The 56,688-nt window shown below is 31.1% G+C and overlaps 4 protein-coding genes across 4 annotated transcripts; 1 reads left to right on the top strand and 3 right to left on the bottom strand.

Annotated features, from left to right (window-relative positions):
* Nucleotides 1-313: 313 nt before the first annotated feature.
* LOC130810943 (NAC domain-containing protein 76-like) lies at nucleotides 314-5,710 on the bottom strand. The gene is made up of 6 exons (XM_057677062.1): nucleotides 5,677-5,710; nucleotides 5,381-5,591; nucleotides 3,181-3,452; nucleotides 1,081-1,661; nucleotides 918-948; nucleotides 314-382 (listed from the first exon to the last, which is right to left on the bottom strand). The coding sequence occupies exons 2-6, from the start codon at nucleotides 5,550-5,552 to the stop codon at nucleotides 314-316; spliced, it is 1,125 nt and encodes a 374-aa protein (XP_057533045.1). The 5' UTR covers nucleotides 5,553-5,591; nucleotides 5,677-5,710.
* An 18,580-nt stretch (nucleotides 5,711-24,290) lies between these two features.
* Nucleotides 24,291-34,017, bottom strand: LOC130810163 (PH, RCC1 and FYVE domains-containing protein 1-like). The gene is made up of 9 exons (XM_057676122.1): nucleotides 33,441-34,017; nucleotides 31,910-31,996; nucleotides 29,632-29,721; nucleotides 29,428-29,514; nucleotides 29,223-29,342; nucleotides 26,852-28,951; nucleotides 26,625-26,771; nucleotides 25,347-25,903; nucleotides 24,291-24,754 (listed from the first exon to the last, which is right to left on the bottom strand). The coding sequence occupies exons 1-9, from the start codon at nucleotides 33,486-33,488 to the stop codon at nucleotides 24,580-24,582; spliced, it is 3,411 nt and encodes a 1,136-aa protein (XP_057532105.1). The 5' UTR covers nucleotides 33,489-34,017; the 3' UTR covers nucleotides 24,291-24,579.
* A 5,896-nt stretch (nucleotides 34,018-39,913) lies between these two features.
* Nucleotides 39,914-47,065, top strand: LOC130810162 (RNA-binding protein 2-like). Its single transcript, XM_057676121.1, has 6 exons — nucleotides 39,914-40,212; nucleotides 45,201-45,334; nucleotides 45,453-45,726; nucleotides 45,815-45,876; nucleotides 46,286-46,367; nucleotides 46,638-47,065. Exons 1-6 carry the CDS (start codon nucleotides 40,140-40,142, stop codon nucleotides 46,742-46,744), a joined length of 732 nt encoding a protein of 243 aa, XP_057532104.1. The 5' UTR covers nucleotides 39,914-40,139; the 3' UTR covers nucleotides 46,745-47,065.
* Nucleotides 47,066-48,278: 1,213 nt separating this feature from the next.
* LOC130810161 (extensin-1-like) lies at nucleotides 48,279-50,317 on the bottom strand. The gene is made up of 2 exons (XM_057676119.1): nucleotides 49,009-50,317; nucleotides 48,279-48,531 (listed from the first exon to the last, which is right to left on the bottom strand). Exon 1 carries the CDS (start codon nucleotides 50,298-50,300, stop codon nucleotides 49,044-49,046), a length of 1,257 nt encoding a protein of 418 aa, XP_057532102.1. The 5' UTR covers nucleotides 50,301-50,317; the 3' UTR covers nucleotides 48,279-48,531; nucleotides 49,009-49,043.
* Between the last annotated feature and the right edge of the window lie 6,371 nt (nucleotides 50,318-56,688).

Genomic DNA, 56,688 nt, shown 5'->3' with positions numbered 1-56,688 from the left:
AAACATTTTTAGTTTGTTAGTGAGTATATAATTTAAAATATATATACAAGAATGAGAATTTTTTTTTTCTACACAATTTACCATTTTATTTTGTGATACTGCACTCATTTTTTTTCAAACACAAAATCTGACAAAAATTATACTCCATAAATTTAATTATATAGATAAATTGTATTAAATATCTTTCATTCTGCATAATATTGCTAGACTAAAAAAATAATAGTGCTACTTTAAAATCTAAAATACCATATTTTGATTAACAGTAAAATACAAAATGATTTAAAGTTGGGTATAAATATAACTAAAGATACTCTTATGAAAGACCGTATCTCCGTGAGATGACCTCAAACAAGAAGCTCGTATTCTTATCATCATCATCATCCTACTCAGTGTATTCTGCTCATAGAAAAACTACCGGCAAGGTCTGGGGAGGGAAGGACAGCAGCAACTCATACCCATAAAGGAAAGCGCGGCCAAAAGAGTCCCCCGGCTCAAGAACGATAAAGAGAGGTAACTACACGGGAAAGATAAATACAGAGTCTATAAATAAAAAATAAGTAGAACCAACTACAAAAAAGAAAACAAAAAACTAATAATAAAGGAAACGAGAGAAGCAGATTGCAGGAACACCAAAAGGTAATCTAAAAAGACATCAGTAATCTAAAACACGAATATGGCACCTCCAACTACCCCTATTCCTAGTCAGGCCCCCAGAGAGGTTAACTCATGCAAGTCAACTCTTATTTGCTCATCCTAAGTTCGCCTGGGTCTTCCTCAACTCCTCTTACCCTCTACTATAATGCTTTCTATCCTCCTCACAGGGGCGTCGAAAATCTTTCTCTGCACATGTGCAAACCATCTCAATCTAATATATATTAGATGCACTATATGACTAATTTATAATGTGCGTCTCTTACTGAGATCATCTCATACAAGAAATTGTGAAATCTTTAATAATAACCTTATTAGATTACATGAATAAGAAGATTGAATAAGTGGAATTGTTGAAACATATTAAAAAACAAATAGTATAAAATTCTTCTACATGCTTAAACATTAATACATAAATAATCTAATTACTTAGAAAACTTCAACAAATCAGATTCAGAACTAAGATTATACTGAAAAGCAAACTTGTGTGGATACTGAAGAACACTACTACTTGAACTCATTCCAACAATCTCATCATGATTAACAATCTTACTTTGTGTTGCTTCTTCTTGATAATTAGCAATTAATTTATCCAATAATCCCATCTCATTTCCTCCATTAGCTTGTGTATTCATCACCAATCCTCCATTAGAAGTACTTAATCTTAAAAGATTATCCATGGCAGTAAACACAGTTCCAACATTGTTGGATAATGAATCAATGTTGGATAATTGTGGAAGATGCATGGTTCCATCGAAAGTGTAATCGGTTAGATAATTTGTCGGGAATATAAATGATTGTTGGCTAGAGCTATTGTATGGATGTTGTTTTTGTTGTAGTAGAGTTGAGGATGTTGTAGTGTAATTATTGGTGGGTGGTTTAGTAATGTGGGTGTTGGGATTGTTGTCGTTATCGTTGTCATTATAATCGTGGTGGTTTAGTTCGGTTTGTAAGCCTCTTCCTTGGTTCTTTTTTTTGAATACTCGGCATACTACCCAACCATCTTCTTGCTGATCAACAAAATGCATGCCACACAATTAGCAATAATTCGGATAATTTTATAGTGGCTGATTTAAATTCAAAGCTGTGGCCTGTTGTACAACTTCAATGATAGAGGTGGAGAGAATTATAAAAGAAAAATTAAGTAAAAATTAAATTTAAAATAAACTAAAAAAGTAATATTTATTCTCCAACTAATACAAGACTTAATTCTCTCATTAATTGCTATTATTACAACTAAAATATGGTTTACAAAATGATAAAGGAGATTATGGACTTTGATTATTGTTCAACTTGTTGTGGACGTCTAAATTGACAATCTCTATAAATACTAATGGAGTAATAATAATCTATAATTGGATCACTGAAAAATACGTACTAACCTCGATAAATGCACTTTGATATGAAACCTTAGAAGATGCTATATATGTACTTTAATATTCCCTTCAATGCAATATATTAGTCTTATTTACTTTTCTCATATTTACTGAGATAATATTTTAATTCTTAATATTTTTAATTATGCTTAATTAAAAATTTAAAAATTTAATATTAATAATTCTGATATTGAGCCAAATCAAATAAGATTCCACTTAACTATATTTTGATTTATAAATTAAAAATAAAACACATATTAAGAGTGATAAGTGAATCGTAACCCAAAAGTAAATGAGACTAATAGAAAGAATAGGAGATATTATTTCTTTTATTTACGTTTTTAGTACAATTACATTTATTAATTATACTTTATTCTTAACAAAATTTTGATACAATAAAGTTTGGCTTCCTTTTTCTACCAATAATCTTCTTTATTTATCTTTAGTCAAGAGAAATTTTATTAGTTTGTCTTAATGTAAAAATTATTAAAATTAATTTCTTTAAATTTTTAATTATATTAAATTAGAGATATTAAAATTTGATTAAGTGCATGAGCACGTGTGTCAACCTTAAATGGAAGACATACAGAGAGACGGTAGGGATTATTAACTTTTCGTACTCCTATCGTTTTTTAATTTTTTCCTATCTAACATATTCTATTTGAGAGAAATTGAATATGATTTGTTAGAAAATTTTAATATATATTTTAATGTAAGTTTTTATATAAAATATATAGATATAAAGTTTGAATGCGTACATTGAATTTGTGCCAAAAGCAAATAAGACAAGTTTTGAGTATCGGAGGGAGTAAGAATTATTAGCGCATATCTTATATTAAAATTAATTAAATATATTAATGATTAAACTTTAGCTAATGTTGGAAAGTGCAAAAGTAAAAACTGAGTAATAGATAAGAAATAGGAAAATATAAATTGTTATAAATTACTTCATTTGTCTATATCTCAATTATATGTTATATGTCATATCATTCCTTTTAAGCAGAACTATTTAGACAACATGTGTGAAAAGTATAGATGAAACACGTACATTAACTTATTCCATGTACCTTTAATTATAAAAGTATATTTTAAGGCTTTAACCATCAACTTAAGCTTTTAGTCGTTATTGTAGAAGATAAGTAAAAATAAGTACCTGAAGTTGAGAATCTTGATCATTGAGTCGATATTCATGCATAATCCAATCAGTTTTGTGACCATGAGGGGCACGACCAGTATAAAACACTAGGGTTTTTCTCATACCAATTCTCTTTGAATTTCCAAGATATATTGCTTTGTCTCTCCCGGTTGCTTTCCAGAATCCGGCCGCCGTAGCACGGTTTGTCCGGGTTCCTGTCGGATACTTCTTGTCCTTGTGGCTGAAGAAATACCATTCATTTTGAGGTCCTGATCCTATTCTGCATCTATCTGCACCATTTAAAACATATTCTACATGTCAAAACAAAAAAAAAATTGAATAAATTGTTCCAAATGAGATTTTAAGAAGTATGCATGAACAGTCTCACCGAGAGACGTACTATGTATTTGGGTTATATAGTCTATTTAATATATATTATTATATAATATGAATATAGACTCCTTATTTAAGATTGGAATAGTCCATTTCAAAAAGTTTTTGTTTTTCAAAGTATGATACTCCTTTCTATTCACTTTAAATGTCCTATTTGATTTTTTTATTTCATTCATCAATCATTCATATTATGTGTATTGCTTTTAATTCATAAGTTAAAATATAATTAAGTGGAATCTTATTTGATTCGTCTTATTGTAAATTTTATTAATATCAAGTTTTTAAAATGGAAAACGTGCATTAGCAAATGTATTAAAACTAAATGGGACATTTAAAATGAATAAGAGGGAGTATTATTTATGTCAACATGCAAGACAGTTTTAAGACTAATTATTATATATATATATATATATATATATATATATATATATATATATATATATATATATATATATATATATATATATATATATATATATATATATATATATATATATATATATATATATATATATATATATATATATATATATATATATATATATATATATATATATATATATTTATTTATTTTGAATTTGTTTTTAAATTAATATTTTTCTGTAATTGATGAAAATTAAATTAACCCTTATCTAGAAATTAAAGATGGAAAAAAAATACTTTTAACTATTAGGTAAACTCATTATAATTATTATGATATATGTATAGATTTGAAAGCATAAGTTTGAGGTCCTTGTTACTATACTTGTACAAAAGTAAGATAATAGCTATATGCACAAGCTATAAATCAATATGAGTCAATCATTCATTTTATTTCTAGCTTAATATACTAAAAATGATATAAATGAACAAATGCTGGTGAGTTTAATTAGTTGATAAAATCTTATTTCGGTTTACATGCAAAATAATGAGTAATGATCTATAAAGAATATTACCCTTTGTGACTCTATACATCAATATATTTTTCTCTTATATTTATGTCTGTATGTTAAAAATAAATATTTTTTATTTAAATTTCTAGGTATACGAACTAAGAGGATATATAAAGTATTTAGCTTTAGATCCAAAGGACTATGCTTCAAATATTCACTTGTCAACAAATAGAGGTGTTAATAAGTACATGATAGAATATGAAGTATAATCTATTATCAAACTTCAATCAATAACTTTAACCGATTAAAATTTATACTCGATATCACTTATGGCGGTAGTATTGACTTTGGATCTAAAGTACCATGCTTCTAATATTCACTCTTTGTGAACCAATAGAAGTAACAAGAAGATAATAGAATATATAGTTTATTATCAAACTTCAACCAACAAATTCTACTGATTTATGTTAGAGTATATAACATATATATGTTATATACTCTAACATTTTATACCTTTGTCGGTAAGTTAAAATCAATTATATCTTGTAATTTTTTTAGGTTAAAACGAACATAAATGATAGATATCACTATTTAGCTTTTAGATCCAAGGTACCATGCTTATAGTATTAGTAGAAGGTAATGATTTTGGATCATACGTAACCCTCTTATACCTTTTTGGCAAGCTGAAATCAAATATATCTTATAACTTTTTTAGGTTTACAAACTTAGATGATGCATAGCACCTATAAGCTGATAGAGTACATAACATATGCATCATCTAAGTTTTTTAAACCAACCCACCATATAGACTACTTATGACACGAAATTATATTATAAATTAATTCAATCAAAAACTTAAGTTGATAATCGTAGTCTGAAATATGTTTCATACTCTATCATAATTGAAATTTTGATAAAAAAGCTAGTTAACAATAAGTTAAAGTTAATCAAACCTTTAAGATCCCATGGCTCAAGCTTATTAAGATCAACTTCCCTAATAACATCAAGATCAATAGCTTCATAAGAAACCTTCTTCTTCAAGTAATAGTATAGAAGTTCTTCATCAGTTGGATGAAACCGAAACCCGGGAGGAACAGATAGCTGCCCATTTCCAGTTTGCATCATGCAAATATTATTATCTTCTTCTTCTTCTAATTAAGCAACCTAAAAAACATGAACAAGAAACAACACATACATCATAACATGCATGACATAAGGAAGAAGTTGCTTAAAAAACAACCAAACACACCTTTAAGTTATTGTATGAGTTTGGTATTCATCCAAGGAGAAGAAGTTGAAAGGAAGGTGATGAAATATGGGGAGTTTAATTAAGGGTAAGAGGGGGAACCAAATCCGAGAAAAGGGAACAGAAATAAAGGAAAGCTTAGGGTTATTTGTTTATTTTTCTGGATTACATGGTAGACCGAGAGAAAAGAGCTAAATGATAATCAGACACAAAAGAATGAAAGTGACACTAATGTCATGTAATCAACTTAACCAAAAAATTAAGCTGATGATCAAAGCCTCATAACATGTTATATAGTCTAACACGCTCATTCACACGAGATTCATTTAGGCTAAGAGTATAGATGCAGTATAGGTTCTCCTTTTACCTGACACTGAATATTTCACTTTAAATGAAGGACGATTGAAATTTGAATATGTGACATTTTGTCAATCTGACTTCTAATACCATATTAGAAAACCAACTAAATAAAAAATTTACGCTGATTTCTAAGACCCCAAAATATATTATATACTCTAAAAACTAACACCAATTGAGATAAGCTAGACAAGGAAAAAAAATAATTAAAACAATGGGAACAGAAGTAAAGGAAAGCTTAGGGATATAATAGTCAAAGGAATAGAAGGAAAATAATAATAAAAAAAGGAATAGAAGCAAACAAGGAATAAAAAAATGATAAGGAATAGAAGGAAAAAATGGTTAAAAAAAAGGGAATAGAAGGGGAATCTAATGAGTAATGAGAAATGATCATGTGGAGGTATATGAAAACGTACGTATTCCGGTGCATGGGGGAGCGGTAATCTGACTAGGGATTCTGTCCGTTGAATAACAGACCTTGTGCCTTAAATTCGCCTTATTAACTTCATTTAATTTTGTATTATTGTCAAATTAATTTGGATTTAAACTATTCTAACTTGTAAGTGTAGAATTAAACCTACTAGCATCATGAGATCATGTTGAGAAATGAGCTGTGTATGGGCCATACAATCTTATAAAAAAGTTTAATACGTGTTAATATCGTGTATATTTAATCTGTAAATTAAAATTTATTAACCTGATCTAATTAGGTTAACTCTACTATATATAAAAAGTACTTTTCTGCTTCTTAATGAACTTTTCACAAAAAATGTAATGTTTACGAAAATAAAAAAAAGTAGAACCTTTTAGATAGTGGATATATTATTTTATTGAATAATAAAATTTAATAGAAGAAAAACGGAGACCATAAGTATTGAAAAATATTAAAGAAAGTTAGTGAAAAAATATAAGGATCACAACTAATACTTCTATAAAAAAAAAATTATAAGTTTAGTGAACAATATGTAAGGACCATAAGAAATATAAAAATGTTAAAAGAATATTAGTGGAAGATATATGAAAACCATAAGTATTATTAAAATATTAAAATGAAGATGAACAAGTTATTTTCAGCTAAAACATGTAATGTAAATTGAAAGATTCTTTATCTAAATAACAAATAAACACCTCAAAATGTCAAATCGAAACTTCTTTTAAGAAAGGATGGAGATACTTATTAGTTAATGGAACAATTGCATCGAGTTGGACGGAGTACATGCCTTAATAGTTAATATTTGCATGGTATTACCTTTAAATATCATCATCTCTAGTTATTATTATTTTTTTGGTATTTAGTATTGTTAAACAAATTTTATCTTAAATTTATTAATATTAGTTTTTTATAATTTTAAATTATGTATAAATTAACATTTTAGGGATTAAATTAGTTAATAGATACTATTAGAACCAAATTGGAAGTTTTAATTTGAAATGGATGAATATGACATAATTTGGTGAGTAATGAGAATATATATTGAAAATAAAATTGCAAAGACGTTACTAAAGATATTTGTTCTTTACTTGATAAAGTGGCAAAATTATATTTTTGTATCATATATAAGTCTCACCAACTACGCCCTTCTCCTAGCTAAGCCATTTTTTGGTTGCTTTTCACTTCTCAAGTGTTTGATAAATTTATTATTAGACTTATACATAATAAGATCCATAAAAGAAGCAAGTTGATTGTATATTAATCAGATGAGATATCATCCTAAAATCAGTTGGTAATAGGAGAAATAGACTATCAAACTTATTTGTTAGTCAACCACTCTAATTTTTCGATGTTCAATCACGAGTGAGTTATTTTCCAACACTACCCATCACATGTGAGCCAATTTTATAATTGGGCTGGAATAGGATCTCCATTCTTTTTGAACCCGCAAGTTGTATATATATAAAAAATCGAGATTTTTTTGTTTCCAATTATTCGGAAACTGTCAACTCTAATACCATGATAAATTTTTGGTCGTAGGTCGTGCCATAAGCAATATAAAGCAAGTCGGGGTAGTAGAACGAGTCGGACACGGCCATGCCTAAGGAACCAAAAATACGGCCCATAAACATAACATGGCCTATTGTGAAACCTTTCAATTAACGGCTAGTCTCTTGAGAGACCGTCTCTTTAAGAGACGTATCTCAAGCCCAACCCATTAGAAATTAATGTTTACTTATCGTGTTTTTAATGCTTACTTATATTATCCTTAATACTTACTTACCGTATCCTTAATGCCTACTTTTAATATCCTAAAGTGATCTACTTACATCATTCTTAATGCCTACTTACAATATTTTTAAAAATATAGAATAAGTCGGCCCAATTAAAGATGATCTTTCTAAGAGACCGTCATTCACAAGAATTTGTGTTCAATTAAAACTAGTCTATAAGAATATCGTTTTTGTCTCAATTAGAATAAATATTGTCTTATCTAAGCAAGGTCTTAGGATCGAATCTCACGTAATTTCTTTTTTTCTCTCTAACCTACCCCATAATCCAAACAAATAAATTAATAGCAATGATAATACGAGAATGGGATCTTGTACGAGGCATCAGTTTCAAATTATTTTTCGATTTTTATGTTTATTAGATCATTTTAATATTTATGTTCCGATCATTTTAGATTGAGATTGATTTAAAATTAAAATGCATGCAATAACTCAGCACGTACAAACGTAAAACAAAATCAACACATTCAACTTTTGATATTTTTCGTGTTTAATTTTTTATACATAATGCTAATATTTCGTTTGGTAGTCGGTATTAAATGGTGAAAAGGATAATGGAAGTTTAGTATAATGTTGGTGGGAAAATCTCTTGACAAATTTAATATTCATGTTTGTTCCATTTCAATTATTTTATTTTTTTCATAAAATCATTTCAATGTGTTGCCATTTGAAGAGGTCGTGTTAGGGTGGTAATAAAAAATTGTAAATAAAAAAATATTTTATGATTTTTATGATCAACTTTTCATTACCATGGGAATGATATGGTATCACTAGTGGAAAAAACCACATATGCTGCGGTTTTACAAAGAAGCAGCATAAAATAATTAGGAAAAAAAATGCAGCATTTACTGCGATTTTTAATGGCCCGCAGGAAATAACCTTGAGCATATACTGCGGTTTCCTATTACCCTCAGCAAATAATCTCCTTACATTAGAATAAAAAACCCGCCTTTTAACGTTCATAAACCCACACTAGCTCGTACTGTTTATAAACCCACGAATAAACCTTAACGTTCATCTTCTTCTTCTTTATCTTCTTAATCTTCTTCTTCTTGTTCATCTTCAAAAGTTGTTGTACTGTTCACGAAACCTACTCGCATTTGGTCGTCTTGTTCATCTTCAAAACCAAGGAAAAAAAATTTCTTCAAACCCACGAAAAAATTTGCTTCTTCTTCCTATTGTCTTGATTCTTCTTCTTCTTCTTCTTCTTCATTTGCTTAAAAAACCCACGAAAAAGTTCAAGGTAATTTCGGTATTATTTGGTTTTTATTTTTTGTTTTCTTTTTTTTGAAAAATGGTTATATTACTAATTTTGTTTTTCTTGTTTCATTGTAGGTCACATTGTAGCTATTCTTCATCTAGATACACAAGGTAATTTCTTTTGATAACAATTATTATTGTTTATCAAATTTTTAGGGTTAAATGATGTTGATGTTGTTTATTATTTATAGTTTAAATATGATTTTATTTAGAATGTATTAGTTGTTAATATTACATTTGTTCAAGTTTATATTATTAATATGCTAATTATTTTGTTTTATATGTATGAATATTAATATGAATGTTAATTAATTAGTTCTCCAAATTTATGAATGTGATTTTATTTTTATTGTTTTTATATGTTGTTAGTATTAGTTGTTAGTATGAATGCTAATAATGGTTATTAAAATAAACATAATTTGCACAATTTAAAAAAGTTGTATTTAGGGTTAAAGCAATGTTGTTATAAAAATATACATATTTTTTCAACAATTTATAGATTATGAAGGTTAATTATTGTAAATTAGGGTTAAATGAATTTTTATTACTTAATATTGTGGTTAATTAGGATTAAGTATATATGTTAAAAAGTGATTATTAATTTTGTTTTGAATTAATTAATAACACTTAGGATGACAAAAGATCGTTCTTGGATGTATGGAAGCATTGAATTGTCAGAATTTATCGATGGCGTATTAGAATTTTGTAGTATTGCCATTGAACATCAAGTTAGGACGAGGAGAGTTGGTTTTTATTGCCCATGTGTCAAGTGTGGCAATGTATCAGAGGTAGATAGTGTTGATATCCTTAGGGAACACATACTTCAACGTGGGTTTAGGCCTCAATATCATGTTTGGGTTTGGCATGTTGAGGAGGGAGTTTACAAAGAAAAAAGTGTTGCTGAGGATGTCAATAATGTGGGTGTAGTAGATCGTGTTGATGGGTATGAGACAGATGAAGAGAATGTCGATGAGAATGTAAATCGTGTTGATGAGATGATGGAGGGAGTCGAGGATGAGTTAGAAAAATGTCCTTGTGTTTTTGACTTGTTGACAGAGGCTTCTCAAAAGCCTTTGTACCCTAGATGTACAAAGTTCACCAAACTAACAGCCGTGTTGACAATTTTCAACATTAAGTCAAAGTTCAATTGGAGTGACACTAGTTTCACAATATTATTAGAAGCATTAGCTGAGATGCTTCCTGAGGGAAATGAACTTCCAAAGTCGACATATTATGCCAAAAAGCTCATGTGTCATTTCGGCTTAGAGTACCAAAAGATTCATGCGTGTCCGAATGATTGTGTATTGTATCGAAATGAAAATGAGAACTTAGAAGAGTATCCTAGATGTGGGTTATCGCATTACAAGCGTAAAGGGGTTGGGGATGCTAAAGGGCCTCGGCTAAGGTATTGTGGTATCTTCCAATAATACCTAGATTCAAGCGCTTGTTTTCTATAAAGAAAGATGCGTTAAATTTAAGGTGGCATGCAGATAGGGTGAAGAAAGGTCACTTGCTCACACATCCATCTAATTCTCCGGAGGTGGCATGCAGATAGGGTGAAAAAAGTTTAACCCTAGAGGCAATTTTGATGCATTGCATATGGTCTTAGGGAAAGATCATAGAGGGCGGGTAGTCGGAAAAGGAGGCGTTCGCGTGGGGTTAAAGAAGGCCTTCGGTAAAGAGTATGTCGCTACTCAATCAAGAACAATGCTACCTGAAGAAGTAGTGAACCTATTTGGTATATGTTATTGTGTGGAAATGGTTAGAATTGAAAACAATAGTCATATGCTTGAAATTACGTGCTAAGTTGCGTTTTTGGGGTTTTTAAAGCGTTTTTGGCACTTTCTCGCATAAAGTGGTTCAAAATTGGTTTGTTTGCCACGAAACTAGGCACACAACACTATTTGGTATATATTATTGTGCTGAAATGTTTAGAATCGAAAACAAGAGTCATATGCTTGAAATTACGTGCTAAGTTGCGTTTTTGAGGTTTTTTAAGCGTTTTTGGCACTTTCTCGCATAAAGTGGTTCAAAATTGGTTTGTTTGCGACGAAACTTGTCACACAACACTATTTGGTATATGTTATTGTGCTGAAATGGTTAGAATCAAAAACAATAGTCATATGCTTGAAATTACGTGCTAAGTTGCGTTTTGAAGTTTTTTAAGCGTTTTTGGCACTAAAATCTATTTCCTCTTAGTGCTTTCAACAAGATAATGGCATTGATTGCGGCTACTATACTCTCAAATATATGGACGATCTCTTACAAGCTGTGAAGAACATTGGAGTCGAAAATATTGATGCGGTATGTATATGTTACATTCTTAAATTCTAATATTATATATATTGGTAAAATCTAATGTATAAGTATTATATAAACTTTTTTAATTATTTCATATAATATTTAGGTTTTATACGACACTCCACGGGAAATACGCACTTTGACAGAAGGAGAAATGCACGAATTGAAAGATAAGATGGTCGCGTATCTCTCAAATTTATGTGTTTTGTAGTGTAATTAGTTTAGATTTTGGACTTTTGTATATATATATATATATATATATATATATATATATATATATATATATATATATATATATATATATATATATATATATATATATATATATATATATATATATAGTTAAATTATTGTTAGATTTTAATATACATATACTTTTACCATTGTATATATTTATGTATTATTTATGATATTATATATTTATATATATATATATATATATATATATATATATATATATATATATATATATATATATATATATATATATAGTTAAATTATTGTTAGATTTTAATATACATATACTTTTGCCATTGTATATATTTATGTATTATTTATGATATTATATATATATATATATATATATATATATATATATATATATATATATATATATATATATATTTGTTTATATTAATGATCGAGTGTATATTAGTGACGATTTTATGGTGATTATTTGCTGATTGCAACTGTGTACATTTGAAATGAATTAGCATTGGAATATTAATTAAATGAAAAAAAATAATAACTATATGCTGCGGTTCCAGGAAACCGCAGCATATAGTGTGTTTTTGAATTAAAAGAAAACATACTATATGCTGCGGTTCAAAGGGAACCACAGTATATAGTGTGTTTTCGTGCTGCGGTTTTAAACCGCAGCATTTAAAAAAGCCTATCTGTTGCTATCACTAATGCTTGAGGTCGAAATTGCAACATATGATGGTCAAAAAATCGCAGCATTTGAGGTTTTTTCCACTAGTATATATTTTATAAAAAATATACACTACAAAACATTTTTTTAATATTTTTTAGTATAAATAACCAAATGGGTGTAAAAATTTAACATATTTTGCCCCAATTTACAAATGAGAGTTAATAGAAATCTATGAAGGCTCTACCTTTACAAATTGCGACATTTATAGAAGAGTGGGTCGAATTGGTGGAACTAAGTGATGGATTTGCTCTAAGTCAAACCATCTAAGCCAATTTTTGTTGGCTAATGTGAGCGTACAAAACGACCGACCAAATTGCTGAATTTCCTACATTCTTTTTTTTAACTTGTACCATAGTTAGACTTCCAACTTATTTATTAAGCAAATAAACTTTCATATTGTTGTAATTTATAAATTAAAATATAGTTATATGAAATCTTATTTGAATAATCTCAATTCAAAGTTAAATTCTAGTTTTAATATTTTTTTAATATACATAATTAGAGATATTAATGATTAAATTCATATATCGGAGAATATGTAAAACAAATAATGGACGGAGGAAGTATATGAAAAAGCACCTTATAATTGGACGTAAAAAAGAACTGAGGAAGTATATGAAAAAGCACCTTATAATTGGAGGTAAAAAAGAACTGAGGAAGTATATGAAAAAGCACCTTATAATTGAACGTAAAAAAGAACTGAGGAAGTATATGAAAAAGCACCTTATAATTGGACGTAAAAAAGAACTGAGGAAGTATATGAAAAAGCACCTTATAATTCTACGATGAATTTCTTAAATCGGTAAGTTTTTCCTTGTGTGTGTCTATGTATTCTCTCCCTTTTACAATATTAATTCTCATACACAAATTCTCAAATGAGACAGTCTTACGGTGAAATCATTTAATTATATTGGTCCAATATAAATTTATTTTTAAAGTGATGACTTTTTATAGTCTTAAAGTTATCACTTATAACATAAAAGTGATCACTTATAATTTCAAAGTGATCATTTAGAGAAATGGGCTTACTTGTATAGACTCGTCTCATGGTGAGATGGTGTCATATAAGACGGGCTGATTTGGTTGAAAAAATAAATAAAATAATTTTATTGATCTATTAATTTAAAGGATGATAGCAAGAATGTTAAAAGTCCCTAAATTAATGCTTATCCAATTAAAAGCATTAGAAATTAATAAATCACGTACCAAAGTCAATTTCTATTTTTTTTTTTGTGACGGTGAGACCGTCTCATCCAAGAATTTGTGATTACTTAGAGTACGTACTTGATCTATTTTTATTTGTACAACTTTTATTGTGAATGATTGTCTTTTAATGAGATATTTTTACATAAGAATAAAGTTTATGTTCTCATAATTTGTATAAATTAGGCTATTTAACCTAGATATAGAAGAATTTTTGTAATTCATGCATATTAGCAATTAGAAATATTTGAGACTTGCATAGATGATGGATTTTTATTCATACTATAATTTACCAACTTCCTTCTCTTAGATAGTGAATCAAAAGAATTGAAATAATGTTTTTGAAACCATCATAGTTACACTTTTAGGTTTAAGGTTTAAAACAATGATAATCTAGCTAAATTTATTGATTCCTAAGTTTGAACATAGGGATGAGCATTTAAAGATTATAATAGAGTCTAAATTCTTTACTTATCCAAATTCTAACTTTTGACCCTAATTATATTTTTCTAATTTTTTTAAAAAAATATTTTCTTAAGTATAAGTTTCTAAAATTTAATCCTAATCTAAAACTGAACTCATACGGTTCAAAAAATTTGACTAGGAAAAGGGTCAAACAGGGTTCAAGATTTGTCTTGAACCCTTGCTTAACCTATCTGAGTGTAATACAATTATTACTACTAGTAGGTTAAACCATTACAATGAACAAGCTAAAATTAATAAAATTATTTTGATGTAAGTACCCATTTTAACATTTTGATGCACTCAAAAATGAAAATAGAAATAATACTCGTTTCAACAAGTCCTCATTTAGCCATATTGATGCACTCTTATAGCATATGATTATTCATCAACCAAAATTAAGTTTCTCTAATGAAATCCCTACTCTTATTCACACTCTTTACAAGCTAAGATATCCCACAATAGAATTAAGAAGGAAATAATGCACCATAAAACTCTTGTTCTAACTTCTAACGTGTTCATTAGCCCATTAATTAGTCATTAGTTCCTAATTAGGCATTTCGTCCTAGAAAATGTTGTAGTTGTTGGAATTATTCCATATATTAAAGTATTATAGTACAAAATATTATATCCAAAACTAGCATATGTTAGGGGGGGCCTCTTGTGCAAATTCATACTACTTTTTATTACATTTCCTATTAGTTCATGTAATAATTAAGTATATATCAAATTCTCAAAATCAATCTAATAATCAAAGGTTTTTTTTTTCCACAAATTCTCAATTGTGAGGTTTTGTAATAAGACAATTTCTATTAGGTTGGTTCAATGTGCATTTATTATATTTAAGTGGTCTCTTATAACTATTATAAAGTGATCCTTTTTAATTTTTAAGTGATTATTTTTTAAGTCATAAAATGATCACTTATAACCTCAAAATATTCATTTATAATTTTTAGTGTTCTCATACAAGATGAGCTGCCGTATAACATATTAGGTTAGAGTCTCACTATATAAAAAAGAATTATAACTCTTATTCTTGCATATAAGTAATTCCCTTACTATAACTTGTCCTTTACTTTTTCGCTTTATCTCTCTTCTTCTTATATATAATTATCTTTCCTTTCCTTTCAATAGTTTCAACAAACCAAAATAAAATATAGCAAACTCCATAAATATATCTATTAAAAATTTATATATATATATATATATATGATATAAAATATTACAAACGTAACCGACGAGTAAAAGAGTAATATTGATGTGAATTCACATATGATCTTATTATATTTTTTCCTAAGTAGAAAAAGCATTTAATAGCCCCCACTAACCCAAACTCAAAAATCCTGCAGCCACCAAATCTTGACAACCTCCACAAACACATAAAATTATACCACATTTGTGATCTTTGCATTTATTTCACTCGCCCAATATTAATGTCGTTAGCCCCACCATGACCAAATACAATAATCCATCATCCATCTTCCTTAATATATGCTATCTATTCTAACTTTCCCATTCATCAACTCAATAAAATTAATCCCTTCTATTGCACATTTATTAAGAGATAATAATGGGAAAAATAAGTATAAGTTTATCCTATGTTATGCTCGTGGTGTTGCTTATACTATGCTCCACTACTTTTACTCCTAGGGTTGCTTATTCCATGAGGCAAACTTCCAAAAATAATATTTTCAAATTTAAAAAGCCAAGTAAAAATGATGAGCTTACACTTGCCATGGATTCAACCTTGAAGCCCAAAGGTAGAATTCCTCGTCCGTCCGGCCCATCACCTCGCCACAACAGTTTGGGTTTGAAAGCTTCATTACCATGATAATATCTGTTATTTTGATGCTCTCTTACATGCATGCATGTTACTTAGGTATGAAGCCTTTTATAGTAATCAATAGGGTTTTCTTTAGCTTTTTTAGACACACAATGTGATTGCGTCCAAGGTTATTTAATGATCTCAACAGATAACATTTACTTATGTATAAAATTATATACTTCGAAATACTAATATTTGTGTTAGTTAAGTCGTTGAAGATTTGGTACATGAATGCATTAACTTAAGTTCAAACCTCTTTAAAATTATTTTTTAACTTCAAATTATTATCGACATCACTTGATTTTGTTATAGATGCGCACTCATATTGAACGATTTTCTGTTGGTTCACTAGATGATTATGGGCAAGATATTCGATTATTATGATAACATCTGTAGTTTTGATGCACTCTTAAATGGATGCATGTTATATTGCTGGTAAGCATATATATACAGTAATCGATAGGGTTCTCTTCGGGTTTTTTTCACAAAAAAATGTGATTGCTCATCTTGCTTACCCTATTGGACGGTTGTGTTGGTTGATCTCTATCCATGATTGAATTTATGGCGGAATTAATTCTGAACACGTACAACATATCAAAATATAGAAAGCCTCTAAGATAAGGAGTCTGAATATATTAGTATATATTAATTTAATTTTAGTATAGTTATCTATTTTTAGGCTTCAAAAATTAACATGATAAAATATAAAATAAACAAAATAAAAAATTTATTGCCTATTTTTAGTTTGTTTGAGAGCAAGGTGGGAATTGAAGCAGCTTCTTGCTAGTGGAAACTAGAATGCCACCCCTATGCAGTGATCCTGTACCGTAGCTTTTCTCTGGACTCTGATGGTTGTTGATATACTCCCTCCGTTCTACGGACTATTTAAATATTATATTTTTTATTTTAGTCAATTCTCTAAAATTTAGTACTAATAAAATATATATATATATATTTTTTTATACTTTCATATATACTATAGTAAATATTGTGGGATGAAATATTGTACTTACATTCATATAAACGCTTGTATTTTTAGTTACCTAGACGATATTTGTAAATAAAATATTGGTAAAACGTTGACATTTTTAACCATCTGTTGATTTTTCATTGAGTAAAAAGTTTTTCATGTATACGGGTTGTTTGCGTATATATTAATTATTGACTTTTCTTCTCTTATTATTGCGATAAAGTTATGTTGTCATATTGATACGAGGGGCTTTTTCTATAAACAAATTGTTCGAATGAGATAGTCTCTTTATGAGATACCTTTTTTTTTAATTTCACGTGGTAATTCTAAATTTTTGGCTTTTTTATATTGAAGGCAAATCTTTTTTAATCCACGTGTTGATTTTGATCTTTGAATTTTTCCATGTAGTAGATAAAAAAGAAATTTTTTTGTTAAGTTTACGCTATTTTTACCCGACGTAATGATATTTTTTTAAAAAAAGCAAACATCCTGATCACCCTAATTCACTACATATTTCAAAATTTAGTCCAACTGAATACTTAATTTAGCCAAAAACTTAACATTTTATCTACCACATGAAAAGTTGAAAGTTTAAAGTCACCACACGGATTAAAAAAATAATTGTGGAAAAGTAAAAAAAACCCAGAAGTCACCACGTGGAATTTTCCTCTTTTCATATACTTTCTCCATTTTATAATACTCGCCGCATTTCAATAGTAATACTATTTATTTCTCATTTTATTTTAAAACTTCCAAATAATGGATAGCAAATAATATAGTCAAATGGGATATTGTCTTATTCTTCTTAGAACCTAATTTTTTAATACGCAATTTTTATAATTTTTTGTCTAGTCAAAATAAAAATATTTAATATCAAATATACATTGTAGTACGTGAAAAAAAATATATAAGTATTAGGTAACTGAGAAAATATAAATTGAATAGTCTAAATAATAAAATATACGACTATATAAACTCCTTATTTAGAACTCCTCTAATCAAGAAACGTCTCTTACAATTACGGCCCGTTTGGTACATGGTATTAGAGGGCGGTAATGGTAATAAAATTAAGTAATAAAAAATTTGGTTGTTTGGATGCCTTCAATGGTAATGGATGGTAATAAAATAAGGTAATGAAATTACCAAAAAGGGTCATTTTTATTACCATCAAACAACCTGATATTAGGCTGTAATGGTAATGAAGTATTACTGTGGTAATAAAATAAGGTAATGTTGTTTCGAGCTGAAGAAAAAAAATAATGAAGAAAAAAAAGGTAATGTATGTAATTATCCAAAAAAATATTATTATTAAAAAAAGAATCATTAGATAAAATAATTTAGATACAATAATGCTTTTAGATACAAATATACAATAATGAAACTAAGAGTCATTACCATTTTTTATTACTAACAACCAAATGCAATCAATGGAATATTATCTTCCATTACCATTCTTTAGTCATGCACACTAAACAAAAGAATCTTCATCACCAATTCTCATATCCATTCCTTCATTACTATTGTCATTACAATATTTCATTCCCATTACTTCATTACCATTAACCAAACGGGCCGTTAGAGTATTTATTTCCTATATGGGTCTGTCATGGTATCGTCAATCGTGTTGATACCATCATATTGATTGATCTTGATTTACCCATCTTATGCGTTTAATTAGCTCTAGTTGTTGGGCTGGTTTGATGACAATATATAAATAGGTATTTTGATTTTTCTATTTTGTTCTTAATTTTATATGAGAATTATGGTCTTCTATTAGCATGTGTAAAAAACAATTTGGAATAAAGAGTAGCAAAATGTCTCCGAATAATTAAGAAACTAGTATATAAATTAAATTGTAGGTATCTCAAAATATAAAACTTAAATTTAATAGTTTAGTATATAGAATTGACACTGAAATGAGAGCTAAGATCGATAAGGTTTAAAGTACCTTGATAAACGATAACAAACTTAATGAACTTAACAATGTTTGAAAGAAATTAAAATGAAAAAATGGCACAATGATTTAAAGAGGTTCACCCAATGATGGCTACATCCTCTATGATGTGTAGTTTCTTGTTTATATTATTTCAATGGAGTAAAACTTACTCTTACAAACAAAGTATTACAATTGAATAAGAGAATAACAAAAGGCTATGTGTTTAGGCTTAGGGGTTTGTGTTTGATGTGTTTGGATGAAAAAATGAGCTCCCTATTTATAGAGGAGATCACATTAAGCAACATTCAATACATTAAAGTTATGAATTAATAACAATGAAACAGCTCCAAGGACTTGAAGAGTCAAAAACAGCATCCTAAGAATGTCAGAAGGTCCGCTCGACCAAAGCAGAGGTTCGCTCGGTCGAACGACTTGGTCGAGCGGGCCACAGGAAGCTACTGAATACATTCTATCCGCTCGCTCGACCCACTTTGGAACTCGCTCGGTCGAGTGGCCTTCATTCTAACAGCTTTGCTCGACCCAACATAGTAACACATCTTTTCCATTTCTTCATTAAGACCCATAACTTCCATAGTTAAGTCACACTCTATCACCTTCATAACTTCATGAATTTAATGAAGCTTTAATCACCATCATAATCATAAATATTTAGCTATCAACTTAATTCTCCCATTAATCAATCACAAAATTCTATTGCATCACTTATATGAATGCACATATTAATTGTATACTCAAATCATATTATTCTCAACAGACATATAATCTTTAAAATTTATAACTCCACCCAACAATTATTTACGAATGCCATCATAGTAATACTTAGTACCTTTCATCACTCGTTTAGGTATAATCCATCTGTAAAGCACTTGGAGTATTACACGGGGGAGTGTGATGAATCTTGATCGTATATTTGGATTATGTATGTAGGTGTTTTCTGACTTTTTTGCATATATTAATTGCTGAAATTGTTGGTTTGTAGTTTGTACCCTGATGCTTAGTTAGATTTCTGACCTAGATCGACTTGTTGGCTAATTCTTTTCTAAGGAGAGTTTCTATGTAAAGTAACGTAGGATAATTAATGTCCATGAATAAATAAGAAATATTTATATTTAGTAATCCATTCGTTGTTTAATATTTTTTTCTATTTGAAATATTTCACCTTAAAAAGAGAGAAATTTGATTAATATTTTTGTCATATATTTAGAAGATAAAATATATCCATGTGAGAACTCATTAGATTCGTTTTAATGTATACTTTTTTATTATGTATTTTTTATAATTTTTTATTATGTGTATTTAGAGATATTGAGGTTTAAAATTTGCTTTGAAAACTGTGCAAAAAGTAAACAAGAAGATCAAACAAGAACGGAGAGAGTATTATTTTAATAAGAAATGTATATATGAATAATAAATTTTTTTGAAAATTAAATAAAGTCTTTAGTTGATGATAGTACGATGAATTACAATGGTCTTGTTTAGTTCACCTTAAAAAATAAATAATTGGTAAAAATAAATTTTAGGGAAATTCTATATGACAAGTACCAACTATGGCAAAAGGTGAGTGGTGGCAATTTTTAAAATTTTTTCCACAGAATAGCACTTAACTCTTGGAAAATTAACTACAGTAACATTATGAAGGTAAAAACGGTTAATTTCCATTAAGATTTGGTAAAAGTCATAAATGCCTCTAAAAATTACAAATTTTTTCCATAAAATAGCACTCAACTCTTGGAAAACCGTAATATTCCCTTTAAGTTTAATTTCCGTTAAGTTGGGCTTTACATTTGGGATTTATTAGGGGTATATATGACTTTTACTAAAACTTAACAGAAATTAAACGTTTTTACCTCCATAATGTTACTGTAGTTAATTTTTCAATAGTTGAGTGCTATTTTGTAGAAAATTTTTTAAGAATTGCTACCACTCGCCTTTTGCAATAGTTGGTGCTTACCATATAGAACATCCCTAAATTTTAATTAATATAATAGTTAGTTTTAATTAACAGAAATCAGTTACAATCAGCAAAAATCAGTTACAATCATAAAAACATTTTTGATTAGTGCAACCCTGTAAGTAAAAATCAATAACAATTAAGGTATGTATTAGTTCTGATTAGTAAAAATTAGTTACTATCAATAAAAATCTATTTTGATAGTTAATATCAATTAAATTAGTAAAAATTAGATAACCAAGAGAATCCAAGTCAAGACAAGTGAAATAAATATGGCTAAAAATAAATTAAGAACCAATTAATTTTTTTCATATGCTTACAAAGATATGAATACACACTTTTATTACTTAAATGTTCTATCATAAATCCCTTATTTATAAACAAAGAAATGAAAAATAGAAAAGTTATTCAAAAAGCTTTTTCTCCAAATTAAACAAAAATAACCCCTTAATTGCCATCTTTTTCATTTTTTTTAAAAAAAAAAGTGGAAACAAATAATTTAAGAAAACAGTTAGCATAATAAATTACTATTAAAAATCTAGTGAGAGGAGCAAAATAAAAATAAACTTGTGTGCAAAGATTAGATATTTTTTATCCTCTTTTGTTCAAAGATATTTTCTTATTTAATTTAAATAATAGACTCATATGAATAAAATGTGAAACATATTTTGAGGACGAAAAGTTTTTTTTTATTTATTACAAAAGTTGATTACAAAACTTCTATGCTAAAATTCTTATTTATTTATTTAAAAATATTTTAGTTAAAAGTTCGTGTATTCTTTTCATAAAGATTTTTGAGTTTTGTGTTACCCCTAAAGGCTACAAACTCACGTCAAATATTCATATATATAGTGATATATATAATCTATCCAAGGACATGGTCGGTTCTTCAAGGGAACATGCTACTGTCTTAGATTGTGACCTTCACTCGCATTGACAACTTTCTAGCCTAATGCTTAGAGAAGTTATTATCGTTATTTTAGTTATTGTCTATTTAGCTATTTTTTGAATTAATGGGGTGATTTTTGAGAATTGAAAAGGGGAAGAAAAGATAAAAGTGGATTGAAAATAATAAAGGAAAAAAATGAAAAATATGAGTTTGTTTTATATGAGGGTGAGAAGTGAAATAGCCAAGCCCTGGGTAAGCATAAGATGTGCCTGTGTTCAAAACTCACAGTAAAATTTGACAAATATTACCTTCTTATGTATCAAATTTAAAGCCTTATGAAACTTAGTTGTTAACTTAATCACCAAGTTAAAGTACTATTAATGATAATTGAAATACCTTGTTTGTTAATTATTAAATGCACGTTTATAAAAAAAAATGCATTACATAGAGTTCAAGTATTAAACTTTAGTTAGTAATTAATACTTCTAATTTTTTTACTGCTTTTACTAATTATTGAACTCACGGTTGTGTGAATTTATATTATGTATTGGTGTATAATAGGAGTATGTTTTTTCGACATTATAAATTTTGTATTTATCAGTCTGTAATATATATATATATATATATATATATATATATATATATATATATATATATATATATATATATATATATATATATATATATATATATATATATATATATATATATATATATATATATATATATATATATATATATATATAGTTAGGGGCCTAAGGTCCATAATATATTTTTCATTCCTAGCCTTTAAAATCTCAAGGCTGATCTTGAAAATGACTAGGAAAGAAACATGCAAGGAGAAGAATCCTAACTCTTATATTATGTCGAATTTAAAATTTTTTAGGTCAATTCTACGGTACATATGTTAACGTCTTAACTTTTTTTTAGTGTGTATATTTAGTGAGTTGAAGTAAAATGTACATTTAGGTAAATAGGTTCCTTTCAAAAAAAATGTAAAATGTGCATCTTGTGTATTAAAGACTTAACCTCTATTTTTAACACCTAAATTGTAGGGCCCATATATTATTATCATGTCGTATCAATCTCATGCTTTTAACATTCAAGATTTTTGTTAGAGTCAGAGTCAGCAATTTAGTATCTCGTATAAGTTAGGGTCTAGTGGGAAAAGGGTAGGAGGCAAATCATACTTTACTATACCCAGATTATACTCCAAAATTTCTCTTAGAGTGGACAAAGAGCAATGCGCTATTCAGATTATACTCCAAAATTTTCCTTATAACATATTGGTATTATAAATTATCACTTTTAACACACTAAATTTACTTATATTAGCCTACCGTTGCATTTAAGAATTTCTGATACTCTTTTGACTAACATACTTCAGTGTTATACAGAAACGAATGCTAACAGCAATGTCTAAGACTATTATCCAGACATGTGCGGCTTGCCGAAACAAACGGTCTTCGATTTGACAATTCAACAAGTGATGAAAAAGTGTCTACTGCCGACTAGGTTGGTTCGGTTAAAGATATTCAAAATAGATCCGATGATTCGAGATTCACCCGATTTTATAATCAAACTTGATTTAATCCGACATAAAAAATAAAATAATAATTATATAAAAACCAACATGAACATAAAACTCAATTTAAAACGATCCTAAATATTTGACTCGAAACTGTCCCAATGACTTGATTGAACACTATAGTTCCAGATAGATGTAAGGTATCTCATGACTTTCATAAATTAAAGCTACTATAATAACAGTAAAAATAATTACCAAAATTTTACTTTTATTGACTTTTTACCATTGGTAATAAAAACTTTGCACCTTTTAATTCTATTTTTAAGTTAACTTTTTGTGATAAGTGCTTATTTATAGAAGAGAAAAATTATGAAAACTTTTAAATACATAGGGCCCACTAATATTCTAACCATGAAAATACGATAGGATGATTATTTGGCTAAAAAAGAGTCAACTTTTATCTTCCTCTCGTGCCTGTATGAATTTCAAGCCTACCCTCAAAATAATCATTAATTAGCTATCACAAAAAATAATAAAAAGTAATATTAAAATATAATGATTATATTTTAATTAATTTAAATAAATTCTTAATTAAGACCGTCTGACGGTGAGACGGTGTCATACAAGGCTTCCTGATTAATTTATTATAGTGATTAACTAAATAAGGCAATTGGTAAATTTAGCCCACAAAAAAAAGATCCTTGTAAGGAGGGAGTTTTGTGGGAGAGAAATAAGTAGGAAAAACTCCCCACAAAAATTAAAGAAATATGGATCATATAAAAAGAAAGTGGATGTAAATTAACTACAATCATTAATCATACTTACCAATATATTCTGGTGAATAATTAATAATTTTATATACACTAAAACTAGAATGACAAAGAACGGGTCAAAAGGTGTTGCTTTCTTTAACCCCTGAATGGCTAATTGAAGTGTAATGTATACAAAAATTCCAAACCATGGGGCACTTCAATCTGATTACTTCATCTATTCACTTCATATCGAATGCCTTCCCGATAATTACACGCTCGCCAACTACCTATGGGCTATGGTCCTCTGCTAAGATACGACGATGCAGGAGACATCGCTCCTTCCGATCTTCTTGCAGTTTGTCCTGATACAGATGACTTGTCGGACCCACGAACATTGTACCTTTCGTACACCTTTTCCCGATTCTCTGACCACCATGTTTCCGCTTGGTGCTCCCCAAATCGTCTTCGGCTGCATTATTGAGAATGGATGGTTATAAACGGTTGTGTAAAGATGGTTCATACATCATACCTTCTTCAAAACGTATTTAGGGTGGCGTACGGTAATTGTGAGGGGAGCGAGTTGTTGGCGGTCCAAATAGTTGTTAATTGTTGGTAGCTGTTACATATTTAATTGTCTAATTAACCTATTAGTAGCGGTTATGGTAGAAGTTGGAATATTATTTTGATTTTAGAACGCTACAATTTGTAACATTTTGAAAACAGCTACTTGTACCACCAAACGCTATCCCAGTGTCACATGATTCGCTAGTTAATTCGCATGTCTCGATTCGCTCAAAATGGACCAAAAATAGCCCATAATTGACCAGAATTCGTTTTTTAGATCGCGATTCGCAGAGAAATTAGCGAATCATGTGACACTGCGCTATCCAAACTGCCATTTTACCGAACAATAATATTTTTTCTATAGTGTATTAGCCTCATCAAACCGATAATAGCAACTTGAACTACTACGTCAAACAGGGAGTCGATAAATCATACCTACTAAAGGCTATATACAAAAGATGAAGCAAAATTATAATGCAGAAGTCAGGAAGTTTTACCTGAAGCGCACGCGTTTAAGATCTCTAGTTCCATCTCGAAGGGCAACCAGAGTGATATAGACACCAGGTTCATACTGTTCAATCCATTCGGCTTCTACTTGACTATTATTATTACCTACTGCAGGCACGGGACTTTTCGACCTGATACTATTATGACCATCTTGAGATGATGCAGAAATTCGAGCGTCAGATACCCCGGAAACATTACTGCTGCAAGTCTGAAGACCTCCTGCGGTATTCGAAAATTTCGTAGGAAGTTGATCGTCTCTAAACTTCGAGGACGCAAAGCCTTCATTCTGCTGGTAAGTGCTTTCATTGTGCATATATGATTCCCTCGGAGATTGTAGAGGTCCTTGGATTCCATTTGTCATCGAAGAACCAATTCCAGTTGATGCGGTGACATTTGAACCATTGACAGGATCGGGTTTCAAACCATGCTCTCCACTGGCATCAGCAAAGCGAATACCATTTGGCTCCAAGCCATTTGGAATTTGCGGTATCTTTAGAATCTCCGGATCATAAGCCCCAGGCGGTAACCTCTCAGCCATATCTTTGAGCTGAATCAGAAAAAGATAAACATTTGTTATAGAACCCAAGAAGGGTTTGCTACGACATCATAATTAAAGGGGAAAATTAAACTGCCACAAATATAATGCCTACCTTATGAAGGATTTTTTTCGAAGGTAAATAACCATTTGGTAGGGAGACATTCAAAAACAAAATTGTCTCTTAATTCAATGAGGCCAAAGATTTATAATTCTTTCATTTTTGGTTTCGGATTAAAACCATGACGGATCCAGTGAGTAGTCATTGAGGTCAGATTAAATTCAAAATAAAATCTAGTATATGCAAATATACCTTAGATGAATTGGTTAGTGTATCATGAAGTGTGTTTTACTTATTTACTTATTTTTGACGTCACTTTTTTTCCTAGATCCGTCACTGATTATGACATACTATAGCAAAATGGCTCATTAAGTCATGTATACCAAGGGTCAATCGGAAACAACCTCTTAGTTATCACGAACGAGGGTAAGAGTCATACATCTGCATTGGGGTAAAGGAGCGGGCACAGAGCAATGCATAAAAGAGAAGAAATATGTTCATGATCTAAATCGCACAAAGTTGATTGAAAGCTAGCATCCGCATCAAAAATCACAAACTCGGGCAATAAGCGAAAGGAAACAGCAAAAATTTGCAATTGATGTACTGTACAAGTACCAAACCAGGAGCTCGAGTAAAATGAAAGCAAATATTGTAATTAGTTTCAGAAAATACCTGTGCAGTAAGCGATTTTATTACTTCTTTCGCAGCTTTAGTTTTGGCAGACTCTTCTGTAGCAAGTGCCATAGCTTCCTGTGTTTTCTTAATCGATTTCTGAAGCTCTAACTCTTGGATTTCACTTCGTTGTTGCAAGCTCTCGACCTTACCAGATACAAGACTGATTAAACGAAACGTAATATCGAAAGACTACAAGAACACACATAAGTGAGATATGTGAATACCTGCGCACGCAATTTAATAACTTCTTGATTCAGGAGTTCATTAGTCTTCTTCAAACTATCAGCAACACTCTTGGAGAAAGACAAGCCAGAAGTCGTCGGAACTGGGGTCGCTGAACGGGGAGGACTTGGTTTACGAGAGAAAGGCGACACGGGTCGGGAAATGGAAGTTGTAGAGGCAACTGGTCTCGGTAGTGTTTGCTTTATATCAACATTTCCGGATAAAACGACATCTTTCAGCTGTAACAAGGACGGTGTTTGGGAAGCTTGTATTAGCGAGAATGTCTCGGCTTTCCTTCCTTGCTTGGCAGCTTTAGTATCCAACTGCTTGATTAAGTCCATATTCGAAGGTAGCATCGCCTTTGATAATCTTAATTCTGCTTTATCTAACCTGTCTTTGTTTTCACCAGAAAGCCGAGGACCGGAACTTCTCCCTCTATTGCTTCCACCTTCCGAAACTTTACTGAGTTTGGTAAAACAAGAATCACATACACGATAAGGTTTTCCGGGATTAGGAGCAAGAGCCGCCCTAAACGCTTTCTTTGAACTACACGAATGACAGTGTACAAGTCCACAATTGTAGCAGTTGTGCCTCTTTCGAGTAAATCCAAAAGCCTGCCTACAAGATGAGCACTGAGACTGCTCAGCACCGGATACCCATTTGTGAAGACATATAGCGGCCGAGTAAGTCGAACCACAAGTGATATATTTAACATGTCTATCCTTTAAGGCCTCAACCAAGGTTGGAATTTTTCGGTCCTCTATGTCACCATGACCTAGCCTCCCGTTTGCACCCTTTCCCCAAGTATAAACCTCGTTCCTGGAAGTTAAAACGGAAACGTGATAAGCACCACAAGAAATCTCTTCAACGGTTTCACCACCAAGTCTATCTTCAACCAAACAAGGTAGCTTCCCATCAGAAAAAAGATTCCCAAGTTGGCCGTAAACTGTACTTCCCATTGTAAAAACATGACCCAAGGTAGTCAAACCAACGGTTAAACTATGCCCACAAGCAACCTTATGAAAATTATGTTCAATAAGTGATGGCACACAAGTTGGTTTTAAACGAGGTTCTTTGTCACCTTGACCAAGACGATTTTTATCTCCATCGCCCCACGTGAACAATTTTCCTGATGAAATGTTAGAATTGGATTGAGGTGCGATAACATCAACCACAGCTGCAGTATGCCACACACCACAAGCAACAGCGATTGTTTTCAAACCAGATAGAGATTCCACCTCCCTTGGATAAGGAACATTTTCACGGTCTCCATGGCCCAGGACACCAAATGTCCCGTCACCAAATGTGAAGAGCTGCCCACTCGACGTTATTAAAGCCGTGTGCCATGGACCACAAGCTACGGAAGCCACTTGGAGTCCTTCAAGAGGTCCAGCAATTCTTTTCGGTATCCAATGACTCACTTCAGTTCCATGACCGAGGAGCCCTGCATTATGAGTACCATCACCCCATGTGTACAGTTCACCGGATATTGTTACAGCGCAACTATGGAATTCACCACACGCAACAAAATCAACATTAAAAGCAACTAATGATTCAACTAGACGAGGTTGAAGAACATCCGTTCCCACTCCATGACCAAGCCTACCTCCAGATTCCTCACCCCAAGTGAAGACCTCACCTTGCCGTGTGACAAGAGAAGCATGCCGAACACCACAAGCTATGAGGTGTACGTCTAGAACTACATTAGACTCTAATGGCTTGGGAAGAAGAACATCTGCTCTAGTGCTAACGGAATGCATACTTTTATCGGCTCCAGCTTTGGGAGCATTATCACATATAACCTCACCCCAAATGTACACATCACCAAGAGCATCACAATCATCGCCTGCAGATCCATGACTAGAAGTGCTAGGTGCACTTGAAACACTAACCCGAAAAACATCTGAAGCTGATCCTTTTGCTTGCATAATTGTGTTCTCTGAAGCTACATGAGATTTTTCAGACGACATGAAGTTGACAAACTGGTTTTGTTTAGGAGACAAACCACCATGTAAACTAAGAGAATCCTCTGGGGAGCTAAGATATCTTGTAAGGGTAAGAGAGCTATCACTAGGACTAGTCGATATCAGATCTTTATTGTCCTGCAAAATCATCCAAAAAAAAGTAGATTATTTTCTTCAGCAGTAGAAAGTAGAAACAGTTAAAAAGTAAACACAAATTCTTGTATGAGACGGTCTCACCGTGAGACATGCCTCATACTTGGGTTAAATAGCCCAATAATAGAAACTTTTAGCTTACGGGCTTCTTACTTTGAGGTCGTCTCACCGTGAAACGGTCTCATACAAGACGGGCTGGAAAGTATAGAGCAACCAAATTTTCAAGAACATGATAAAGTCCGGTTGCAAGCCTTACCTGAAAGGAAAACCCTTCCTCGTTCCATCCATCTATTTTTGAGCGTCCACCTTTTCCCGCAGATATGAGTGCTGTTAGACCAGCAATCCACACCTCAGCCTCAACTTTCTCCTTGCAGATCTAGGGTTAAAGGGGCATATAATTCAAATTCTAGACAAATATGAATACTAATCACCATGACAAGAACAAAAAAATCGTCACCAACCAGATCAAGAGACCGTTTTCCATAGTTGTATATTAAGGAAAATGATAAATAATCCTTGTCCGGGCGCAAATACCTTCTGAAAACAGCCTGGATAGCGGACAGCATATTCAGTGGAAATAATCTCATTCTTAATCATTCATGTTAGCAATAAAACGCCCAAGTATAAAAGTAATATACAAGTGAGAATAACAAAGAAAAATTCACCGTTCTTTGTCCAGGGATGATTCTAGACACACACGATAGCTTTATGCTTTTCTCACGGCCACTAGACAGCCAGATTAAAGTTGTTTCATCCTGTCAAATTTCAAATGAAAGCATGTGGTTAGAGAAAGAGATCTCCACTCACGACTTTTCATGAAAGAATCAATTTGGACTTGTGCTAGGGAGGTCAACAATGGAAGCAATTCATATGATGAGACAAATGTTGGAGTACTATGGGGATAAAAATAAAGATTTGAACGTGTTTTTATTGACTTGAAAAAGCATATGATAAGATACCAAGAGAAGTATTTTGGTGGGCAATGGAAAAGAAGAATGCTCCTAAGGAATTACAATAATATAGTGCAAAATATATACCAAAAAGTGAAGAGAATTTTTAGAACATGTGGAAGGACAACAGAAAATTTCCTAATCAAAACCATGCCTAAGCACTTTTCTTTTATCAGAGGTCTTGCATGAGATAACTATCGTTCCAATAAGTGCTTTGTTGTTGACACATTGTTTTAGTAAATATAAGAAAAGATGGCAAATGCTAAGTTAGACAAATGGAGACAAGAGTTAGAGCCTCAAGGGAAAAAAAGCAGGAGTACGACGGATCACGTCAAGTGTCATTTAAGCAGAATTGATATAAGTAGAGGCACCATAAAGTTGGAAGAAAAGATATTGCATCAAGCGCATGTTTCAAATACCCTGGGTCAGTCTTCCAAAGTAGTGGAGTTATTCACGAAGATGTGACCCATAGGATTAAATATAGGTGGCAAAAACAGAAAGCGAAAGCTTAGATGATTATGATCGTTGTAGAGTACTTAAAGTTTAAGGGTAAAGGGTACATTTTATTGTACAACCACAATGTTTGAGAATTTTAGGCTTTTACGAAAGATCGTTGTAGAAAAATTAATGTAGCGAAGATGCAAGTGCTTAGATGAATGAGTGGATATACTTCGAGCCCAAGGAATAGAATTCAAAACTAAGATATGTGAAAAAGTTTAGGCCTCGCTAATATTCAGGAGAAGATGAAAGAAAATGGTTCAAGATGGTTTGAGCATGTGTAACGACAAAAGTGTTGGCAAAGTGGGAAAAAGAAGTTGAAATAAGAGATATAAAAAAAAGAGGGCGAAAAAGACCAATAAAAATGACCTGAAGAGCATAAGTGAAAGAATATGGTAAAAATCGAAATGAATGGGAATGAAAATTCATATGGACGACCACTTGCTCATGTAGTCAATCCTAATCATTTAGGATTAAGACTTCAGCAATTTTTCGATAGTAATTGAATACTTGGTTGCAAGAGAGCAAGTAATCTAGTTGTAACCTTCTAGAATCTGAGACTACAATGCAACTAAGGTAATCCATTTTATCTTAAACATAACTTAATATCCTGGTGGAGTCATAATCTATTTATCTCTATATTTAATAAATGATACCCATAATTCATCTTATTCTCATATTTTCACAAGAAAAATTCATTTTATCATAAAACTTTAATATCCTGGTGGGGTCATAATCTATTTATCTCTATATGTAATAAATGATACCCATTAATCATCTTATTGTCATATTCTCACAAGATGTAAATCCAACGAAGGACATTCAGATCAGACGAAATGACAAGCCTGTTGAAGAATTATTGAAAAAATGACTACGTTCCACCAAATTTTCTGATTGATAAATCATCTAGACCTGATGAAAGAAGGAATAATTAATAATTTACGGATCTCTAACTCTTGTAGCTAATTTAACATTTTGACCATTCCTAAGAAAACAAATACCATCCCGTTCCACATTCCACAATGAGCACTAAGGTTCTTGGAAATATAGTGATCTTGACAAACTTCAGACAAGCAACACATTGATGACACCCAAAAACCCTATCGACTTTCTGGAAATTAACTGCGCGTCTGAAGAACAGAAGTCAAGGTAACAACAGGCCTGGCAACAACATATAATACCAATATAATGCAATAAAAGCCTTGCCTTTTACGTCATAACTTATAATAGTGCAATTCAAAAGATGAAGAGTGTAAAAATTTCGATGACCACGTGTTCAAAACCCATAATGATTTTTGAATGAGCATTCAGCAGGAATGCGAACAATCTAAATGGGAAACACGGGATAATACAAGGACACAAGCCTACATATTTCTAACAGCATACCGGTGCAATGACAGGAGATAATCAAGTATTTAGCTCTCCAACAATGTGCTTCAATAATAGCAATAAGCTTAATTTAATAGGAAACACAGACAGGGGATCATTAACTTACACTAGAAAGTCTGAATGGACAAAATTTAGGTTTACCCTTACGACCATATTTGAGTAACTGAGCACCCTTCTTTAAAGCAACCAATGTCTGCAAATGAAGAATTGAAATTATTAATTTCTGAGTTCAAACATTCATAGAGAATAAGGCCCTAAAACTTACTTACATTGGCCTTTAAAAGTTTTCCCCATTTCCTACAAAAAACATTCGCAAAAGAATAGGCAAAATGTGGGTCTTTCCACAAAACACATGAATTAAAAAATCATTAGGTTAGTTCAACCAGCATATATAAATTTATAGTGGTTGAACAACAAAAATTATGACTAAATACCCCAAATTTACAACATTCATGAAATTCCCAAATTCAGTACGAAATGAAGGCTTTGGCATTGCGGTTGATTCTAACAAAAGATGGATAGCCAGAGGATAAATTTGGCCGGTTTTGAGCCCAATCCGGGTAGCTGACCGCCTAGGACCCCTGAAAATAAGGGGCCTCAAGTATTAAATGGCACTATTCAGGCCCGGTCCTAAGCAATAATTTTTAAGCGATTTGCTTGTAAACTTTTTTATATTTGAAATAATTTTAGAATATAATGTTACAATACATTTTATTTTGAATATTTTTCTTAAAGTGAAAAAATTGTATCTTTGATATAATGAAGGGCCCAGTTTAAAAACACTGCAAAAATAAGAGTTTTCAAATTCTTTTCTCAACCCCTGATCTATAGTAAACCGAAAATTACTTGGAATTACAACGACAACAAGTCAACAATAATGCTAAAGCCTTAATCCAACAAATTACAAAACATGCAGCAAACTGTTCCAAGGCCGCCCATGCCCTATCCCTTAGAGTTTGCGACATAGTGATTGTAATTTTCTATTTGAGAGCTTTGATCAAAATGTAACAAACTCAAATGGAAGGAAATAAATTACAACCTAAGAGTAGTTTCATGCCTTGATCACAACAAAAGCTCATCCAAATATGTCCCCCATGTACATCAAATATCTCAAGTAATCAAACAGCCCGTCCCCTTCATATTTTCATTCTTCATAGCAAGAACCAACAAAGTGTAGCATCACAAGATTTTTAAAAATTCCAAAATCCAAACAGTAACCAGCTTCCTCACATTACAAAATCCCAACTTAGAGAAATTTCTAAACCCATAATAATAAAAACAAAGGAATGATGTGAAACATGGGACCATCCTAATTAAAATCCTCATCAATGCTCCTTTAATAGACAATGTAGTAATTGAAATTCCAACGACAACACAACACAATCAAAAAAAACATCAATTTTTATCCAAGACAAACTAATAACTAATCAAACATGTTGGTTAACACAAATCAACATTCAACCCACATTCACATTTCATCAAATAGTCTTAGACAAGTCAAAATTAACTTCAAATTGACCAACAAAAAAAAACCCAATTGTTCATTAAACCCTATCGTTAAATGACTTCCACTAAACGGGTTTAGTATTTAAAAGTCAAATAAGAATTAAAGATGGTTTGAAAGAAAAGAGAATAACCTGTTCAATATCACGATGGGCATTACCATAACTAACAAGATCTGCCATTCCATGTGAGAAATTCACTTAATCTCCTCCCTCTACGATCTTTAACATCACTGCCTTTCATCCTCTTCTATACCACCATTAATTCTAGCTTGATTCCTTGACCATTCACCCAAAAACAAAATAAAATTACACCAAAATCAACCAGTCAATTTAGGTGCTAAAATTTGAGTATTTAGCAACAAAATTAAAACCCCAGATCTAAATTTTACACTTTTCCCAAAAATCCTTAACTCATTTCACTTCCCACAGCAGATCAACCTTGGTTTACTAGCACAAATTCCTAGATAAATTCTTTTTCTTCTTCTCTTCGATTCAAACAAGATCACAACTGTGCAAAATAATATATGAGTAAAAGATGTTAGACAGAGTTGGGAAGTTTAAGGACGGCGAGTTTGCCGGCGATGGAGGCCGGTAAAGAGAGAGAAAGTAAGGAGGAGAGAGTAAGGGAAACAAGAGAGAGAATGTTTTTTTGTTTTTTTATCTTTTTATTGTCTGAAAAAGAGGAGAGAGAATGCAATTTAAGTTGGTGGTCGCGTCCGCCCAACTCCCAAGTACAAGTCAAAGATTATTGAAGAACAAGTGAAAAAAAGTGATTATTAGACAAATCATGAAAATAAATTTACCTTGTTATATTTAACTTTTCACGCAATTTAATATATTATTTTAATTATTTATATATTGAAATATACATATCTAAAAATTATAAAAATTTTCGATTAGACGATTTAAACAAGATCTCATCTGACTATATTTTTTCTTACACATTAGCCGCAATATATAAAATAAACTTGAACCATGAATATTGAATAGTGTCGAAAACTTTATGTTGCGAATATTTCAAAACGGAGAAAGTATGAATTAATATATCAGTTTCAATGGTTATTTATATGGATTTTTTCTTTATTCATTTTGATTTTATTTGTTGCAAATGTGAAAGAAAATGAACTTTTGTTACAAAAGTAAAAACAAAGTCCGACTGGCACCATTCTCAATAAGAAAATAAAAAATTATTCATTTTTTATGAGAATTAAACTTTTCCTACAAAAGTAAAAAATTTTCAAATACTGAACTAAATATTTCCTCCGTTTTATATTACTTAAAACATTAGAAAAAATAACATTATTTATTCATCACTCTTAATTTGTAATTAGTTTTTAATTTATAAGTTAAAACATAGTCAAATGAGATCTTGTTTAATTCGTCTCATTGCAATAATTATTAATATCAAATTTTTATAATTTTTTATTTTACATAATTAGAGATATTAAAAATTGAATTAATGCATTGATGCATGAGAAAGCATTGCAAGTAAAGGAATTACTAATATTCTCTTGAAATTAATATTACTATTTACTTCTGTTATTTATTAGTAATAACTAAGGTGGAAAAAAAATGGTAAAACAAATATTTTTTTTTGTTTGTTAACTTTACTTTATATACGCATTTTAAAGTAAATTTTGAGCCTCGATATTTCTTCGTACGCATTATAAAAAGTTATAAAAATTATATATTAAAATTATTTGCATCAAGACGGATCTAACAATACCCCACATGAATATATTTTGTTTTCAATATATATTTTAAAAATCGAATTTAAATTTTTCTCTTTAAGTGAAAAAATTTAAAGTGAACAAATAATAAAAGAGAAGTAATTAGAATAATAGTACAATTATTTGGCATTTAAATTTTTCTTTATCTTTTCTGTCATAAAAATTTCCTAGTTTTTCTTCCTTTATTTGGAAAAAGTACAAGAGTGAATTTAGGGCCCACTAGCAGTGGCTTTATTGGAGCACTTATCTATAGGAGTACTTCTTTTATCTATAGAGTATTAAAATAAAGATAAATAATAAAGATTGTATAAATATTTTTTCTATTTAGTAATTTTTATGATTTTTAATTTGTGAAATACAAATTTTCTAAAGAGATAATCTATTTGAAAAATACATACTTTTAGAGCGCCCCAAAATTTTATTAAAAAAAGAAATTTAAAACCTAAAAAAATGCGATTTTCTTCATGCCTTCTTCTTTTACAAACATTCATGGTGAATTGGTGATTACTGATTATTCTTCTTTATCATATCATTCATGATTTTTATCCTAATTGTGCATAAAATTATTTATGGCTAGCTACTCTTCTTCTTCTCTAATTTAATTTTCACCATTAAATTCATTAAAAAAATTAAGTTCTGATTCAATTAGATTATTTTAATTACTTTCTATATTGTCAAACCTAAAATAATTTGAATCTTAATATAATAGTGAGAGCATTTCTTATTCAAATTGAGTGTAGTTTCATTATGTGTTTTGATTTTTCATTCTGCTCAATACTAATAGGTTATCATTCAATTAATTCACAATGAATAATATTGTTGATTTTCCATTGATTGAACTAGCTTAAGTTGACATTTTGTAGTTGATATATTAGCATACTTAAGTTGCAGTTTTGATTATCTTAAGTTGGTGTGTTATCATGCTTAAGTTGGTAATTTAACTAGTTTAAATTGGTGAGTTTAATTTTTTTGAATGTTATAATTTTTATTTTAGAATATTGAAGTTGGTATTTAATGCATTAAAGTTGACATTTTAACTAGATTATGTTGGTGTATTTACATTCTAAAGTTGGCATATTAATTATAGTTGGCATTTTAACTACATATAGTTGATATTTTATCTAGTTTGAAGAAGGCATTTTAACTACATATTGAAGTTGGAATTTTAGTATAATTGGTGTTTTAGAATGTTATAGTTGGTATTTTAATGCACTACAGTTGACGTTTTAATTGATTCAAATTAGCCTTCTAATTACTTGTAAGTTGGTGTTTAGAATGTAATAGTTGGCACTCTAACTATATTTTAACTACATATAAATGATATATATTTTTATCTAGGTTAAACTAGGTATTTTAATTGTTAGCATTGTGATGAATCATCAAGATTTTAGGCTTGATGTATTACCGTCTATTTGTGTGTTGTACCGTATTAGTAGATGAATTTTTTGAGATATTTTTTGTCAATTACCAAGGAGAGATGCAAAAGGATAATAATAATAATAATAATAATAATAATAATAATAATAATAGATTATTTTGTTATAATACTTAATGACTAATGTTAGTAATCGATCTTATTGTCTAGTTAGGATGCAACTTCATAGAGAAATCATTTTAGAGATTTTAGTATTTGGTGGAATTGAGCACCCGACAACGGAGCTACAAGTGAATAATGTCTCTTTTTTGAAGAGATTAATCAGTCTAATTTTTATTGCATGTTATGTCATCATAAATTGAATTAAGTTAGATGATAAATTATTATTTATGGTTACTGAAATATTGGTATGAATGTTTGATTGTGACTTGGAGTAATATTTAATAGACCATGAGTCTATTTTTTCATTATACGTTGAAAGTTGTGAGCACGAGGTAATTGAGTCTCTGTTATATCTTGAGGTAAATTGCCATTGAAGACATAGTTTTGGAGTTATAGAGCATTCTCTCAACTAGATACTTAGTGCGCGCGAAAGTTTAAGATTTTATTTTCAAACTATTATGCGTTATTTGCTTCTCCCCGACTATGAAAGCATGTCTTCATTATTAATTGTAAAATATTTTATGTGAAGTATATTTACATGCTCAACCTTTTGTGGTTGACACTTTATGTTTTGATTTTAGATTGTAGGTGATTTGCAGGAGCAACCAATTTGCAAGTTATCACGTAGTGACATAATACACTATAATACTTATTTTATGGCTTTTTAATAACTTAATTTATAAATTAATTTATAAATAATACGCTATAATTACGAGTATTAGATGAATCGATTAGTGTTTATGAAAAATAATAAAAGTTTGACATTTGGATTTATTTTTTATTTGAAAGTAATAACCTTTAATTTTATTCTATTTTGAGTTAATTTTATCTTGTTGGATTATAATTAGGTTTTATTGGTGGGATTTTCACTTTTATAATGTTATTATGTTAAGATAAATGTTATTAATTTTTGGGTTTATGTGAATTATTCTTATTAACATCTTAGTCTAAATAGATAGTAATTAGGTTTAGTGTTACAATTAGGATTACACGTGATAGGAGATTTTCAACTCTCTAAGTATAGTAAACGATATATTTAACAAATTACAATCCGACTTGTCTTGTTTCATGAGATATAATGTTGGCTAGTTAAGAAGATATGTCGTATATGAGTATAAGATGAAAGCAACAAAGATGTAAATGATAACATGGATGTGTATAGGCACACCAAGATGAATAAGAATAGAAACCAAGTATTGAAAGAAAGAATAGGGGTTGCATCTCTCCGAATACTTAAATAGGGATAATTCTATTTGAGGCACTAAATTTTTATGTAGACCGTTGGCAGTAATCTTTGTCATGATTACATGTTGTGCCTTTATGATTAGAATTTAGATTTATCTAGTTTGTTAACACTATTTATTATATTTATCTTATTTTGCCATGTAATTTGTCTTGTCTTTGCTTTTATTTGCATGTCTTTATCGAGCAAATAGTCTCCTTGGTCCAAACTTCTTTAATAAAGTTATTTTTTACCGTCTTTATTCCTCCTCAAACCTTTATCATAGTTTTTATAAGCAATATATATTGGTTATGATGATGAATATTTAGCGTGGACTATTACAAAAAGTATAATGATAATCTATGGATTAAAACAAAGGAAAATTTGTCCAGAAGAATCCCCTATTGTTTATCTGCTGTGAATAATCCCTACTATTGATTATTTTTAAATAATTCAACCTTTGTGTATTATTTGTTGACAACACCCCTTTCCATGTTGTAACCGGTTAATGTAGGTACCTACTAGCCGTTACGCTCACTTCTTCTTCCACCTTATACTTTTTTGTTGGTCTTACCGGTTAATGGGTGCTGTCAGTAAATAATATACAAAGGTTGGATTATTTATAAATAATCAATAATAGGGATTATTCACAGCAGATGGACAATAAATGTAATTATTTTAAATAATTTTTCAATTATATCCCATATAAATATATTTTACCTTTAATATATTATTTAAAACTTTATTAAAATTTATCTCCTAAAGTCGAAAACCTAAAATGGACAAATAAAAAGGGAACGAAGGGAATAGGTTATTTAAAAAAAATATTTAAATAAATAATTTTAAATAACATAAAAATAAATTAAGAAACTAATTTTAAATTAAAATCTAATATATTAAATTAATAATGAAATTAAATAAATTACATAAAACTAAATAAATAAATAAAATAAAATAAATTAAAGTAGATTATAAATGATAAAAATAATTTAAAAATAAAATTAAAAGATATGACACGTGTAAGGCCATGTGTATTGCGTACTATCATGATAAAGCAATGGTCACATATACATTCAAGTCTACAAGTAACCTAATGTTCAACTAACCAACATGTAACATTAAGCATGTTAGATGAAAACCAATTTTAAGATTCGTCTTAATAAACATAATAATTGAAGTTAAACTTGTTAAGCTATTTTTTACTAATTAGATAAAATAAGCATCAATTAACATTTTATCTTAGTTAGAATTAGATATACATTTTATTCAAGGGAATAATAATCAGAGACTTTGACATATTTAAACTATTTTTGCAGTAATTGACAAGACAAAAATCGTGCCAAAAAAAGCTAATTTAAAATCAATTCATTTAATCAAACTCTTTTTTTTTTAATTGCTACTAACATATTAGCCTTAATAGGATTATTTATAAGATCGCATTAAGGACATGGTCCAAAACAACATTACGTGTCTAAGTTTTAAACTGGCTAGTTCGACTCTCTAGAAATATAAATTCGCTATTGCAATACCATGACAGAATTGATTAAGTCTACATAAATTGTTGTGTCACTTGTATGAGGCAGTTTCATACATGAATTAAATAACTCAAGTAAAAAAGTGCTTCACAAATCCTCAATTAAAAAACATTTAGGTTGAGCTAAATAGTTCAACTAATAAAATTTTAACAATTATTTTCAGATTTAGAATACTTACATTTAATTATTTAATTTTAAGCATGTTATTTTAAATGTTAAAATATATATTTTATTTTATATACTAAAACAATCATTTTAAAACTAGGATATCCTCTTATTAATTTATCTCACAGCGTGACAGTTTCGTACAAAAAATAAGAGGGTGTTTAGCAAATGGCTGGTAGCTGGTAGCTGATAACTGATTACAGTGGTTGATTTAACCATCTGATTTTAATAACTGGTTTGACCAGTTGATTTTGAACCCGCTGCTATAAGCAGCTTGTTCAAAAACAGCTTATTCATAATAATAAACTGTTTCAACCAATTAATCTATTTATATCAAAATAAGCTAAAATTACTCAATAAACTAATTTGCCAAACCCACCATATATTTTAACCTAGAAGTGGTTTCCGAATAGGCAAAGGAATTAGGATTAGAAATCATCTTTGTTCTATACCTTGTTGCGGTTTTAGTGCTCTAAGCCGATAGAGGCTGGGATTCTACAACCAATTGCTTGTATCCCAATTAGAGTACAAAAAATTAGGGTTTTTGTCTAAAACTCAGACAAAAACACTCCTGAGAAAATCGACAAGTATTATTCAATTTTAGGGTTTCCTGCGATTTTACAAGTTTCGTATACGGGAATAATGGCGGAATGGGGTCAACAGGCACCTGTGTATCCCCCTCCTGGCGTGCTTAAGCGTCCTCGCACTGAATATGGTACTTCCTTTCACTTTATCTTTCATTAATTTTTTTTTGATATTTTTTGTTGAATCGAGATTTCGGATGATTATAAATTGTGCTTTTAATCGTCAATATCGGGTTGGATATTTGAGAAATGGGTTCATAGCCCATGATTTTGAAAACCCTAGTAGCAATATTATTGGGGCACTGGGTGGGCTGAGCAGGGGAGGAGGAGGAGGAGGAGGAGGAGGAGGTAACGAGAATCGAATCCAAGAGGATAAGATCCGACTCTCACCCTAGCAGCAATATTCGGATATAATATATAGTCTTACTTGGATACAATTAAGATGGCATTGGCATGATGTGCAAAGCTAGTACTTTTATATAGTTATCTAATACAAAGATAGTGTTGTTTTTTTTTTTTTTTAAATTTTTGTTAGTAACATGGACTAGTTTTCCTATTACTTCAGATTTTTATGTACGATGGACATCCATGATCCACCATTGTTTGTGTCATGAATGGCTTATTGCATCCTTTTGCATTCTATTCCATATTATATATTATCTTAAATGTCATATGATCTAGAAGGATGAATTGGTTTTGATGTATTCATTGTATCCTGGGCATGATAGTAGGCAAAAGTTTGTATCCATAGGATTGTCCAATTTTGCTAAATCTGTTTATTGTTCATGATTTTTGCCTTAGAAATCCTAATAACCATTATAGATGAGGAGCCAATTTCATGATCCAACGTATTTCATAGGTCTTAGCTTGTTAGCGGACATTGTAGGCTTTTAGGTACATTATCAACTTTTTAGATGCTAGATTGGTTGCTGGATTTTGTATATCCGTTAATGACATAATTCATAGATGTGGTTTGGTTGCAACTTGCAATGTGATAACCATTGTGATGCATTTCATGCCTTCCTTTTACTTGTCTACTTTGTTTCCCCCTTGAAACCTATGGCTTTCAAAAAATATTTGTTGGAACTCAGGGGATTTAAAAGAGGTCGAAACGTTAATGTGAAAGAAATAAAAGGATTAGTCTAAAAGGTTTGATGGTAAAAAATTCTAATGAATGGAGAACAAGATTCATGTGGACGACTACTACTGAAATTTTTTTAGTTTATATAGCAAACTTTTAATATATCGGGTTTAAGCGTTTGACATTGTTGTGTGACTTCCTTTCCCCCTCAGAATCTCTTTTAGCTAAGGGGCTCAAAAAAGCACTTGCTTAAACAGAAACTCTAACTTCAAAAAACATCTTGGACACAAATTAATAGTAAAGAAAGATGGGTTTACCTAAATCTGACAACTTGTTCTTTGCTTCAAGGTTTAATGTTGGACTTTTAAATCAAGATTCATTCCTTTACAGCTTTTAACCAAGTTGTAAGTGATTGGAGTTTTGGTTGTTTTTGTGCCTTTCTTGTGTATTTTCTCCACCCTTTTTTGTTGTTATTGATGAGTGAATGAATGACCATTTCTTTTATAAACTTAGGAAGCCATTAAGGAGAGTTTTATCAAGCAAAGTTGGTTATGCCAAATATGTTAGTATTTTTGGTTTGATGCGCTTAAACTGACAGAATGTGACTAAAGGGCAAATGACGCTTTAGTAGTTTAGAAAACCTTTTTAAGAGTTAACTCGATTGAGTTTTCGCACCATGGTCATATTGTATGGATGACGAAATGGGTGAGCAAATTTAGGAACCCTTACCCATTTTCTCATTTTTATCACCTATCCACCACCCACCACCATGGCAAGAGAAATGTCAAACTCACGTCTTCTCACTTGGGTATGAATCTTAAACCATCCCATCTACTATATAAGTGTGTATCCATCATAATTATACCAACTTCATGCTCACATCATACCATATTCCTCATATTTTCTTTATAAGCTCCATATTATCGCCATTCTTTATAAAATTATATTTTCATTTTTTATGCAAACCATAAAATATTATTTAGATATAATTGAATCATCATATTTAATTAAGTGAGTGAGTATTAGAGAGGAGAGATGTAAAGGCTATACTGTTTAACTAATTTTTACTGAAGTTACTACTTTTTCATCAAAAAGATTTGACACGTAAGGAGACAACTGTTGTCCATCTCCCCCTATTTTTGTTCGCTTTACAACTATTGTGCTTTAGATTATGTGATTGTAGGGGTGTAAGTCTTTCAGGAGTATTCGCTCTGTCCCATGAGAAGTGCCCCGTTGTCAATTGGTGGGAAAATTAAGAAAGGTGGGTAAGGTGATATTTTATGGGAAAACATAAAATTTTTTATGAATGAGATGAAAAGGTAAGTTAAGTATGTGGATGAAAAATTAAAGAGCGTGAGTTATGACCAAAAATAGAAATGAGACAAATTTAATAGGACGAACTAAAAAGGAAAGTGGGGCAAATTTCGTGAGACATAGGAACATCTTTATGTCTGAAATCGGTCAAGAGAGCTACTTGACTTGGTTTGAGAGTTCATACTTTATTGAGGACCCATACTTTTGTATTATTGGTTTGAGAGGTGCAGAAGACTTGGAATTAAATTTAGTTTTTGTGAGGTAGCTAATTTTCTCTTTTGTGTTCTCTATAGTAATTCCACTGAAAGAGATAATCACCGAAGATTGGGAATTAAGTCGGTGCATTGGGGAGGTGAAGTGCTTCCTCATTGGTAAATATTTTCTCCATTTTTTTTTAAAGAAAACCAGTTGGTTTGGACATGCAAAAAAAGGAAGGTTGTTCAAGCTTAAATGTGCCAAAACCCATATGTGTAGAAGAAATAGAGTGTGTGGTTCCATGTGGGTGGGTACTTTTTTGGTTCTAAAATGGAATTAGTGGACACTAGACTAAGAATTCGGGTGTAAGAAGAGCATGCATGTTGAAGACAATTCTAACTATTAAATATTTTTATATGTGCCTCAATAATTTGTTAGTGGGTGTGTTTGGTAATTGATATTCGGAGGCATTGAGGTAAATTTTGAGAGCTAGAGGGCTGAGTAGGCGAACAAGCTATTTCTTGTGTTAGGTAAATAAAGGTTAGCGTTGATTGTGCCTACCCTCCATTTTTTGGTATGTTGTTTCAATAAGTTTTGTCGGGAAGGGTGTGTTGCAATGGCATATTTGATCCTTTTTAGTTTGATTTGGGTAAGCTACAGTTGATACCTGCAAGAATCATATGCTCTTATCAGTCACTTTACCCATATCAGTTTTTACCTAATTTTACCTAACTCTAGATATTTAATGGTTAATCAAATACGTAACAAGAATCAATGGTTAAACCACCCCTGACCCCACAATCCGTGAGCCAAATGCTACTTCAACTAGTATTGTTGGGAAGGGTGTGTTGAAATGACATATTTGGTCTTTTTTATTTTGTTTTTGGGTAAGCTATGGTTGATACCTGCAAGAATTATATACTCTTATCAGTCACTTTACCCATATCTGTTTTGACCTGATTTTACCAAACACTAGATATTTAATGATTAATCAAATAAGTGTTTAGAATCAATGGGTTTAACTACCCAACAATCCGTATGCTAAATGCCCTAGTGTATGGAAGAATTGAGTATTTTGATTTTATGTGTAGAATGGATCTTTAAACGTTTGTCTTTTCCTGAATCATATGTTTATAAGCTAGACTAAGTGTTAACTTAGATCAATAGTGTTCAGAAAGAACTAGATCAAATCTATCCAAACCCCTCAAGTGGGGTCGGATCTGCAATCAATGCTGATTCTTAATCCCTAAATACAAAATGATATCTATTCTACTAGGTAAAAGAAGTTTTCATGGTGTATGTACCAGCCTGCATTTACGTGTTATAAAGTGAGCGGTGAGCCACTGGATTGCAATCGACACATACAGGGAAATGATGGAATGGCTTTTAGTTTATTGTTAGCTGGACTGCTCCACCGTTCCTTAGCCTTGCAAAAGGGGGAAGGAGAATAGAGTCCGTGAGAAAATTTAAGAGATGTCCTTTCTTTTTCTTAGCCAACCTTAATATTTTTGGTAAGGCTTTGGCGTTGTAGTAAAGAGACGGTCTTTTTGCTAGCTTGTGAAGTACATCATCTTCAACCTTCTAAATGAATTTATGCTAGTTGGCCCTTGTTAATCATGTGTTCATGCTCTTTTTGTAGTATAAAAATTTAGCTTTACTTGTCTGTTGACCACAAGGCTTGAGTGTATGTGTTTCTCTTTATCATGTCTTTAACATCCAGAATGATGTTTGCCCCACCTCAGCACTCTGTTTGTAACATTTCTAGTGATGTTTTGTGTATGTTTGGGTGTATGACATAATTCAATGTTTTTGCCTCATTTCTGTTGGTTTCTGTTCAATTTTATTTGTATTCCATGATTATTTCTGCCAGTAGGCGTTGTTGAACTTCCTCTTTTGATTGTACATAAGTGATTAGTCTTTATCTATCTCTCCCTTGTCTGGTTCGTTTTATACTTATATGAGTCATTGTATCAATGACTATAATTATGGTTACATAACCTTGTGGTGTTGACTTGTGAGGCTTAGATAAATTGGGACTCATTTGAGGGATTTTTCTTATTTGTTGGTGGGTCTTCTTACCTAAAAATGAAAGAAAAGAAAAGGTTACATGCTACGCTGTTGGATGTTTCTATTCTTAACCTACATATCGATTCCCTCTTGGTATAAATTTTAGAACTTACATATTATTCATTTTGTCGATACTTTCAAAAAAAAAAAAATACCGTTCTACCATTAAGTAATTATATTAAGTATATAGTTGTAATTGCATTCGCTTGTCAAAAGAACGCCCACTCGCACATATGTATAAACCTTTGGTAGTGTCACAAGGACAATCTAGCAATGTTTTTGCACGTTGCAGACTATAGATTTCATAGAATTTTAAATCTTGCTAAAGGCTTTTGCTTTTATTAATTTAAGAATTACCAAATGATGGATACACATAGACGGCTGAAAACTCATTTTAACCACCATACTTTGCTTCTGAATAAAATCCTGTTGAAATGAAGTTTCGTCCCTGGGTGCATGCAGATATGCCTCCACAAATGGCTCCTGGGCATGATATGCGTGAGTATATAGTACGTGATGATGAGCGAGGAGCACCAGGGGTTGCGAAGGACTCAAAGACATTAGGATCTGCTTATGATCAGTTTCTTCAAAGAACGGTAGTCTTTGATTCTATTGAAACTTTTCCTTTCCCTGTTTGGCCTGTCTGTATAGTTGCTGAAATGCACACCTATCTCTGTCCTCTTTTCACTTTCCCTTCGGTTTTTGGTTCTGAAGGAAGTTCCATCATACACTGCTGGGGAAGCTACTGCGCTTGCTGGGGCTTCTTTGGGAAGGGGCATTCCTATGGGAGACCCGTCTATGTTAGGCCACCCTGGACATATAGTTCTAGGCGCAGCATCAAATGGCCGAGATGTTGGATATAGGGGCCAGATGCTAGTTGACACCATGCCCAGACCAGTACGTGAAGCTGTACCTCTTCCTTCTGACGCTACGAACACTCTATATGTTGAGGGGCTTCCTCCAAATAGCACTAAAAGAGAAGTATCTCGTATCCTTTTCCATCATGTGATGATCAGTTATTCTACTTTATGACTACGTAAATGAATTTCATTTGACATTTTTCTTAACAAGTCTAGATATTTTTCGTCCTTTTGTGGGGTATAAAGAAGTACGACTTGTGACAAAGGAATCGAAACGTGTAAGTGACCTATAAAATCAATCTCCTTATTTTGCATGCATTGTATTCGTACTTTCTAAGTTTATCATTCCAATTAACCTGCGCGTTCTTACTTTTTTATTGAGATTTTTTTCATTTGTGACGGAGAATTTTGAGCTCTTGATAGGGTAGTGTTCTGCGGCTCTACGTGTGTAAAATGAATGATAGATTTACTGAGTCCAATTATGAGCATCAAAGCACGGGGTTATTGGTTATTGGTAAAGATGTGGGATGTGATTCTTTTGAGAAGGACGCAATTACTAGCTATATTTATGTGCACCTCTTGGATCGATTATACTATTATTCTTTTGTTGTGTTTCCCTCTGTTGCTATGATTCCCAATGTGTTGGACTCTAGCCAAAACTAATTTATAAAAATTCTTGTTCTCCAGCGTGGAGGATATCCTCTCATCCTATGTTTCGTTGATTTTGTTGATGCTGCCTGTGCTGCTACTGCTTTGAGTGCCTTGCAAGGTAACATCTCTTGAAGAAGCTTCATACTGAGGTTGTCCTGCACGTTTTTAAGCTGTTAATCCTTTTAGCTACTGCATACATACAAATTTTCTTGCTTGTCAATCGATATTTGATTTAAACTTGAATTCCAAAGACAACATTTGTGAATAGTGTAAAAGTCAACGCGTTGCGAAGAAATGGAGGAAGTATATGTTATTTCCGAGTAATTTGTATGACAATTTGTTAGCACACAAAAGGACTCCTAAAACTTTCTTCTATAAATACTGGCAGGATATAAGATGGACGAAGATGACCGAGATTCTACTTATCTACGGATTCAATTCTCTCGACACCCTGGTCCTCGATCTGGTGGTGGTGGATCACGGGGGAGGCATTAGAGATTGGGATTCAGTAACGGTCAACATGCAGTTCAAGCTTGATCATATTGTAACCTGTTCATTGCCCCATTTTCGGAGTTTGCTTATGCTATAGTGTATTAGTCATTCCGCTATGATGTTGTCTTCCCTTGCCTTAAAAGTATCTAACATACCGGAAAACAAACTAGCAGAGAAAATTCGGAATTTATTATTTTCACCTTGTTTGCAATGCCTTTGAATCTATTAGCCTTCGGTGTCTAGTTTTTGGCATTTGATTTCTGATGTGTATGCTGTATTTGGCAGATTTCCGTTAGCCTCAAGCGCCATTTTTACCTACTCTTATTTCCTTTTGGTACACATTTCTTCTGTTTTAACCTAATCCAGGATGATAATTACAGGGCTATCCAGATAGGGTTCAAGATTGACTAACTTGCAGTTTAATTTTGTGAAACAATGACCTTAGTTGAAGGACATACTATCTCGAATCTCGATCTCTCAGATCGCCCCAAAGCGTACTTTTCGACAAATACCTCCATTGCTACTCCTGTGTTTACTTCCAAAATATTATTTGTTCGTTTGTACTATTAATTATTGAGTCATCACAATTCACAACAGGTCTATATTAGAGGTGTGTAATTGGGTAAGAGTCTATTACGTTTTTGGGAATTTATCAACAAAATAATTTTATTATAAAAATATCCAAAATAAGCTTCAAGAATTTTTAATTTTCAACATAAGCGTCTCCGTGTCAAAGTCTGAGGCTAGGTATGTTCTTTGTTACGAACAGAGAACAAAGAAATTGGAAAAATATATTGTTCGCTTTAGTAAAAATGAATCAAGGAAGATAATTACATAGCGTTGGAAGGGAACAAAATAAAAATAAAAAAAAATTTGTTCGCTGTTTAACAGATAACACTGATTTATTTTATTTGTCATTTCCAATGCTATGACATTGTCTCCCTTTTATTCATTGTTAGTAACAAACAAAGTATTTTGACTTTTTTTGACCAGTTTCTTAGTTTGTTGTTAGTGACAGCGAACATACCTGACTTCATGCTCAGACAAAAAATGCTTATTTTAGAATTAAAATTTTTCGAAGCTTATTTTGAGTATTTTTTTTAATAATAAGCTTATTCTTTTCAAATTTTCTATTTCTGAGCCTACTTTCAAGGCCGGGATAGTGTTCGAAAATGTTAGGTCGGAGTAGTCTATTTTTTGGTGCTCATAAGCTGCAATGGTGCATCTCTACATGATGAAATCTCAAATTGGGTTTAAGTCGAATTATTCTTTTAGCTTTAGTTGTCCTTGAGGAACCCCTTCTCTTCATCACGTCTCAAGCTCCTCTTTTTTTTTTGAGATATTGACTTTTGAGTTGTTTTTTTTTAATTAATTTTAGATTTTTGTCTTTTTAGTTGGTTAAATAAGAAAAATGTGTATGGTAAATCTAAGTTTGAGACTATTAAAGTCATAACTCAGATTATTATATTAAAAATCTAATTAACATCACATTGTCTAACATATTGTAAAAAAATAACAATTTGAGTTACAAGTAATAAGAAACAGAAGAAACATAATATTATTAAAAGATGCTTCAATCGCAAGACTTGCAAACGTAATATTACACAATGAGAAATTACAAGAAATAAACAAGACAATACAATGGTACTGATCTATCTATGAGTGATTTTATTTGTTACAATTCATGACTAATCATTACCACAACACACAACTTAATTCTTTATCATCATTCTCTTCTCTAGAGACCTTGATTTTTACGTGTTTAACTCCATTAGCTAGCTCTGTTTTCCCTGAAAATTTAGTTTAATTTGTTAATATTTCATATAAAATATAGGATTAATCATAAATAGTTGTATGTAACAGTCTCAAAATAAGGCGCGCTTCATACATGGGTTAAATAGCCCATCTAATACATATTATTAGAACAACAAATTCTTATTTAAGGCTATCTCACTGAGAAATAACCTGTTAGTTTAAGTAACTCATAAATAATTAGTTACAAAGAAAAATAAATGAAAGAGGTTTAATTGATCAATTACAATTTGAGTTTAAAACTAGGTCTAGCCAAGTAGTATCCATGTTGAGAAGGAAAATTTATCAAAGATTCAATAAATCTTATCATATATTGTGATTTGTAGAAGGATAATGACTTATCACTTTGAATTAAAATTTTCTATTATAAAAAATACTTCTATAATATAGTGTTTTATGCATATATTATATGGTGGGGAGTGAAACTCTAGTATAGAAAACGTAACATGTATTACCTTGTCAATATTTTTGAAACAAGAGTGAACTCAAGCTAATAGTGGTAAGGAGGTGGTGGAGAAGGGTAGACATTGGGAGAAGAAGGAGGCTTATAGTCGGGTTTTGGGTGAGAAGGTGGTGGGTATTTGTAGACTGGTGGTGAATAATAGGGAGGAGGAGACTTGTAAGTCGGAGTTGGTGGTGGATATTTGTGAACTGGTGGTGACTTATAAATGGGATGAGGTGGGTAGTAATAGTGTGGAGGAGACTTGTACACTGGAGTCGGAGGTGGATATTTGTGTTCCGGTGGTGATTTATACACTGGAGTTGGAGGTGGATATTTGTAATCTGGTGGAGACTTATATTCTGGAGTCGGAGGTGAATATTTGTGTTTTGGTGGTGTATATTGGTGATGAGGAGGGGACTTATAAACCGGAGCTGGTGGTGGGTACTTGTGAACAGGTGGGGATTTGTATATTGGTGGTGAATTATATACTGGCGTTGGAGGGGGATATTTATGTTCAGGTGGAGACTTATAAATTGGAGTTGGTGGCGGATAATATTTAGGAGGAGACTTATACTTTGGTGCTGGTTTATAAACAGGGGTTGGAGGTGGATAATATTTAGGAGGAGACTTGTACACTGGTGGTGATTTATACACTGGGGTCGGAGGTGGATAATACTTAGGAGGAGACTTATACTCCGGTGGTGATTTATAATCTGGGGTCGGAGGTGGATAATACTTAGGAGGAGACTTATACTCCGGTGGTGATTTATAAACTGGGGTCGGAGGTGGATAATACTTAGGAGGAGACTTATACTCAGGTGGTGATTTATACACTGGGGTCGGAGGTGGATAATACTTAGGAGGAGACTTATACTCAGGTGGTGATTTATACACTGGGGTCGGAGGTGGATAATACTTAGGAGGAGACTTATACTCCGGTGGTGATTTATAATCTGGGGTCGGAGGTGGATAATACTTAGGTGGAGACTTGTACATTGGTGGTGAATAGTGCTCCTTAGGCTTGTCATGATGATGGTGTGGTGGTGAATAATGTTTCTTTGGGTTCTCATGATGTGGGGGAGGGTAATATTCCTTGGGTTTCTCATGATGTGGAGGAGGGTAGTATTCCTTGGGTTTCTCATGGTGTGGGGGAGGGTAATGTTCCTTGGGCTTCTCATGGTGGACCGGTGGTGGCGGCGAGGTATACTTATAGTAATCAGCTAATGTTTGTGAAGGCATAGTAAGGGAGACAAAAGCAACTACTAGTGTGGCCAAAAGAGGGGCCATTCCTCCAAATTTTCCCATGTTTTCAGTAGAATGTGAAGTTTATAGTTTCATGCACATTACTACTCCTTTATATAGCAAATTTATTTACCATTTTACTTAGTACTTTCTACATACTAATCATGTATGTCACCAAATAAATGGTGCAAAAAAATAAATAAATATGATTTTACTAATAATAATGTCGTGTAAAAAGGATTAACTAAGTTGAACTTTGGATATCATATTCCATTTGTATTGCTATTATTGTCCTTTGTTTTCTTACAGCCTGCAACCTCAGCAAATGAATAAAAAAAATAATCTATCTGTTTCTGAACTTGCCACACTTTAATTTTTAGTTTTTTTTTTTAATGTGTTGCAATTTCTTCTAATGGAAATGTTCATGCCATTTTCTTTTATTCCTATGTATTAATGTATACATAATAACATATCAGCTTAAATTTTTGGTGAATTGGTTCATTAACATGGTATTAAAGTTAACGTAACAAGAGATTACGAGTTCGAATCTAAGCCATCTTTCATTTAAAGTGGAATATTTAGCGCTAGGTTTGAGGTGGGCATGTGTTGTATCCATAATTCTAACTTAAAAGGCTCTCGTGTGAGGGGACGTGTTAGAGTATTAGTATATAACATATCCTAGAGTCTCAACCGATCCATACAATTTAAATAGTCTTAATATTTTTTAATTTTTGTATATTATATAACTGTGTTAATTTCTCAAGTGGAGAAGGAGTATTCCTACTAGCTAAGCTGCCTTCCTTGATTCTTTGACTTCTTTAAAAAAATCCCCATTTTTCGGATGGGTTTTGTCTTTCCATACTAAAAATACATGTAAGATGTAACATCTTAACACATGATTACTTAAAAAAATAAAAAATAAATTCTTAACACATTAAATTAGTACTTTTACTACCCACTAAAGTTATATTTATATCCGTTTTAACAAGGGTATATGTGGTGTGAAATCCGTATAATTTTATTTGTCTGTCAGTCTTAGTCAAAAATGCGATAAATAAAATATGGGTAGGTTTTTAATCTTATTTATAACTTAAACAGGACTGAATTTAGATTTATTATCCTCAATTAGTTCTCTTAATTCAATTTTTTAATATTTTGGCTTTGGCATGTATGTACTATATCTTCCTTAAAAATAAAGTGGCATAAATGAAGTGAAATTTCTAGCTAGTTTAATCATGAAATGGTAAAAGATTTCCATGATGTTTTAAGCGCACTTTATATTATAAATATCTAATCTTTTTCTTTAATACTCATCAAGAAAAAGAGCTTATATCAAATTTTTAGGTCTTTTTCTCATATCTTAAAATAATATATAATAAAAAATACATACAATTTGGTAAAATTAAGTGATTAAGTCACAAATTACGTATCTCTTCAAAAAAAAAAAAGTCACAAATTAAGTAAAATTTCTGGTATAAATATCATGAGATGGGAAAAGAGTTTCTTAGAATTTTCCACACTTCTCATATTGGGATATTTAATAAATTCAAGTGACTAATTTGATCAACAAATTTTGTCAATTGATTCAAAAAGTTGATTATGAACACGCTAGTAAACGTAGTTTGTTTTAAATAGCTGGTTCATAACTAGTTGTTTTAACCATTTAATTTACCATATGCTAGCATTAGATACTAATGACCATCTAAGTGTCCAACTATTTATTTGTGCCTAAGGTAAAAATTATCTAATAAATCATTTTACCAAACACTCCATTTAATTATCTAATAGTATATACTTCCTCCTATTCGCTTTACTTCTCCCATTTGATTTTTTAACACTATTCATCAATCACTCTTATTATGTGTATTTTTCTTAATCTATAAGTTACAACATAGTCATGTGAAATCTTGTTTGATTCGTCTTATTGTAAATTTTATTAATATCAATTTTTTATAATTTTTATTTAAGCACAATTAGAGATATTTAAGATTGAAAACGTGCATTGGCAAATATGCTAAAATCAAATGAGACATTTAAAGTATATAGGAGGGAGTATTATTTTCTTATTATTCTACTAGAAAAAGTGCTTGCATAAGCTTATTATAACATCCTTTTTTATTCACCTTAAAATAATAGTATATGATAATTCAAGTACATTTAGTTTGATAAAAATTTAGTTCCAAAAGTAATTAAGTCAATAATATAACAAAAAATTACTAAGTTCAATTAATAAAATTAAATATTTTCAATTTACGATTTAAATTTCAAATCATTACAAAATATCATGTTTTTGTCACAACCACTCATATTCAACTAGTAGCTTCCAAATATTAGAATCTAATGTTTTTTTAGTAAGTTTTACTTTTCATAAATTATCTAATAAATTATAACTTTTAGCTAAGCATAGGAAAATATATACTTGTCTCATTACCACGTGTAGTAACATTACATTTTATAATCTTTTTTTTGGCTATGCCCAACTTTCAAGTAATATTTGGTGTAGTGACTTGAAACCTTTAATTGAATAATGCAAAAATAAACTTTGTGAAAAATGGTAATAATAATTGAAAAAGTAATATAATTTTCTAAATATCAATCGACTATATATAGCTCTTAAGCTTGATGTTATTATCATATTTCTTTCTTTATTTTTATTATTGAAAGGTGAAAAAGGCATTTACCTCAAAATTCAAATGCCTAGAAAAATACTTCAATGAGGAAAGGCAACATTGTTACATTGTTTTATGTGATAAATATTTACTAGTTACGAACTCGTAAGTCATAAAGGTATATTCTTTCGATCTTTTTTGATTTTATGATTATGATATTTATAATTTTTGGTATAGAGTATATAATAGGATATAATAGAGTATAACATAATAAGTCAAATAATAAAAAGAAATATATAGATAATATGAAATAAAAGAATTAAATGAGATTAGATAATTTGAGATTATAATCAATTTAACACAAATCTAAAATATAAATTACAGGCTATTTTAGATGAATAATTTTTATTGGAATTTAGTTTTTTACCTTGGATATGCCATCTAATATATGGACATTTGCAACATACAATAATAATCTCGAATTGTTACGAGGCCAATATCTTGCCCAAATAAGACACTCTCGCGCACAGGCTTACGAGTCACTGAAGAATCAACGACTCGATGCCTTTGGCACTGAAGAATCGTTCTTAATTTTATCCCCTTATTTTATTCCTATGTATTGTTAATGTGAACCAAAGAAGTGCTAATGTGAACCAAAGAAGTGCCAAGGCCTTAAACACTTAAGACCAGTTTGATAGCTAATATTAAATTGTGGTAATAAGAATGAAAATTAATTTAATTATGGTTGAAAAATCTCTTGGCTACCTTGATGGTCATGCTTGTCCAATATCAATCATTTCATTTTTTTTATAAAATTCATTCCAATGTATTACAATTGGGAGATGTGGTATTAGATAGTAATGGAAATTTGTATACAATTTTTTTATGATCAAAATTTCATCACCATGGAAATGACATGAAGTTTTTGATGAAATTTTACACTATAATGTATTTTCATTACCATCATTAATACCACTAATCAAACAGACTGTTAGTACTTAGTAGACCAACATTATGACACTTTTACATAACTTATTCAATTTTGGGATCCAACCTCCCCAAAAAATACTACATGGTGTAGGATAGATAGTTAACATCGTGCTCCTATCAAGCTAGGTAAAGGAGTGGTGAAATAAAAAAAAAAAAATCAATCTACATTCAACATCAAATCACATGGTTTAGAAGATAGAACCAATTATTTCCATGAAACACGTTCAAGGCGGTTCAACCATTTATGGGCGGTACACTCGTTGACGGAGCTAATTAGCCGATATTTTGCCTCATTTTTAGTCCGTCCCATTAAATTTGATTCATTTGTATTTTTGTGTATGATTTAAAATTTTTGTGCTTTTACTATCACATTTAACTTATCTTTTTATCTCATCCACACATTTCTTCTGCTAACTTACAAAATTTTCATCTCTTTTTTTCCTGGTTTTTTCACTAAATGTCTATGAGACAAATTTAATGGGACAGATTAATTAATCTAACACTATTTTTATGTCATGCATAGACCCATTATGTAACTACCGCCTTCTTTTCATGCATGTTTTCCGAGTATTCTTTCAAATTCTAATACAACTCTTAACTACAAGTCTACAAGTACAACTATCAAGACTACAAGGAAAAAGACTTTGGGCCACAATGTGTAGCATTCCTTTGAAAGTGCCGCCCATACTCTGCGCGCGAAAATTCAATGACGTTCACAATTTTATCATTGGGCGTCACATTTAGATGTGTTCCATAGTTGTATCTTGGATAGATTCGGATAGCATTTTACAAGCAGCTACTGTTGTGAGAGATCGTACCGTCTCTCAAAGAGATGATCTTAAAACAAGAAGCCCATATTCTTATTTGCTTTTTTATTTGTATTAATTGGACTATTTAGTAAAGAGTATAATTACTCTCAGTTTAGGGTTTAAGGTTTGTGTTTTATTCCTTGAATAATAATGATTACAGAATACAAGGCTTATAAAGACTACTTGTTGCCATATTTACAATAATCACAATCTCCTAATTATCTCCTAATTGCTGATATAGAAGTATACAAAAATAACAATATTTTGTTTTATTCTTTCCTTCACTCCTCAAGTTGGGTAGTGGGATCTCGAACGCCCAACTTGCAAAGAGTGTTATGAAATTGTTCAGACTCGACGACCTTGGTTAGGATGTCTGCAAGTTGCTCTTTAGATTTCACGAAAGGAATATGTATTATCTTGTGCTCAAGCTTTTCTTTAATAAAGTGTCGATCAACTTCAACATGCTTTGTTCTGCCATGCTGGACTGGGTTCTCTGATATACTTATTGCAGCTTTGTTATCGCAATTCAGTTCGCAACTGTTTTGTTTGAACCCAAGTTCAGTGAGCAATTTTCGAATCCATAACACCTCAGTTATACCTTTGACTATTCCTCGAAATTCGGCTTCTGCACTAAATAGGGCAACCATTTTCTATTTTTTACTTTTCCAAGTTACAAGGTTCCCTCCTATAAGAGTGAAGTATCATGAGGTTGATTTTCTTCCATCTCTATCACCTGCCCAATTTGCATCCGTATATGCTTGCAAATCTAGGTGTTCATTCCTTTGAAAAACTATGCCTTTCCCAAGAGTACCTTTGAGGTACCTTAGAATTCTATAAACAGCTCCCATGTGTTGAATTTGAGGTTGATGCATAAACCTACTCACAATCCCAATATCATAGGCAATGTCTGGACGAGTATGTGAGAGGTAAATTAACTTTCTTACCAATTTCTGATATTGCTCGCGATTAGCAACTTCTGCTCCTTCTATCATCTGCAGACTTTGATTAACCACGATTGGGGTTTCAGCTGGTTTGCAATCCAGCATCCCTGTCACTGCTAGTAAATCCATGATATACTTCTTCTGGCATATAAAGATCCCCTTGTTTGATCTAAGAACCTCATCTCCCAGAAAATACTTGAGTCTTCCTAGATCCTTCATTTCAAATTCTCTGAATAGCTTCTCCTTCAATGTCTGTATCTCAACTTTGTCATTGCCAGTGATGATCATGTCATCTACATATATGATGAGGCATGTTATTATTTCTCCCTTTTTCTTCAGAAAGAGTGTATGGTCGGAATTACTTTGATGATACCCAAACTTTTTCTTTGCTAGAGTGAATTTGCCAAACCAAGCTCGAGGGGATTGTTTCAGACCGAATAGAGCCTTTTTTAACCTGCATCCTTCATGTTCAGTGAAGTTTCCTGAGAAACCTAGTGGAGTTGCATGAACACTTCTTTTTGTATTTCTCCATGTAAGAACGCATTTTTTACATCAAACTGGTGTAGGAGCCAGTCTTTATTTGCTGCAATAGAGAAGAGTACTCCGATTGTGTCAATTTTTGTTACAGGAGAGAACGTTTCAGAGTAGTCGATACCATAGGTTTGTGTGTATCCTTTTGCAACCAAGCGAGCTTTGTATCTCTCAATTGTCCCATCACTCTTATATTTGATTGTGAACACCCATTTGCAACCTACGACTTTCTTCCTTTTCGAAATTCTACATTTCTCCCAGGTTTTATTTTTCACTAGGACTCTGATTTCCTTCTCCATGGCCTCCTTCCAATGTGTGCTTTTTAAAGCTTCTTCCACTGTCTTAGGAACATTGTTTGAGTATAAGGTAGTGTTAAAAGCTTTAGCCGATTCAGACATGTTTTCTTGGTTTTGCTCTCTGATTGGGTATTTTGACCTTTTTGCTTCATATTCTGGATCACACCGTTTCGGAGGTATCCCCCTCGTACTTCTTGGAGGTAGTTTTTATACAATTGGCTCTTCTTTCAATTTCGGGTGATTATTACTTTCCTGCACATTCTCAGAAACAGAGT

Source organism: Amaranthus tricolor, chromosome 4 (genome assembly GCF_026212465.1).
Source record: "Amaranthus tricolor cultivar Red isolate AtriRed21 chromosome 4, ASM2621246v1, whole genome shotgun sequence".
NCBI lineage: Eukaryota > Viridiplantae > Streptophyta > Magnoliopsida > Caryophyllales > Amaranthaceae > Amaranthus > Amaranthus tricolor.
The sequence above is the reverse complement of the archived record's forward strand: the minus strand, read 5'-3'. Positions and strand labels throughout refer to the sequence as shown.

Coding starts and splice junctions, on each gene's coding strand:
- LOC130810943 (XM_057677062.1), bottom strand. CDS start 5,552: ATGATGCAAACTGGAAATGGGCAGCTATCTGTTCCTCCCGGGTTTCGG. Junction 949..1,080: donor GATTTGTTGAAGTTTTCTAA/GTAATTAGATTA, acceptor TTATTATTAAAG/ATTTCACAATTTCTTGTATG. Junction 383..917: donor TCTTGTATGAGATGATCTCA/GTAAGAGACGCA, acceptor TACACTGAGTAG/GATGATGATGATGATAAGAA.
- LOC130810163 (XM_057676122.1), bottom strand. CDS start 33,488: ATGGCAGATCTTGTTAGTTATGGTAATGCCCATCGTGATATTGAACAG. Junction 31,997..33,440: donor CCCATCGTGATATTGAACAG/GTTATTCTCTTT, acceptor CTTCATTTGCAG/ACATTGGTTGCTTTAAAGAA. Junction 29,515..29,631: donor TCATCCCTGGACAAAGAACG/GTGAATTTTTCT, acceptor TCCGCTATCCAG/GCTGTTTTCAGAAGGTATTT.
- LOC130810162 (XM_057676121.1), top strand. CDS start 40,140: ATGGCGGAATGGGGTCAACAGGCACCTGTGTATCCCCCTCCTGGCGTG. Junction 45,335..45,452: donor ATCAGTTTCTTCAAAGAACG/GTAGTCTTTGAT, acceptor TTGGTTCTGAAG/GAAGTTCCATCATACACTGC. Junction 46,368..46,637: donor TGCTTTGAGTGCCTTGCAAG/GTAACATCTCTT, acceptor AAATACTGGCAG/GATATAAGATGGACGAAGAT.
- LOC130810161 (XM_057676119.1), bottom strand. CDS start 50,300: ATGGGAAAATTTGGAGGAATGGCCCCTCTTTTGGCCACACTAGTAGTT.